The sequence below is a fragment of the Electrophorus electricus genome, chromosome 1, assembly GCF_013358815.1.
Source record: "Electrophorus electricus isolate fEleEle1 chromosome 1, fEleEle1.pri, whole genome shotgun sequence".
NCBI lineage: Eukaryota > Metazoa > Chordata > Actinopteri > Gymnotiformes > Gymnotidae > Electrophorus > Electrophorus electricus.
Window position 1 is genome coordinate 18,098,037 of NC_049535.1, and position 71,306 is coordinate 18,169,342.

A 71,306-nucleotide genomic window follows, 5' to 3' on the forward strand; every position below is an offset into this window, starting at 1 on the left:
ACAATTATAGTTATAAAGTGTCATTAATGATAGTTATATAGTGTGTCATTAATGATAGTTATTTACTGTGTCATTAATGAAAGTTATATAGTGTGTCTTCAATGATAGTTATATAGTGTCTTCAATGATAGTTATATAGTGTGTCATTAATGATAGTTATATAGTGTCATTAATGATAGTTATATAGTGTGTCATTAATGCAAGTTATATAGTGTCATTAATGATAGTTATATAGTGTGTTATAATGATAGTTATATACGTCATTAATGATAGTTATATAGTATGTCATAATGATAGTTATATAGTGTCATTAATGATAGTTGTATAGTGTGTCATAATGAGTTATATAGTGTGTCATTAATGATAGTTATATACTGTGTCAAATATATAGTGTCATTAATGATAGTTATATAGTGTGTCATAATGAGTTATATAGTGTGTCATTAATGATAGTTATATACTGTGTCATTAATGATAGTTATATAGTGTGCCTTCAATGATAGTTATAGATTGTCTTCAATGATAGTTATATATTGTGTCATTAATGACATTTATATATTGTGTCATTAATGATAGTTATATAGTGTGTCATTAATGATAGTTATATAGTGTCATTAATGATAATTATATAGTGTCTCATAATGATAGTTATATACTGTGTCATTAATGATAGTTATATAGTGTCATAATGATAGTTATATATTGTCATTAATGATAGTTATGTAGTGTGTCATAATGAGTTATATAGTGTGTCATTAATGATAGTTATATACTGTGTCATTAATGATAGTTATATATTGTCATAATGATAGTTATATAGTGTCATTAATGATAGTTATGTAGTGTGTCATTAATGATAGTTATATAGTGTGTCATTAATGCAAGTTATGTAGTGTCATTAATGATAGTTATATAGTATAATTTATGATAGTTAAATAGTGTGTTATAATGATAGTTATATACTGTGTCATTAATGATAGTTATATAGTGTGTCATAAAGATAGTTATATAGTGTCATTAATGATAGTTATATAGTGTGTCATAATGAGTTATATAGTGTGTCATTAATGATAGTTATATACTGTGTCATTAAAGATAGTTATACATTGTCATAATGATAGTTATATAGTGTCATTAATGATAGTTATGTAGTGTGTCATTAATGCAAGTTATATAGTGTCATTAATGATAGTTATATAGTGTAATTAATGCTAGTTATATAGTGTGTTATAATGATAGTTATATACTGTGTCATTAATGATCGTTATATAATGTGTCATAAAGATAGTTATATAGTGTGTCATTAATGATAGTTATATACTGTGTCAAAGATATAGTGTCATTAATGATATTTATATATTGTGTCATAATGAGTTATATAGTGTGTCATTAATGATAGTTATATACTGTCTCATTAATGATAGTAATATAGTGTCATAATGATAGATATATAGTGTGTTATAATGATAGTTATATACTGTGTCTAATGATAATTATATAGTGTCACAATTATAGTTATAAAGTGTCATTAATGATAGTTATATAGTGTGTCATTAATGATAGTTATTTACTGTGTCATTAATGAAAGTTATATAGTGTGTCTTCAATGATAGTTATATAGTGTCTTCAATGATAGTTATATAGTGTGTCATTAATGATAGTTATATAGTGTCATTAATGATAGTTATATAGTGTGTCATTAATGCAAGTTATATAGTGTCATTAATGATAGTTATATAGTGTGTTATAATGATAGTTATATACGTCATTAATGATAGTTATATAGTATGTCATAATGATAGTTATATAGTGTCATTAATGATAGTTATATAGTGTGCCTTCAATGATAGTTATAGAGTGTCTTCAATGATAGTTATATAGTGTGTCATAAATATAGTTATATAGTGTGTCATAATGATAGTTATATAGTGTGTCATTAATGATAGTTATATAGTGTGTCATAATGATAGTTATATAGTGTGTCATTAACAATAGTTATAGTGTGTCATTAATGATAGTTATATAGTGTGTCATAATGATAGTTATATAGTGTGTCATTAATGATAGTTATATAGTGTGTCATAATGATAGTTATATAGTGTGTCATTAATGATAGTTATATAGTGTGTCATAAATATAGTTATATAGTGTCATTAATGATAGTTATATACTGTGTCATTAATGATAGTTATATAGTGTCATAATGATAGTTATATAGTGTCATTAATGATTGTCATGTAGTGTGTCATTAATGATAGTTATATAGTGTGTCATTAATTATAGTTACATACTGTGTCATTAATGATAGTTATATAGTGTGTCATAATGATAGTTATATAGTGTGTCATTAATGATAGTAATATAGTGTGTCATAAATATAGTTATATATTGTCATTAATGATACTTATATAATGTGTCTTCAATGATAGTTATACAGTGTCTTCAATGATAGTTATATTGTGTCTTCAATGATAGTTATATATTGTGTCATTAATGATAGTTATATAGTGTGTCATTAATGATAGTTCTATAGTGTCATTAATGATAGTAATATAGTGTGTCATTAATGATATTTATAGTGTCATTAATGATCGTTATATAGTGTGTCATTAATGATAGTTATATAGTGTCATTAATGATAGTTATATAGTGTGTCATTAATGAAAGTTATATAGCTATCATTAATGATAGTTATATATTGTGTCATTAATGCAAGTTATATAGTGTCATTAATGATAGCTATATAGTGTAATTAATGATAGTTATATAGTGTGTTTTCAATGATACTTATATATAGTGTCATTAATTATAGTTATATAGTGTGTAATTAATGATAGTTTTATAGTGTCATTAATGATAGTTATATAGTGTCTCATTAATGATTGTTATGTAGTGTCATTAATTATAGTTATGTAGTTTGTTATTAATGATAGTTATATAGTGTGTCATTAATGATATTTATGTAGTGTGTCATTAATGATAGTTATATAGTGTGTCATTAATGCAAGTTATATAGTGTCATTAATGATAGTTATATAGTGTAATTTATGATAGTTATATAGTGTGTTATAATGATAGTTATATACTTTGTCATTAATGATAGTTATATAGTGTGTCATAAAGATAGTTATATAGTGTCATTAATGATAGTTATATAGTGTGTCATAATGAGTTATATAGTGTCATTAATGAAAGTTATATACTGTGTCATTAAAGATAGTTATACATTGTCATAATGATAGTTATATAGTGTCATTAATGATAGTTATGTAGTGTGTCATAATGAGTTATATAGTGTGTCATTAATGATAGTTATATACTGTGTCATTAATGATAGTTATATATTGTCATAATGATAGTTATATAGTGTCATTAATGATAGTTATATAGTGTCTTCAATGATAGTTATATAGTGTCATTAATGATAGTTATATATTGTGTCATAAATATAGTTATATAGTTTCATTAATGATAGTTATATAGTGTCATTAATGATAGTTATATACTGTGTCATTAATGATAGTTATATAGTGTCATAATGATAGTTATATAGTGTCATTAATGATAGTTATGTAGTGTGTCATTAATGATAGTTGTATAGTGTGTCATTATGAGTTATATAGTGTGTCATTAATGATAGTTATAGAGTGTCATTAATGATAGTTATATAGTGTGTCATAATGAGTTATATAGTGTGTCATTAATGATAGTTATATAGTGTCATTAATGATAGTTATAGTGTATCATAATGATCGTTATATAGTGTCATTAATGATAGTTATATAGTGTGTTATAATGATAGTTATATACTGTGTCATTAATGATATTTATATAGTGTGTCATTAATAATATTTATATTCTGTGTCATTAATGATATTTATATAGTGTGTCATTAATGATAGTTATATATTGTGTCATAAATATAGTTATATAGTTTCATTAATGATAGTTATATAGTGTGTCATAATGAGTTATATAGTGTGTCATTAATGATAGTTATATAGTGTCATAATGATAGATATATAGTGTGTTATAATGATAGTTATATACTGTGTCTAATGATAATTATATAGTGTCACAATTATAGTTATAAAGTGTCATTAATGATAGTTATATAGTGTGTCATTAATGATAGTTATTTACTGTGTCATTAATGAAAGTTATATAGTGTGTCTTCAATGATAGTTATATAGTTTCTTCAATGATAGTTATATAGTGTGTCATTAATGATAGTTATATAGTGTCATTAATGATAGTTATATAGTGTGTCATTAATGCAAGTTATATAGTGTCATTAATGATAGTTATATAGTGTGTTATAATGATAGTTATATACGTCATTAATGATAGTTATATAGTATGTCATAATGATAGTTATATAGTGTCATTAATGATAGTTGTATAGTGTGTCATAATGAGTTATATAGTGTGTCATTAATGATAGTTATATACTGTGTCAAATATATAGTGTCATTAATGATAGTTATATAGTGTGTCATAATGAGTTATATAGTGTGTCATTAATGATAGTTATATACTGTGTCATTAATGATAGTTATATAGTGTGCCTTCAATGATAGTTATAGATTGTCTTCAATGATAGTTATATATTGTGTCATTAATGACATTTATATATTGTGTCATTAATGATAGTTATATAGTGTGTCATTAATGATAGTTATATAGTGTCATTAATGATAATTATATAGTGTCTCATAATGATAGTTATATACTGTGTCATTAATGATAGTTATATAGTGTCATAATGATAGTTATATATTGTCATTAATGATAGTTATGTAGTGTGTCATAATGAGTTATATAGTGTGTCATTAATGATAGTTATATACTGTGTCATTAATGATAGTTATATATTGTCATAATGATAGTTATATAGTGTCATTAATGATAGTTATGTAGTGTGTCATTAATGATAGTTATATAGTGTGTCATTAATGCAAGTTATGTAGTGTCATTAATGATAGTTATATAGTATAATTTATGATAGTTAAATAGTGTGTTATAATGATAGTTATATACTGTGTCATTAATGATAGTTATATAGTGTGTCATAAAGATAGTTATATAGTGTCATTAATGATAGTTATATAGTGTGTCATAATGAGTTATATAGTGTGTCATTAATGATAGTTATATACTGTGTCATTAAAGATAGTTATACATTGTCATAATGATAGTTATATAGTGTCATTAATGATAGTTATGTAGTGTGTCATTAATGCAAGTTATATAGTGTCATTAATGATAGTTATATAGTGTAATTAATGCTAGTTATATAGTGTGTTATAATGATAGTTATATACTGTGTCATTAATGATCGTTATATAATGTGTCATAAAGATAGTTATATAGTGTGTCATTAATGATAGTTATATACTGTGTCAAAGATATAGTGTCATTAATGATATTTATATATTGTGTCATAATGAGTTATATAGTGTGTCATTAATGATAGTTATATACTGTCTCATTAATGATAGTAATATAGTGTCATAATGATAGTTATATAGTGTCATTAATGATAGTTATATAGTGTGCCTTCAATGATAGTTATAGAGTGTCTTCAATGATAGTTATATAGTGTGTCATAAATATAGTTATATAGTGTGTCATAATGATAGTTATATAGTGTGTCATTAATGATAGTTATATAGTGTGTCATAATGATAGTTATATAGTGTGTCATTAACAATAGTTATAGTGTGTCATTAATGATAGTTATATAGTGTGTCATAATGATAGTTATATAGTGTGTCATTAATGATAGTTATATAGTGTGTCATAATGATAGTTATATAGTGTGTCATTAATGATAGTTATATAGTGTGTCATAAATATAGTTATATAGTGTCATTAATGATAGTTATATACTGTGTCATTAATGATAGTTATATAGTGTCATAATGATAGTTATATAGTGTCATTAATGATTGTCATGTAGTGTGTCATTAATGATAGTTATATAGTGTGTCATTAATTATAGTTACATACTGTGTCATTAATGATAGTTATATAGTGTGTCATAATGATAGTTATATAGTGTGTCATTAATGATAGTAATATAGTGTGTCATAAATATAGTTATATATTGTCATTAATGATACTTATATAATGTGTCTTCAATGATAGTTATATAGTGTCTTCAATGATAGTTATATTGTGTCTTCAATGATAGTTATATATTGTGTCATTAATGATAGTTATATAGTGTGTCATTAATGATAGTTCTATAGTGTCATTAATGATAGTAATATAGTGTGTCATTAATGATATTTATAGTGTCATTAATGATCGTTATATAGTGTGTCATTAATGATAGTTATATAGTGTCATTAATGATAGTTATATAGTGTGTCATTAATGAAAGTTATATAGCTATCATTAATGATAGTTATATATTGTGTCATTAATGCAAGTTATATAGTGTCATTAATGATAGCTATATAGTGTAATTAATGATAGTTATATAGTGTGTTTTCAATGATACTTATATATAGTGTCATTAATTATAGTTATATAGTGTGTAATTAATGATAGTTTTATAGTGTCATTAATGATAGTTATATAGTGTCTCATTAATGATTGTTATGTAGTGTCATTAATTATAGTTATGTAGTTTGTTATTAATGATAGTTATATAGTGTGTCATTAATGATATTTATGTAGTGTGTCATTAATGATAGTTATATAGTGTCATTAGTGATGGTTATATAGTGTGTCATCAATGATAGTTATATACTGTGTCATTAATGATAGTTATATAGTGTGTCATCAATGATAGTTATATAGTGTGCTATTAATGATAGTCATATAGTGTGTCATTAACCATAGTTATATAGTGTTTCTTGAATGATAGTTATATACTGTGTCTTTTTGTTATTGGTGCTTTAATGTTTTTTTATATTTTTCGAGATGGTTATTGTTATTTTTTGCTGTTTTTGTTTTAATGCTTAATGTTGCTCTTTGCATGCAGGACAAATACCCTTTGGAGCAATAAAGTGTTCAAACTAAAGTAAACGAGGCAATAAAAAGAATGCACTGGATCTACTACCAGATGGTGATGACTTTTGAAATGGAAAGGAAATCATTTTAGCTCTTAATATATACAGGAAATGTGTATGAAATCGTAGACATACAGAAGCTGCTTTCCGAACTTTACGAAGCCTAAGATTCTGTTTGAATGTGATGATTTAGGACTTTTGTCGCCACCTTCTGACTGCAGCTCAAAACTGTAACTCAAATGGCAGCTCAAAGTCAACCATAAATGCCCTCTGTTAAAGGAGGAATGCCTGCACACATATATGCTGTACCTTTGTGCTTTCATTTTCAACTTACAAGATAAGCAGGTTCTTCGCTGTATCTCACCCTTCCAACCACCTTCACAACACACAACTACTCACACTGCATTTTGAAGTGGTGGAATTAGCCTGCAGGTTCAATCCAGAGTCCTAAGACTATGAACTGCGAAGTATGATTTTCATTCTTACAAAACTAATATTAAGACTAACAATAACTCATGGAGTCCTGTAGAAATGTTCTGGAGTTCTGTAGTATTTCTTTTTTTAAAGTTCTGCAGTAATGTTCTAGCCTACAACTCCTCTAAAGTGGCCATGTAGAATGTTCATTGGTTTGAACCACAAACTGAACTTTTAGCAACTGCTAACTAATCAGAAGACTAAAGGTTTCAAAGATCTTTTGTAGCTGAGAGACCAGATCTGTCTGTCTCTCTCTCTCTCTCTCTCTCTCTCTCTCTCTCTCTCTCTCTCTCTCTCTCTCTCTCTCTCTCTCTCTCTCTCTCTGCGTATGTTTATCTGTGAGAGAAGCATGCAGAGAAACCAAGGACCTCAGCTGTGTTATCTGTGGCGGGACAGTAGGCCATACACTAGCCGAACGGTGCTGATAATCTCACCCTTACAATCACCTTCACAGCACACAACTTCTCAGAATTTACCCTCAAAATACTGTGAAACACCATTGCTAACCACCACTGACCATAATGCTACAGCTCGTCCAACTACTACTGCCAAGACTACTGTCTGGCACCCAAACACACCCAGAACAGAACATTCCTATACAATAGAGAAAACCTATCCTGTACACAATTAAAAGCACCTGGCAGCTCAAACTGCAGCTGGGATCCAAACCCAGTCACAAGACTCCAGTCCTGTTCGTTATTCTCAGATACAATAATTATTCCTACCAACAGTTGTTACCTGCAGTAATCCTTCTGGAATATTATTTGACATAAATAACAGCAAAAGGGGAACCGTCTGCAGGGGGTTAAATAGGTTGGTTGATCAGTAGATCCAGGCTGAGTGGTGCTAATTTAAATGCAAACTTCCTGCTCCTGGTGGAATTTACTTTAATGTTAAAATGACTGAGCAAATTGAGTTTTGCTCCTAAAGTTTGAAATTTTTTTCTGACAGTCCTTTCCATATCATTATTTCTGTATTAGAGCAAAAAGGGGCATAAATAGTAAAAGGGAGTGTTAAACTGGCACCGCACTCAGCCTGGGTCTACTGATCAACCCCCCTACAAATCCCCCTGCAGGTGGGTCGCCTTCTGCTGTTATTTATGAGAAGAATTCATAGGACTGGAATCTTGTGACTGGGTTTGTATCCCAGCTGTGTTTGTACCCCTCTCTCTGAACGGTCATCACGCACAGACACGCCCACACGCACGCACACATGCGTGCACACACACTCATTGCAGCTCCTCCCTATAGTTCACAACCGCCTCACAACAGAGTGGGTCTTAAAGTCAAGTTTACAGCTGATAGTGAGAGGGTGAGTGGGGGGAAGAGGGCAGAGAAAGCCCGAGAGAGGGAGAGAGGGAGAGAGAGAGAGAGAGAGAGAGAGAGAGAGAGAGAGGGAGAGAGAGAGAGACAGACAGCAAGGGTGAGGGGGGAAAAAAGAGACTTAACTGCAACAAAACTGTGACCTGACCAGATTTTCATGTCCAGAATATACAAATTTTACAGTGACCTGCTGAAGAACCAACCAGGAATACGTTACTGAGGTGCATGTCAGTTCAGACAGCAGACTAGGATCTTGGCGCCTAAAGGGTAAGTGAGGGACAGAGAGGACACAGTGTGGAGGCCGTGGTTAGCGCATGGCTGTGACACAGGCTACTTTGCCTTCCTTCAGTTCCTTCTCAAACTTCTACAGCTCCGTGGACTCCATGGCGGTAGGTCTGCTTTCTAAACGACACCTCTGCACACATCTCAGGCCTCTGAGGATGTCTGCAGAACCCAAGAGCATCATGGTTATTTAAAATGAAAAATCATTATTATTAGATTACTAGATTATTAGGATAAATAAATGGATAATGAATAATGCTCATTAAAATGTTGCAATTTAAAATAACCTTCTTGTACAGTAGAGAGAGAGAGAATATGGAGGGGGAGGGGATGTGTGTTCTGATGAGATAATGAGATATGCTAATTACTAGGTTAATACATGAAAAGTTCTGCATGTTAGAGCACTATCAGAAGAACACAACAAATACACAATTACTTACAAATAATAAAAAAGGCTGCAGCAAAACAACGTTTGTGCAATCACACAAAATACACACAATCTGCCAAGGTTCATTTGTCACTGTGTGAAGATTTCTGATGACGTTAATGACAAAGGTTTTACTGAACATCTTTTCAGCTGATACAGTGCAGTGACCTCTATGTTATGATATAAAATCAAACCAAAACCAAGTCAACAAACAAATTCTTGCGTGTTGGATTCTAACTGCTTGGCTCTCTCATGCGTGCGACTACTGAGGTGCATAATATATTTCATGTCCATCACTTTCTTTCCCCTTCAAGATGTGGAAGGTGGAGGACTGCCCTATGAGCCTACCCTCACCACCAGAGAGAGCCATGTGTGTCAGCCAGAGTGCTAACCACACGGATGCCTCTCGACCACACCAGAGTGAGGGATGCTGGGATGTGGAGTTCTTGCTGTCTGAATGGGGCAATTTATCACCTGATCAAAGCGACAGTCAGCAGTATGCCTCCCAGCATTCCCTGCAGCAGGAGCAGGTTCACGATGGGGTCAGGCAGAGCGATCTCCTGCCTCACCATGAGTGCTTGATCTCGCCCGTCCCTGATCTCTATGGTGACGGCTACACCTCAGGGCAGCAGGGGAAATGCTTCCAGCACCTCAGTCCCCAAAATGCGCTCATGCCCTCTCAACAGGTCACAGTGAGCAGAGATGCGGCAGCTGTAGGGAAAGTGAGACCCTGGGAGTTTGGGCACTACTACCCCCATTCATCCCCCATGACTCATTTCCCTGAGGCGAAATATGGCCAGACATCAGCTGTGGGTGCAGAGACTCAGGTCCCGCCACTACATTACAGCTTCATTCAGAATTACGCCCACCCAAGAAACTACCCGCCGCCGGCCAGCTACACCCACTTCCCCCCTGCACACAGCATGCTTCCTGAAACCACGGCGCCCCCCGCTGGGCATGAAGGGAAACGCAGTCGCAGATCAACAGTGAAGAGAAGAGCTGCCGTGCACAGCTGTGATTACCCCGGCTGCCACAAGACCTACACCAAGAGTTCCCATCTTAAAGCACACCTACGCACACACACAGGTACTCCCAGCTCTCAACACACACACGGGCACTCCACAAACACCCAGGCCAAGAATGATTAGAAAATGTGTAATATTTATTTTTGTTTCTTGGTTTCATTGTGTCAGTAACAAACATTTCAGTGGTTTCTTTAAATGATAGACATTCTATTTACACATATGTATACCCACTTCAGGGATGGAGAAAGAAGTATATCACTCATTCTCTGTCCCTCTCTCTCTCTCTCTCTCTCTCTCTCTCTCTCTCTCTCTCTCTCTCTCTCTCTCTCTCTCTATCTCTCTTCACCCACCCCCTGTGCAGGAGAGAAGCCATACCACTGTAACTGGGAGGGTTGTGGTTGGAAATTTGCTCGTTCTGATGAGTTAACGCGTCACTACCGTAAACACACGGGACAAAAACCATACGAGTGTGGGCTGTGCCAGAGAGCCTTTAGCCGGTCTGACCACCTGGCCCTGCATATGAAGAGACACACCTGATCTCTTCCTCTCTGTTTCTCTGTCTCTCTCTCACACACACACACACACACACACACACACACACACACACACACACACACACACAGACCTGATTTCTCTTTCTCTTACAAACACATGCACACACTTAACCTCTCTCTCTCTCGCACACACACACACATACACACACACACACACAAACATGTGTACATTCTATATATATCTAATACAATACAACACTAACATATTTTTCTATACACAATACACAATAAAAGTATAACTGACATCTAAGGAAGAATAAGAATGGACATGTATATAACAGAAAGTTCAATGCACGTTTGGTAAAATAAAAAAATCTCCTGAAACACTCGAAGATGTAGATGAGGCTTTAATTAACACAAACCACAGAGAGTCCAGTAACTGGTCCGATTAAACAAGATGTAGATGAGGCTTTAATTAACACAAACCACAGATAGTCCAGTAACTGGTCCGATTAAACAAACTGCCATTTTTAATACTTCCTTTATCTTTCCATATTTTTGCAGCAGGGGAACTAAGAGCACAAGCAACGGTACAGGAGTGAAAGAATGAACACAACACACAAACACACACACTCACACACACTCACACACATAGATGCACGCACACACACACACACACACAAACACATATATGTACGCACACACACACACACACACAACACACACACACACACACACACTCACACACACACAAACACACACACACAAACACATATATGCGTGTGCGCACACACACAAACACATAGATGCACGCACACACACACACACACACACACACACTCATACACACACAAACACATATATGCGCGCACACACACACACACAAACACATAGATGCACGCACACACACACACACACACACACACACACATATATATATATGTACGCACACACACACACACACACACTCACATATATATATATACCGGCTGTAACCTATTCAAAACTAATGTGCTAAACTCAGCACCAGTGGGCTACAGGGTGGAATAGAGGTTAAAATAACATTTCCATTGCTGTAATATTCCACATAGTGACCCAAATGTTGGATTTATTACCATAATGTTCAATATGATGTATATAGCTTCTCAAGTTATCTTATATACAAGTATAGACAGTATACCCACATATCTCAGCTATTCCACTAACAGGTAAAGTCAATCCGGTAAGGAATATTCTGAACATAAACATGGAGAAATGTTCCAAGTGAAGGTGCTGTAGGGATTTTTTATTTATAGTTGTGGAACTGCAGCTCCTCTACCATCTGCTGTACTTCTGAATATAAGTACAAAGTAATAAAGTGGATCTGTATTTATGAACAGTGAACATTTATGAACAGTGAAAACATTTTAGTAATGGTCTTGCATCTATGTTAATGTATTTGTATTATTTTTACACAATTTTGTAAATTCTGCTATTTTTAAATATCTAATCTGCCTTAAACAATAAAGTTATCACTGCTACAACATTTCGATATGTAGTACTCAATCTGCACCGGCAGAGGGCGATGATTTTATTTTTATTTCATTTTAAATAACTCAAACAATTTACCAACTGAAATCTCACAGCTGAAATCAAACGAATAACTAAGTATAACATGCAGCTAAGCTCACAATAAGCCTGAAATTTAGAAACCATAATGCACGATGAGGCCTGTAAAAAATCTTGGTTGTGTAAATATTGTTTTCTATGGACATAGCACAATATGACTTTTGATTCCTTTACCTTATATTTAAATCGATAGCCATGCAATTCTACATTTACCCTAGTTCTGGTAAAATGTGACAGTCAAATGAAAAAGAAAAAAAAAGAACGAAAATTAAAACTAAAAAAAACCCAAACCCTCTATCTGCCACCAATCTTCACAGCTTTATTGCATGTTGCTGCTCGCACTAAACAAATAACCTTTCTCATGAATCCACTATCCACAGTGTTTTGGTCAAAATTCAATGTGTCCAATGCAATGAACATTGCTCAGTAACAGATTAACAATGTTTGGCAATAATTAATACAAACAAAAGTTACGTATCTTTATGAAAACTTTATTCCTAGTTTTTTTTTTTTTTCATTTAAAATAAAACAGAAATATCTCTGGCCATTTAAAAATACACCGATACCCATACACATAGCGTCATATTTCAAACATGATACAACTCTATATGCAAGTATGATTGTGGTATAATGCAGACCTTTCTGGGAACACAGAGGCCTGAGAATGGACTGACCTGACATCAGGTAGACATTCATTCGCCCAAAATACTTTTTCAGAGTAAAATGTGGTCACACCTGACTGGCACTGGCCAGCAGAGGGCAGTGCCACCCATGGTCCTGAAATGCAAAAAGCCTGCCTTGTTTTCAGATATGGCCACGAAAATAAAGAAATAAATACTATAGATGCAACTTATGATCCAAGGGAACAACCTCATACATAAAACCACACACCTCACACTCTCACGGTCGTTGTTGCATTGCAAATGTAAAGTGGTTGAACAGAGAGCTAAAACAAACAGACAAATAGACAGTTTAATTAGATCGCATTTAAATGAAAGAACAGAATAAAAAAAAAAACCCAGCAGCACCACCCCTGGGGTGTGGTTGTTGTTGGAGTGTGTGTGTGTGTGTGTGTGTGTGTGTGTGTGTGTGTGTGTAGGGGCAAGGAGGTGGAGAGCAGACAATAGCAGCTCTATAGCGCATACCACCACTGCTTCCTGATTCATAATCCCCACAGGCTGGGTATGGTGGCCCCCACCAAGAGACTTTTACCAATCCCATTCCACGTGAAAAAGGGGGGGAACAGTTGCTAGGCAAACAGCATAACAGTTGCCTAGGGAACCGTAAAAGACGCAGCCGGGAGCAAATGGGGTGAACGGTGAAGGGGGAGGGGCAGCCAAGTTCAAAACCAATGATCTACAGCCTGACGTGTCTAGACCAGGAGGGTGCGGGAGTCTGGCAGGGCCCGAGCACGGCCCCCACATCTGTGACCCGTCAAGCCGTGGGGTAACCAAATACAACAGGGCACCGGGTCACTCTGTGGAAGTGGCAGCGCTCCTAATACATATCGTGTCTGTCATACGGCTGTGAAAATATGCAGGTGAAGGAACGGGTTAAATTGTTGAAAAAAAATGTTTTTTAGACCAAAGCTGTAAAGTGTACAATAACAGTACATAATAGTACAATAACACAATAACAATAAACAACAACAATAACAATAAACAACAACAAAAACAAACAAACAACACAGAGCAAGTCATATCAGTGTGCCTAATTATTACTGTATTACATGCTGTCTCATATGAAGAAACTAAAATAAATCTAAAGGGGGGGGGGGGGATAGAGAGAGCATATGAGACGTGAGAGATGTGATGCATGCCTGTTCCTGTGCTTTCATTTGTGAGGTGTGGCCGTTGTAGTAGGATGGACAGCACCAGTGTTTTCCACAAATTTTCATTTGTTTTATTCTCATTTCGGTGAGCTGCTGTGAAAGTGTCTTTCATTCCCCCTGGGCTGAGTAAACAGACCGTATGATGTAATAGTCCATTCTGGATTCGAGCCAAAATAAACTTAGTTTAGAAATTATTTCCCAACAGGCAGCCTTTTCCCTAGAACTCCGCACAAAGTGGATCACCTGTCTGATTGGCGCTGCTGCTCAGACCTGTTCTTCTTTCAAAAACACTTTCACCCCTTTAACACCTAGATAGCATAATGGTCTGTATTTTGTGGAACAAAAGAAAGCTCATGGTGATGTAATTCTGCAACTATTGGGTAACCAACAGCAGACTTCCTGCGCTGTAGCCTTTGTATGCATGAATGCAGGCGGTGCAGTAACTTCACGGGCTACCGGACTGCTTGACATTGGATCTATGCTCATAAAAGTCCGGACAAACAGTGATTGTAGACGTTTGTGTTGAAGACCATCCCCTCGTTTTTAAAAGATGTGTTTGTTTGGGAGGAGGGGAAGGTAGAAAGCGCGCGCTAAGAGAACAAAAACGTGACTAGGCACCAAAGCTTTCTGTTATGCAACCGCTGACCTACTAACACACATTGGAAGACTGTGTGTGTGTGTGTGTGTGTGTGTGTGTTTGAAACTGGAGCAAAGCATCCGACATGAGGACACGAGTAGGGAGGGATTCACAGCAAATAGCGCCACATTCAAGGACACAGCCTACAGAGACAGCAGCTCGTGTTAAGTTACTCCACCACGCGGGACATTTTTAGCTAAAAAGTCTCACAGACTTCTGTCTGCAGGCAAAAGAGAAGATAAAGGAGGACAGAGGACGCCACTTTCTGAGACGAAAAGACACCCTCTTTAGCCTCGAAGCGGGTTTTCCTCGGTAGACGGAGCGAGTCTTCTCCACCCGGGTAAGAGCGCCGTGTGAATAGGTGTGTGCGGTCTAACGTGGTTGCGCACAGGCGGCGGATGGTAGCAGCCACACCTCAGAGAGGATATAACCGCTCAGCGCCATGCCTCTCCCGCTATGGTTCGGCGGACACGGGCTGCTTTGGCATCACACGTTTCGTTTCTAACGTTTCACAGTGATTCTGAGTGACTGGCGGTTTGAAAGCGGAGCTGATGGTTGCGGATGATACGGGAGCGCAGGTCTGACACATTGTTTCGCTGCGTGTTCAATGTCACGGCCAGACGGTTCCCCCGTGTTTCGGCACCCGGGGATGAGCGGGGAGACTGGGCAAAATAACACACAAATCCGGCTGACGTTCCAACGAAATCTGTTTAATTACAGTACAATGAATCAAATCCATAGACGGGGAACTATTATTTCTTCCTCCAGTTCACGTATTTATCGGTGTACTTGATCTAACAAAGACAATGACATGCACATTGAGGGCAGAATGGCTTGAATAAATAGCCAGTAGCTTTACGGTGGGAAGTTCGCAGCAGACGCTGATCCATAAACGCCAGGGTAGCATCCGCAACACCAGGCTTCACAGCTGGACTGTGATCAGTACCCTGCATGACTTTGTTCTGTAGTTCGTAGGGAACTACCGGACTGGTTGAGCTGACAAGCTAATGTTTGTTCCCACAGCACGTCTACGTTGCGAATATTGAACTCCTGAACACAAATATTAAATATTTGTGCAGGTCGGGCCATAACCTGCAGAAATATTTATTGTATGCTTATTTTTATACACAACGTATGCATTGCGTCATCAATAAGCCAATCATCACTCCCCACCAACTCAACACCTGCATGTGTCTACATGACGTCACCAGAATAGACCACGCTACAACTCCACTAGGACCTGATGCCTCGTACCCACGTGCTGTGTTGCAGAGTCTGTCCTATAGTCCACACCACAGCGTCTTGCCTTCCTCTCAGAAACTGCATGTGAGCACGAGCACACACACGTGCATACATTTATCTCTCTCTCTATGTGTATATATGAAAAAAATGAAACGTTTCTTTTGTGAAAATCTTTCTACCTGTTCAGAACTATTCTGACAATTTAGATTAGTCCAGTTTTTCTTTGCATTTTCTATGTAGTGAAGGAGGTGTATTGATGTATGAACACACACAGTAGAAGTCAGACTAATCCCAGAACAGGCTATGGAGAATATGAATGATGATGGACCAAAGGTAAGAGAGAACAGTAACTCCAGTGGCTATGAGGGACTCTGTTTCCATAAGATCATACTACTCATTCCATGTATATTACAATACTGTTTTGTTATATAATAACTAATAGGCCTAAAACTTAATCCTGGCTCTTTAATCCAAACCCAGACCATGGTATTGTAATCACTGAGAAATAAATTCAGTGGATTGGCCACTGTGAATTCCTAGGTGAAGGCAGGGCTCGCAATCTGCTGGCCCTGACCCACAAAGAATAAGGACTGAATATCAGAGCCTAACAGATGGTGAAATTAATTTGGAAGACAATACAAATGTCATTTTATGAGGTTGACCCCCCTGGTTTAACATTTAGGACACAATGTGTTTAGTACTGGTCCTGGTCTGAATAGGCACCTTCCTGGAAGAAACATGTAGGCCTCCCACCATAATGATGCCTGCCCTGTTGGTGCTTGGGTGTAGCACACACAGCATGCCATGTGTGCATGCAGGAGTGTGTGTGGGTCACCGTGGTCACCCTGACATTACAGCACTGGTTGACGTCAGTCCCTCTCTGATTATTCTTGGAGACCAGTCTTCCTTTTACAGACTTCCAAGAATCAGAACATTTAATCCATACAGTGAAGTCTGTGTTTTGGGGAATGTAAGTCTGGTGATCTCTGGTTTCAGCACATAGTGTAAATGCTGATATTGTTAATGCTCATATGCTGATGTGAGCTGGGTTTTTTTTTTTTGCCTGCGTGTCACTGCAGTTCTGGTAAATTCCACTCTTCTCTGCCAGTTGGAGTCTGGAGCTCCTCCCTCACACTGTGTCGCTATTTTTAGGATGCACTATAATTCCCCCCAGCTTGCTCACTGGCGCCCCCTCCCTGTCCCACTGACCTATTTTACAGCATAATGTCAGTACTGAGCTAAGTACTTAGAGTGGTGCTTACAGTGCTTACTGTTTCTAGGTCAGTGGGACATGCGTGCTGCCTAGACGTCCCTCATGCTAAGAGGGCAAGTCTGACTGAATTTGTCATACCCTGACAAAATCTTCAGCTTCACTTTGGCTTATTTGTGAAAAAGCTCTGACTCTGGACCAGTGAAACAAAGTCGTTGTGGGTGAGACAAATTAAGGACAAGTGTACTGGAGTAGCTTCAGAAACAGTGTGTCACTTTTCTAAAAGGTCCTTTTCATTTTCATTTCTAATAAAATCTTCCTATGAGGAGGAACGAGCTATATAACCGTAGCAGGCTGAACGATGTCAAAACCACGCTGAGGCCCAGAAACATGCCACAAGAGAAAGCAAAAATTAATAAAAAATGAATCTTTCATTATTTTGTATGTAGACAGCCCTAATGTGATTTTCAAACAAAGCTTTTTTATCATCACAGAGGGCACACAACGTTTGAAAAGGGTATTTAAGAGCAAACAGTCTGGTGAAATACTGAAAAAGCTTTCTGTTATCCTTGGCATTATAGCAGAAGACAAAGTGTTCCAGAGTTATACTGAAGCACATTTTTTGGGTTGGAGCTCTTGGTTTGAACTCCTTCACCAGCTCAGGATTCTTACAGAGTAGTTTTACCTGTATGTTCTAATGCATGTAGATTGAGAACATAACTAGTCTTTTTATATAGACCACATACCTTATATAGTCTGCATGAATTTTGAGAGGCAACAGAAGTGTAATTACAAGAAAACATTCCAGTGAGAAGTGTGTTACATCTAATGCAAACTTGGTGTTTGGCAACAACAAGAAAAAACAATTGTTCTGAGAGGACATATTGCAGAAATCTGTAGGAGATTGATATTTGAGAAATAGTGCTTGATAGGTCATGTGACTGCAGCAGCTCATTCACTCTCACCCTCTCTCTCATTCACACTCACCCCCTCTCTCATTCACTCACCCCCTCTCTCATTCACTCTCACCCCCTCTCTCATTCACTCTCAGCCCCTGTCTCATTCACTCTCAGCCCCTGTCTCATTCACTCTCAGCCCCTGTCTCATTCTCTCTCACCCTCTCTCTCATTCACTCTCAGCCCCTCTCTCATTCACTCTCACCCTCTCTCTCGTTCACTCTCACCCCCTCGCTCGTTCACTCTCACCCTCTCTCTCGTTCACTCTCATCCCCTGTCTCATTCTCTCTCACCCCCTCTCTCATTCACTCTCACCCCCTCTCTCATTCACTCTCAGCCCCTGTCTCATTCTCTCTCACCCTCTCTCTCATTCTCTCTCACCCCCTCTCTCATTCTCTCTCACCCTCTCTCTCGTTCACTCACCCCCTCTCTCATTCACTCTCACCCTCTCTCTTGTTCACTCTCATCCCCTGTCTCATTCTCTCTCACCCCCTCTCTCATTCTCTCTCACCCTCTCTCTCGTTCACTCACCCCCTCTCTCATTCACTCTCACCCTCTCTCTTGTTCACTCTCATCCCCTGTCTCATTCTCTCTCACCCTCTCTCTCATTCACTCTCAGCCCCTCTCTCATTCACTCTCACCCTCTCTCTCGTTCACTCTCACCCCCTCGCTCGTTCACTCTCACCCTCTCTCTCGTTCACTCTCATCCCCTGTCTCATTCTCTCTCACCCTCTCTCTCATTCTCTCTCACCCTCTCTCTCGTTCACTCTCATCCCCTGTCTCATTCTCTCCTTGTCTGCTGCTCTCTGCAGTCCTGGCAGAGTGGCAGGGTGCTGTGGTTATTAGAGTGCAGTGTCTTACACAATAAGCAGCTTACTGTAGAGCTTTAGAGAGCTATTACATGGCTCAATGTTCAGTTATTTCTCTGACCCATATTTCTCAAAAATTCTTCTGACTGAGACTAAGTAAGTCTGCACTTAGAAATGCTTAGAAAAAACCTAAGCACTGGAAAAAAAAAACATGAATTGTTCGTCACTAATGTGAAGATGATACTCTGAGATTGATGACATATCTGCTATAACAAAAATCCCCCACTTCTTTCTTTCTGGCTTTTAATCAAAGTGTGCAGCTATGGTCTTGATCTTCTAATTCCAGTTTGCTAACACAATAAAGAAATCCTTATCTTGTGTTACAGATTTAGTCAGTGGAGTTACAGTGGACTGTGGACAGACATCAATCAACCAGACTGAAGCAAGTTTTAACAACCAGACTTCGTCACTTAAACCTTCAGAAGATACTCATCAAAATACAAATGGTACCACTCAGAAACTTACTGGTAGACTAATTTTAAACACTTCCCTATCAAATGAGATAGGGTTTAATTGAAATCCAAGTCTTCTTTATGTATCTAGCCAATCTGGCCTCTTGAACGTTTAGACAGTGGGTATGAATAGAGAGGAAAAATAGGCAAGAATCAATAAGGTTCCTTCCTGGAGGTGTAAGGGAACATCACAGGTCTTTGCATTCTGCACATTTAGGTAGTTATTTCATCCTTAACCTCACACTTTCAGAAGTCTTATTTTCAATGTCAGCTGAGTCCCAGTCATACAGACTGGCCTCTGCAGGAGCACGATGGAGAGTCAGAACCTTTCTGCTCAAAACCCAAATGCCAACATGGAAACAGACACATTTTCAAATTTCACAGAAAGCTTACCAACACCTCAGATTAGCAGCTCTTCTCGACAAGGCAGACTTATTAAACCAAAGCCCAACGTGAACTGTAGACGCAAGCGCGAGTTCATTTCAGAAGAAAAGAAAGATGCTTCCTACTGGGAAAAACGTCGCAAGAACAACGAGGCAGCAAAGCGTTCAAGGGAGAAGCGACGACTGAATGACATGGTGTTGGAGAACAGGGTGATGGCGCTGAACGAAGAGAATGTTCGCCTAAAGACCGAGCTCCTGCAGCTGAAGCTGAGGTTCGGCCTCATCACCACAGCCTCATATATGGAGAAAAGCCAGCAGATCAGCAGTGGAACTGAGGCTGCTGGCAGTAACACCACTGCTGGGAGTGCAGCTGGAGGAAACACCTATTTCTCAAGTAGTGGATACTCCAGTGCCTCCCAGATTATGATGAACTCAGACTCCTCAGAGACAGAACAGTCGAGTCGGGGTGAGCGGCAAACACCATTACCCAAGTACTCCCCTCATGGCTCTTTGTCTGACATGTCTGACGGATCTTCTCGGGACAGCCCCGAACCGATTTCATACAAAATCAAGCAAGAGAGTTCAGCTATGGACATTAACAGACTTGAGACGAGCGTTCTGAATGGCATGTTTAGTGGTCAACCTGGATTTTCCCAACTGCAGACCCACCAACTACAAGGAACAGAACAGCAGGAGTCTGGTACCAGCCCAGCTAGTCAACCTGCCAGAGTTCAAAGGAGCGTAATCCTGTATCGTTCAGGCAGTAGCACATACCCACTCGAGACCCAGAGACTTAATAGCATGGATCAGCAGACTGGACTACCACCACAGCAGAAGGTACAAGTCACTCACGTGAGCCAAGCAGCATTTAGTCTGCCTGCAAGAGCAGATGGTTTAGAGACTCTGTCAGAGGTTGCTCAGCAACTAGCAAGGAGGTCATTGGATTCACCGTCTTACGAATACGCTAAAAGCAAGGTGGATGCCACAGAAGTCCAGCAGTTTGTCTCTCAGCACATTCAATCTCCCTGCAGTCCTCAGCATTCCTCTAAAGACAGTGTCCCAAATTCCTTCACTACAGACCTTCTTAGTGAGACTGACAAGTGTCACCTTTACCAGCATCAGAACTCCTACCTCAGCCCCATGGATGAGGAGCCACCCTTGTTAACGTATGAGGGTGAGTCTAGAGCTGACAGGTTCTACCAAGAGCCCTCCTCTTCCAGCAAAGACACATCCTCCAGTGATGGAGATCCTCGAAGCTCTGACAAAGAGGCCTCCACTGATGATGAGTCCCCATCATCCTGCTCTTCAGAGACCAGTGGCTATAATGCAGCCATTGCTATCAGCAGTGCTTGCCAAAATGGTGACAGGCAAACAGAAGTAAAAACCACAGCGCTGCCCCACAAGCTAAGGCTGAAATACAAGGCACTGTCCAATGGTGGCTCCCAGGATGGAACCAGCTCTATTACCACTGCCACTGCAGGCACTTTGCTCAGTTCAGCACTTCCCCAGCACCCCTATCTGGCCCTCACACAAGTCCACCAGCAGCCGGGCAGCAACTGTCAAAACAGAGAGGAGGAGGTGGAGGGGGCAGATGGAGAGAGCACCCAGCAGTCCCCATGCAGAGAAAACACAGAGAGCAGGAGGGACATTGGAAGGAAAGTGACAACAGCATGGAACTGCAGAAACAAGGAATATGACTGAGAGGACTGACCTGGAAGACTCAGCCAGCTGATGCCAGATACCTTTAACTGTTCAACAAAACTGAAGTACTAAAAAGACATCATAAGACTACTGCATGAAATAAACTCTTTGATATGTATTTAGAGTGAATTTTAGAAGATTTCATCCATTGTACATTTTTATTGTCCTCACTCAAGCACTTATTTACACAAAAATGAAGAATAAATTAATGGAATTAGTGGAGCTCCTTTTCTATTTTTAAGTCAAATTAAGGGCACAAAGAACAGACCCTCTTTAGTGACAGTGCGTGTCTGTGAGGAAAAGCCTCTGTCATTAATTTTTCGAGCCTCTTTTTCCCCTGTTTATTTCAAGAACCAAAGATACAAAACCCGAGAGTTCCACTCTTTTTATCAGTGTCACTGTTCTTCATAGTCCTTTGACCTTTGTGTTTCTCAAGAATTTAGACTGTAAAATACTGTGATATAATTACAAATTCATATTTAAATATATTTTATGGAAAAAAAAACCTTGGAAAAACTAAAACAAAGACAAGATGGCAGGGGAATGAAATTGGAATGAAATCACTATTTCTCTGTGCCATCTATAAATACTGAGGTCAGCATTGTTTATCTTGTTTTTTCATAGGGGTATTTTTTTGACACCTTAAAACCAACCTGAATTTGTTCATGTTTTGGTTTTAAGCCACTGGGAGACTAAATGAGAAAATAAATCTCTTCACCTCTCCACCTTTACTCTTAAAACCACACAGTCTGACAGAGACAGACTTGCTGTCAAGGTCACTCTGACCAATTTATCTGTAAAGCACCTTTACCTGCCTGATTAGACTGTATAATCACAGCTGTCTCTTCTGGGACTTAGCTTTAAATTAGCATAATGTAAAAACTGTACAATATTTCACTAGCATATTAGGGCAGTTTTCCCTCCTGTGGTTTCAGAAATGTTTCATGCACTACCTCATTAAAACAAAGTGGTCACAGTTATACAGTATTTGAGTGTTAATGTATTTCTATTCAGATGATGCATTGTAGCTTAATTCAGTCACCCAGCAATTGCCATGTAAATGAAACACTATGCTGCATTTCACTAGAAAGTGAACAGCGCTTTTGTTACCCTTCCAGAAACTGAATAGCAAGAAAACCAGCATCAATCTCCACCCACCGAGGTGGTTTAAACACGTTAACTAATCAGGTGGTGTTTTATCTTGTTATGTAATTGGGTGATATTTTATTATGTTGAGTAACCCACATGTTGCTCCTGCACTAAAACATCAGATTTTCTATCTGTGTTTGCAAAACAGGTGCCTGCCACTGGACATTGTGTATAAATGTAAAAGTGTTCTCTTTTAAGTAATGTAAAGTTTTTATCTAGTTTATTTTTGCATTATATAACTAATTATTGTATCTTATTTGATATTTGCATCCGATATTTTTTGTTTGTTTCCAGTGTCTGTTCATTTAATTGTGATTGTGTGGTTGTACGTGTTTGTTCCATATTCTGCTGATGAACGTAGACAGACCATGTGGTGTTTGTTCAAGTTTTAAGAATGAAAAGGAAAAATAAAACATGTAAGAGAAGAGGGAGGGAGAACCTGATATGATGCTCAGACTGTTCGTCATGTCAAGATGCGGGACAAAAAAAATAAATAAATAAATAAATACAACTTTGTTGAATTAAAAAATTTCTATTGTCATTGTTCTATTACTCATTTTTATTTACAGAGCACCTTTAAAACCGATGTAGCAAACAGAGAAATTGGAAACACTTGTGATAAGTGCAACATGTGGAACACACAGGGTCAAACACCAATAAAGCACAACTGTCTCAAATGGCTTTAAATATCCAGGAGGAGTCTAGGAGGAGGGGTCCGTGCAATGACAGACACCCCACCCCCCACATGGCATGACTCCTGGCGCGCCATCCTATGGGGCCTGGCCCCAAGACCAATGCGAAATGGCGAGGCTGGAGGACTGAGACCTCCCTGCCCCAAACACAGGTTAGTGCAGACAGGACAGAGGGGAGGACAACAGGGACCAAGACAATGACAGACACATGGGGGGGCATACTGGGAGACATGGGCATGGAGACAGTGACAGGAATAAGACTAACCGGCCCTATGGGAAGGCTAGGTGAAGGTCCAATGACTGGCTGGAAGGGGACACCGGTGAGTCCATCGATGAGTCCAGGACAAAGCACTTGTTCACATGGGCAGTGAGGGGACCTCTGCCTTCCTGGTGGATGTTCTAGAGAGCACATGGCGAGGGACTATTCCAGATGAATCGCCCACCACAGGCTTGAAAGTGACTAGTAAGTGGGATGCTGAGGCAAGTCTCCGTGATAAATGTATTTATTTAAAACCAAGCCAAAACACAAAGAACAAGGAAAAAAAATCACACTAGACAAACAGAAACTGGAAACACACCATGTGGAACATACAGGGTCAAACACAGACAATGCACCCCTGCCAAACGGCTTTAAATACCCCTACTCACAAGGACAGTAACTAGGGACAGGTGTGACGCGCGACCAATTAACAAGGTAGGGGCGTGGTGATAGAGAAACACACACACACACATTCACATGTCACTTGAACACAGGGAGGAGAAGGGGGCCATGCAGTGACTCCAAGGTGCTTTAGTCAAATCAATTGATAAAACACTATAAAATGAAAAATAATAAACAATTAGATGAAAGATTGTTTTCTTGGTACCAAGCACATTCATATCAACCACAACATGTCACAAAGCAGCTTTACAAATGTCCAAAAGAAAAGATGTTAAAATGTTAAAATTAATTAACTGTAGAAATTAAGATATTTTAATATATTACTAAAAATATGGAAATATATAGAATATAAAAAATAAATGCTAGTAAATGCAAGTTTACATTGAAATGTTACAGCTTCGTGTGGACTGTGCAAACTGTAAATGGGTTGTAAACTTAATTTAATTAAGTTAATTGTAAGCTGTGCATTACTGGTCCTGTATTTCATATTTATTGTTTACTTGTGTTCTTTAGATTTACACCATAGCCCTGGAGAAACATTATAGCATTTCAGTGTATACTTGTCATAGTTAGAATGACAATAAAAAGCATCTTGAGTTGATGCAGGTCTCAGTAGTGGCTTCAAGATAGATGGTGATGACAGGGTCCATTACTGTATTCATGGTGTTAAACAGGCCCATGCTACTATAACATATTTAGGAAATATTTTGCTCTGGCATCTGATAGTAGACTTGCATCATGTTTTTATTTTATTTTGTTCCTATATTGCTGCATTAGAATCCAAATACCACTGATGATCAAATGTCTAACTTTGGGCCTTCTGGACCACTTTATTGGAGCACTAGAGACTGGACAACATTGTGGGTGGAGTTAAATAAGACCACCAGTCCTTTTGTGCTAAGATCTTTTGGAGGATTGGTTAAGGGACTCTTATTGATGAAGGTTAAGGGAGCAGCTGTTAAAAGTCCCTAGAACTGGGAGTACAAGGCCTATTACAGCATGAGCAGTTGAGAACCAGGGTTTATGAGATGGATATGAGATAATTGCATCAAACAAGACAGGGTAATGATCAGGCAGGCAAATAGCTGCCATTTCTACATTTCAGACATGAAAACCAGTGATTATACAAAGTTAAGCTCATGTGTAGGACCAATGACAGACTGCAGATATAGTCAACACTGGCCAGTAATGCTATGTACATCAGAAGTAGAGAAGATGTTTAGCCTACAGTCTGTATTCTTGGGTAAACAACACAGGGTAGCAGACTATAAAAACATTGGGTGAGGGCATGGGTGGAGTCAGCACGGTCTGGACAGACATTGGGTGAGGTGGTGGGTGGAGTCAGCACGATCTGTACAGACATTGGGTGAGGGCGTGAGTGGTGTCGGCACGGTCTGTACAGACATTGGGTGAGGGCGTGGGTGGAGTCGGCACGGTCTGTACAGACATTGGGTGAGGGCGTGGGTGGAGTCGGCACGGTCTGTACAAACATTGGGTGAGGGCGTGGGTGGTGTCGGCACGGTCTGTACAGACATTGGGTGAGGGCGTGGGTGGAGTCGGCACGGTCTGTACAGACATTGGGTAAGGGCGTGGGTGGTGTCGGCACGGTCTGTACAGACATTGGGTAAGGGCGTGGGCGGTGTCGGCACGGTCTGTACAGACATTGGGTGAGGGCGTGGGTGGTGTCGGCACGGTCTGTACAGACCAGAACTCCATTCTGAACTCCATTATTCTCAATTGTAGAGTTCCATTGCATTTGTAAACATATGGCTGTTTTTCTTTATCTACTCCCTCTGTGTAATTTGTATGATCTGTTGTCTTTGGATATTGACAAAAATCCCCTCAATTCTCTCTCCAGCTGTCCACTCTGACTAACCCAAAATCTGCAGACTGCAGTCAACCAGAACAGACTTGGCCAGGCTGAGTAAATGTTGCGCAGTATAACCCCAGCTTCTTTACTGGCTGCATGTTGCAGCAGCTGTTTGACTAGCTGCTCTAGTAAGAACAGCTGAGCTCATCATGTGCAACCAGGATATGCAGGACATCTACCAGTCAATATGCCTTAGGACGACTAACAGAATCACAGTCTGCTTACCAGGCTGCTATTTGGCAGGCAGTACTGCAGCATTTAGGTCAGGACTTGCAGATTAAACAACAGTTTTTACCCTAAGGCTATCAAGCACCTGAACTGTATTCACATTCCCTAGTCACTGTACCTTTTAATATTCTTTAATGTTCCTTCCTTTGAAATCCCTGTAATGTTGCTATGTACTCAGTCTTATGCCCAATCCTAATACTTACACCAAGTAGTAGTCCTATTGCTTGCTCTACTACAGTAATGTTACGTAGTTCTACACTGTTGTACAACAGTCATATTGAAGTTGCACTTATCAGTGTAGTGCAATAGCTTATATCTTCTTTTTGAATTAAAATGTTTTTTTCTTAATGTCAAACTTTTCAACCCTACCCCTGGGACTGTCAGTCTCACAGAAACCAGGAGCCCTGTTGTGTCTTACAAGAACATCCATAAAACGGCACTTAAGCCTGAGCAAGCAAAAGCCTCATCACCCCAGCGTGGCCATCTGACCTTCTGCCCCTTTACCCTTTACATTTAAATTTATGGCATTTAGCTGACCAGACATCCCAAGGGTCAGAGTTCACAGGTTGGAACATTAGAGATTTTCTTCAAAGCACCATATTGCCATGACTCCATGATTGCCATGTTTTCAAACATCCATCATATTTTAAATTCATGTCCTAGTAATTTTTAAATTCCTAGTACATGAAATTCAGCTCTCTGTGACAATATTTTGCAGAGTTATGATGTATTAATTAGATCTGATTGATTTTTTCCCCATAACCATAGTACCACCAGGAAGTGAGGAGTGCTCTATTGGTATATTTCTCCTTCTATGGATATGTCTACAAGCAACAATTTAGAGTTATTTCTCATAGGCTCCTATTATTGTGCATGTTATAATGTTTCCTTTATTGTGAAATAGTGTAAGCAGTGTCTTATTTCATTACATTTTGTTTTAACCTTTGTTCTTGTTGAGCCTTCTTATAATGCCTTGACGAGGAATCCTCCCCTCCCCATCCTTAAGGGAGAGATGATAATGGATGAGACAAAAGCACGTGAAGGCAGAGACTCCAGCTCTTTTGGGAATGTATATTTTGAGAATGAAATTCCAAGAGCAGTTGTGGAAAAGTTAGGTTGGTAAAAATGGATATGAAGTGAGTGTGGAAGAACGAGTAAAGTTTACACATGAAGAAACTAATGATTACATTCTGACTACATTTTGATTATATTTAAAATGATTACATTTTGAGAAACAGTCATCTTTAGAATCAACATGATTTTAATTGTATTTTTCTTAGAACTAAGTCTTTGTTTATTTGCCTTGTTTATTTGTCTTCATTTGCTCATTGCACTCTCTTTCAGTAACATATGTTTTTTGATTAGGCAAACCCGATTTTTGTTTGTTGTTGATAGAGATGGATTTTTCTGTGTGTGTGGCCAGCGATTAATCAGTTCCAGTATCTTCAGACAAGAGAAGAACCTGCCTGGAAGGTGGTGGATCTAGGAGAATGGGGTTCTAGGAGACCACATAGCAGCGGGGAAGGGCACAGGCAGATCCAGGAAATGACAGAGCAGCAGATCACATGGAACTGGAGCATCTGCTAAAAGTATCATGGATGGATCCAACAATATGCATATAAGATGATTGAAAGTATCCATGTTCAATCCAGATCCAGACACCAAGATCTCCACCACACAGTGAGCTTCCTCAGCACTGAAAGCAGGAGCCACTGGAGTAGAAATAGCAGTAGGAGCAAAAGGAAGAGCAGCCAGAGCATCCTCTAGGTGTTTTATAAGCTCTCTCTCTCTCTCTCTCTCTCTCTCTCTCTCTCTCTCTCTCTCTCTCTCTCTCTCTCTCTCTCTGTCTCTCTCTCTCTCTCTCATTGGATTAGCTGAAATATGAGGAGTGCATCTGAAGTGATGCTCAGCTATGATGCCTCGGCTGGCACTTGGAAATCTTCTGCTCTGATGCAACTGTGGCCTAGTTACAGGATGCATGTCAAAACATTAGGAACACACCCTGGGGCAAGAGCCCAACCCCCCCGCTCCACACACACACTGGCCACAGAGGTGTAGGCAAAACATGGAACATATGACCATATTTACATTAATCTCTCCATGAGAGGCGGCATGTCACCTTTCATTTTTTATCTGTATGTATAAACCATATAAGAATCACAGCAATTTATACATAGTTCCACCATGTCATATGAACTGAACACATTAACATAATCTTTTATAAATGTTCATGTCAGTAATTGGTTGTAAAGTCTAAAATCCAATGAGAGTATACAGTATATCAAGACAACTCCTCGGTCAGAGGACGATGCCTCTCCCTTTGAGTCTTGGTTCCTCTCAAAGTTTCTTTCTCATGTTCTAGGGAGTTTTTCCTTGCCACTTTCGCCCCTGGCTTGCTCACTGGGGGCTTGGACTTGGACATTTGTAAAGACTTTGACTTTGACTTTGACAATTAAGCAAGTCTAGTTTTGCAAAACCACCATCGACAGCATGGTATTTGCATGGAAATGTCAACAGTAGGATATCTGCGCTATGTTTATACACATTTCAGGATGCCAATCATAAAGAGATCCTTGCAATATCCTACGTACACCAGATTCTTTCTCACCCAATGCTTAATGCAGTAACTGAGAAATCACTGACATTTAAAAATGATAATAAATATGCCTGCTTGGTTGCTAATAGCAGTTCATCTTGGTAAGTCTTGATCAGGGGATAAGAAGAACTGCCCTCATTAACATCCCACATTACAAGCCAGCAAGTTAGAATGTAAACTTAACAATACTCCAAAAGCCACTAGCTAAGTTGTTAAATCATTCTTGCAGGTAATCCACTCATATAACTACTTATGTGATTAATGTGAGAACAACAATTACACTTATTGTTGTCTTCACTGCTAACTGCTTTGTGTTTTCCAGCACCTTAGATGGATATCTGACTAGCTCATTGCTGCAGAGATGGACTGAGACACCTTGTGGATAAATGTTTCAACCATGAGGATCAATGAGTCAGTCACCTTGTGAGTGAAAATGCTTCTTCCTGTCCGGGTTGCCAGGTGGTCCAGCAAAACAGATGTGCTTGCTGTGCAGTTTACCTGATACTGACCTCCACACCCTCAAATTAAAGCTGACAGTCTGTACTTAACCTCCATGGTCCTTGTGTCTTTTAAATTCGAAAATGCTGGATCACCGAGACAAAAACAATTGTGTCACTGTCCAAATACTTACAGACTGTATTCTTTATTGGTATTTGGACAATGACTTGAATATGAGCTAAAATGTATATGTCTTATTTTACAGAATAAAGGTATTTGAACGCTTGAGTGAGCTAGTGTAAGGTACTACTAGTTACTTAGAATGTGGTCCTACAAAATCTACTGGTTTAAAAACAGTAGTCGGTGTAATATAAATGTATATTTATGCATCTAAAAGTCAAATTAAAAGCAAATGTCACACCACGTCTTTAATACCACCTCATGTTCCCTGGCAACAGAGATGGAATGGTTGCCACGGCAGCATGAGAACAAAAGCAAGGTGACATTTGCCCAGAGCTGCAGTCTTCAGCCCTTCCCAGTGCCCCGCCCACGTTGCCCCACCCCCACTGCTCTGCCCTTCCCACTGCCCCACCTTCTGTAGTGCTCCACCCTCCCACTCTTTTCCACTGCTTTACTTCCTGATGTATCCCTTTCTTTCACTTTTTTTTTTTTGCCCAAAGTATGTGAAACCATCAGTAAGCCGGTCAGGAGAAAAGTAGGTCAGTGTGAAGGGAATGGGAGGAGAGTGGGATGACGAAAGAAGACGGGGTGGGGGAGGGGGATTGTGTGCGTCAGTCGTTCAACTCTGCAGGGACCAGGAGGTAAGTCTCAGCACGCAGCAGCGACCTCAGTATTCAAGTGTCAAGAAGCAGTGGAGTCTCAGCCAGACCTGGCAAATTCACGCCAGAACCTAATTAACCAAACTACAGACCAGAGCCTAATTAACCACTCTACAGACCAGAACCTAATTAACCACACTACAGACCAGAGCCTAATTAACCATACTACAGACCAGAGCCTAATCAACCACACTACAGACCAGAACCTAATTAACCACACTACAGACCAGAACCTAATTAACCACACTACAGACCAGAGCCTAATTAACCATACTACAGACCAGAGCCTAATTAACCACACTACAGACCAGAGCCTAATTAACTAAACTACAGACCAGAGCCTAATTAACTACTCTACAGACCAGAGCCTAATTAACTATATCCTGTAGGAAGTTACAGTCCTTTTCGCTACAGGAAGCGCTGCTGTGAACGTTATCTGCTCGAAAAGTAGAGTATTTGGAAGCAAGTCACAGCTTTGCTGATCTTCACCACCTCTGATCAACTCAGCTAATAAGCAACCACCTGAGCTGCAGTGGAGTGGAAACAAACTGGCCTCTACACCATTACTGCTGCTTCTGTGCTGTGCACAGGTATGTGCTGTGTGCTGTGCACCTGATGTTTTCAGCTCTAAAGCAAAGGATGGGCTGGAAATCAACTGCAGGGTGTATGGATCTCCACGAGCAAGGCCGGAACTAAATTCTCTAGGATGGTGGATCTCTCAGAGCAGGTTTCAAGTCCACTGCTCCAGAAGGCAGATTTAATAAGGCTCATGTTCATTAGAAGTGTGTCTGATTGCTATAATTTAAACAGGTTTTCCAGCTGAGGACAAACTGGGTGCATTTGAAGAGGCCATCTCATGTGCACAGACACATGAGGAGGCGAAGCAGCTGTGGACCAACTGCACTCATTACTTAACTTACATAACTGGGCTGCTGAAATATGGGTCAGGCATGTGTGTGTGTGTGTGTGTGTGTAAATAAGAGATTTATATGCATCTTTCCCAGATGGGCATGTAGTATGTAAATGTGTGTCTGTATGTTCTAGGTTTTCTATGTATATGTTTGTAAGTGAATAGTTCATCTGCACAAACATTGGGCCTCTGTAAATGTAAAAGCACATGAACAGGTGTGTGTGTCGATTAAAGATCAGTCTTTAAAAACATGGGAATGAATCAGGAAGAAAATAACTAAGGCATCCAGTAGCAGAGGTAGGACTGTGTGTGTGTGTGTGTGTGTGTGTGTGTGTGTATGCGCCTCAGTGTTTGAACAGTCTCTCAGAGCAGGAGTATGACTCAGACGTATGGCGGAGGAGTTTTACGGACAGGTCAGCTGTGTTCTTTCAGATGATCTCCATCAGTCTCATCTTCACCCTCTCTTTCTCTCTCTCTCTCTGATTCATGCATTCACTTTCTTTAATGTGTGTGGCTGGACTGCTCTGTATTTCACCTGCCTGCAGACTGTGTGTTGTAATGACCTGATCGGAGGTGGAGACATGTGCAGGTGGCAAAGGTGGTAGAACCTCACAGTGTAGGGACAGTAGAGTTGGTAGAACACCACAGTGTATGGACAGTAGAGTTGGTAGAACACCACAGTGTAGGGAGAGTAGAGTTGGTAGAACACCACAGTGTATGGACAGTAGAGTTGGTAGAACACCACAGTGTAGGGAGAGTAGAGTTGGTAGAACACCACAGTGTAGGGACAGTAGAGTTGGTAGAACACCACAGTGTAGGGACAGTAGAGTTGGTAGAACACCACAGTGTAGGGACAGTAGAGTTGGTAGAACACCACAGTGTATGGACAGTAGAGTTGGTAGAACACCACAGTGTATGGACAGTAGAGTTGGTAGAACACCACAGTGTATGGACAGTAGAGTTGGTAGAACACCACAGTGTAGGGACAGTAGAGTTGGTAGAACACCACAGTGTAGGGACAGTAGTGTTGGTAGAACACCACAGTGTAGGGACAGTAGAGTTGGTAGAACACCACAGTGTAGGGAGAGTAGAGTTGGTAGAACACCACAGTGTAGGGACAGTAGAGTTGGTAGAACACCACAGTGTAGGGACAGTAGAGTTGGTAGAACACCACAGTGTAGGGACAGTAGAGTTGGTAGAACACCACAGTGTATGGACAGTAGAGTTGGTAGAACACCACAGTGTATGGACAGTAGAGTTGGTAGAACACCACAGTGTATGGACAGTAGAGTTGGTAGAACACCACAGTGTAGGGACAGTAGAGTTGGTAGAACACCACAGTGTAGGGACAGTAGTGTTGGTAGAACACCACAGTGTAGGGACAGTAGAGTTGGTAGAACACCACAGTGTAGGGACAGTAGAGTTGGTAGAACACCACAGTGTAGGGACAGTAGAGTTGGTAGAACACCACAGTGTAGGGACAGTAGAGTTGGTAGAACACCACAGTGTATGGACAGTAGAGTTGGTAGAACACCACAGTGTATGGACAGTAGAGTTGGTAGAACACCACAGTGTAGGGACAGTAGAGTTGGTAGAACACCACAGTGTAGGGACAGTAGTGTTGGTAGAACACCACAGTGTAGGGACAGTAGAGTTGGTAGAACACCACAGTGTATGGACAGTAGAGTTGGTAGAACACCACAGTGTATGGACAGTAGAGTTGGTAGAACACCACAGTGTAGGGACAGTAGTGTTGGTAGAACACCACAGTGTAGGGACAGTAGAGTTGGTAGAACACCACAGTGTAGGGACAGTAGTGTTGGTAGAACACCACAGTGTAGGGAGAGTAGAGTTGGTAGAACACCACAGTGTAGGGACAGTAGAGTTGGTAGAACACCACAGTGTAGGGAGAGTAGAGTTGGTAGAACACCACAGTGTAGGGACAGTAGAGTTGGTAGAGCACCACAGTGTAGGGACAGTAGAGTTGGTAGAGCACCACAGTGCAGGGACAGTAGAGTTGGTAGAACTCCATAGTGTAGGGACATTAGAGTTGTGTGTCTTCATACCTTTCTTAGGGCTTACTGCAATAACTTTCATAGTTTTCAAACTGAAACTGCCATGTTACAAAGTGCTGTAGAAAAGTATTCAAATTCAGATTTATGCTAGTTATAAGCCATAAAAGGAGGCTTCCAGTTTAAAGACGTATTACACTCCAAACAGGCTGACTATAATTTATATTTATAGCATTTAGCTGATGCTTTTTATCCAAAGCAACTTACAGTTATGACTAAGTATAATTAGAGCAATTGAGGGTTAAGGGCTTTACTCAGGGGCTACCATTGCCCTGAGGCCACTGCCCTATCGAGGGCAGACTAGCTGGCCAGGTATGGATGTAGCCAGGTAAAGAGTAGGGATGCTGTGGAATGAGGTGGGGAGTTGAAGTTGACCCGCTGGAACAGCCAAGCCACCCGGCTGAGCAAAAAACAGCCTATGGCTACTGAATCCACCAGTGTGTGTGTGTGTGTGTGTGTGTGTGTGTGTGTGTGTGTGTGTGTGTGTGTGTGTGTGTGTGTGTGTGTGTGTGTGTGTGTGTGTGTGTGTGTGTGTGTGTGTGTGTGTGTGTGTGTGTGATGTGGGACTGGCTCCCACAACCACTCCCTGAACAGCTGTTGCTCTCCACTATGCTGCCATAAATCCTGCACCAAGCCTGCTGGACTCGGGGAACTGCTCCAGTCACACACTTAACACAAACAGCTACTTCACTTGTATTTAGTTTAGATCAGCACTACTTAAATCCCATGAGCTATTCCACAGTAAAGCTACACTCCCATTCTGGAGCTGGCCTCTTTGAAACTGCAGTGAGATGGCTGGGTGGATGAGAGGTCAAAACAAAATGTATTTATTGATATAGTGCTTCTTACAACAGATGTTGTCACAAAGCAGCTTTTTACAAATGTCCGAGTCCAAGCCCCCAGTGAGCAAGCCAAGTGCAACAGTGGAAAGGAAAAACTCCCTAGATCATGAGGAAGAAACCTGGAGAGGAAACATGGGTGGGTCCATCCTCCTCTGGCCGAGGTGGGTTAGCTCTGACTGTCTACAAAATGCTGCATGGCTGTAGCAGCAAATATGTGGTGCTGATATCAGATCAAAATGAACTTCCTCCAAGCTGCCATTCAGAAAGCTCCACTGCCTGCTCTCAGCAATGCAGGACGTGCATCAGCACAGTCCCATCACGCAGGAGCCCTGCTCTCTTTTAATTTTCACCGACAAACACACACACACACACACACACACACACACACACACACACACACACACACACACACACACACACACAGACACACACAACTTGGAAAGGCTAAGCCTTGACCTACATTTGAAGCACACACACACAGCTGTGTATTAAAAGTATCTTAAATTACTGAGCAATATTTTTCTCTTTCTTCCAGTGGAAAGGATTATAGAATTTTACTCGAAGACAACAACACAGCTAGCAGATGTGTCTCACACACACACACACACACACACACACACACACACACACACACAGTCTGTGATTCTAATACAGAAGTTAAAGGCATTGGAAATCACAAAGGGAAACATGGATCTTACAGCTCACAGACAGTGAGTGATACTGCACACACCTGGCCAACCACAACACACACAGTGAATGATACTGCACACAGCGCTTGAGGGCAGAATGAGCAGTGGGTAGGACCTAGCACCAGATAAACACCCCCCGAACTCTGACACTCTCCCTGCACTGCAAACCAAACTGGTCTGTCTACGTCTTATCAAGAGCTGGGCTTCCTGTTGAGTGTTGCTCAAGTGTTACCACTGACTGCTCTGCAGAATAAACTAGTGCCTGGAACATAACTGGACAGTTGGCTGTAAATCTGAGTATGGGGTGCGGTGCAATGTTTTTGCTGTTCATAGGATTGCAGTCTTCTGGACTGAGATTGATGTAATTCCCGCAATCTGTGGGAGCCCATGTGTCACAGCCCAAAGTGCCCCTATCACCACCGGGGCAACATTAATGCTGACCTTCTACACTATTTGTTCTTTCAGTCCCTGGTATTTTTCGTATTCCTTTGCTTTGGGTGTTTCCATCACTGGGTACTGGCTCATCCATGATGCGTGGTTGGTTCACCACTGCTTGTTTACAAACCATAGCTGGTTAGATATGGTTAGATGTACGGCGGTCGTACACAGGCCGTGTGTGCGCTCATGTTCCACATGGCCAGTACACGGCCACATTAATAAAGAGCACTTTTGATAACAGATTTAATTAAGTAGTTTGAGTATAATTTCGAATTAAGTAAATTAAGTGAATTAAGTAGTTTAAGTATAATTTCGAAATGTTAGAATACGCGTATATAGCAAAGTTGTTCTATCTCACAAAGTATAGGAATCGGTTAAATTCTTGTATCGATGCCAGTAAATAGACTTTTTCCGTCGGCCTTGAGATGAGCATTACTTTGAACTGGGAGTAGAATATATGAATCGCTCGTGAAGGCTTTATTACTCGATAAATATCTCCCTCTAGTGGCACAATAGTGTTCTGTACATTTTGGCTAGGTTTGAAACGCTTACCGTAACAACCAACTCGCCCAGTAAAACCCGCAAGATCATAAACTTACCACTGCGGTCGAACACAGACATGCATTTCCTGGCCAGCATGACGAAGTAAACAACGATATATTACGAGAAAGTGAGATCCTGGCTAGCTGTAACTTGCACCCTATTGAGAAATTAATGCCTTATTCATTGACATCATGGTCGAACCACAATAGCTTAATATTTTGAATTGTGGTCTTATCCGTTATCTGTTTTGACCACGGCAAAGGTTTGTCACTGCCCCTATATGATTAAGCTGAAACTAATGCATTTCTGAGTGCAGTGTTGTATGGATGTGAACGCATGGTCTCCGACCCCATCATTCAAAGTGGCACACTCGTTTTGCTTCACAAGTATATAGTGAATTGTGAAGCTTTTGAGTTCACCCATCATTAAATTAAAGTTAACAAACGAACTGTTCAACAGCACAGCTACAGAGAGGTCAAACAGGCCCGCTTGTGTAAAACAGTTTACATCAAAACAAATATGGGAAGGCAAAGAAAAGCTTGACTGCATTCCACAATGTAACTTGTTAATGAACCAGACTCTTGATTCTGATGTCTGTAGTCCAGTAGTCAGACACCGACCATCAGACCAGCTGCATATGTGAAGATTTCTGACTTGGAACCAATATGTGAAATCTCGGTCAGTTGTAATGAAACCGTGGTCTTGAACCGGCTTTAAAATATCAGTTACACTTCTTCTCACTTCTGTGCTTCTATTCAGCAGGAGATATCATTGTTTCACAGAACCCAAAACATTACACATAGGCAAAATCACCTGTGTGATTACAACGCTAAACCACCTACATATGCCAGGGTCGAATACTACAGAGCTTATCAGTATCACTACATTTGGACAGAAACCACTACAGTCATGCTTTAAATGTACACTAAAGATGCACCTCCTGCGCCCAACCAACTTTTACATTAAATGTTTTCATGCATCTTTGATTATGAAGTCTGGTTCATTAGCCTTTTAAGGCAAAGGAAGCAACTGTTAAAGGCACACTAAGCAGATGTTTGAGCTTCCTTCCTGATGTAGGAGACTGCTAGATGTATCTATATTACTCTGTTGGAACAGGTCTTACCCTAGTCCAAACCTCAGCATAAGCAGAGGGCATTCACAGACATGACCCATTCGAAGAGGCTTCAATTCTCTGTGCAACATTCCATATAACTAGTGGTTATGGGCTTTGTTGTGCTTTCATGAAGTTTAAAGATGACTAATTATGGCATCTTTAATTAACATTGTGGTGGTCAGAGAAAGGGAGCTCCAAACAACTGGATGTGATACAGTACAACACAGGAAAAGTGTGTTTTCAATGATTAAAATAAATAAATGATTCAATGATTAAAATAAATAAAATTCAATGATTAAAATAAATAAAATTACTTCTCTGCTGTTAAAAATAATCTTAAAGCTAACACTGAACTATAGCAATTGTATATACACAGACAATTCTACAGTAAAAATATCCTCATTCATTTAAAAAAAATTATATATTACCTCTGTGTTATTAATACTATACATGTAGATATCCAAATAAATATTTCTCCTGTTTCTGTTTACGAGCAACACTGAAATTTACTGGACGCAATGGATTCCTCTGGAATCCAGAGGGAAAAAAACAAAAAACTGGTCTGTGCAGGTTTATACATCCTTCATACCGTTAAAGAGAAAACGTTTTAAAAGTGATTTTTTTTTTTTAGTGTCAGACTATGACTCTGCAAGCTTACATAGAAGGCAGTAATACTCTACAGGCATCTGTGAGAGGAGTGTTAGTGAGGGACGTTTCTTGTATAAAACCGATCTCCAGAACTTGGCGTGGTTCTAACAGCTTAGTGATGGTGGAGGCCTTCATCAGTCAGTATTCTAAAGTGGGCTTGCACCCATTAATATCCCCCATTGTGGTGAGTCTTCCAGGCCAGAGATGGTGTCATCACTTAACATGACGGCCTCTGGGCGTGGCTGCAGGACTGCAGCATGGGTTTTGTGCTTGGCTGTGGTTTCTCCAAAGCTGGCGAAGCACAAAGTCATAATTGTCCGAGGGGTACATGGCATAGAATACGTTGGCTTTGTCTGGCATCCAGAGCTCTGATGGAGACAATAACACCATATTAGTCCTATAAAAAAGTGGTGGAATATGTGGGCTCACAAAAAGAGTTCTTATCATCATCATCATCATCATCTTTGAAAGCACTACATTACACCAAAAGTAATTCCCATTAAGGGCACTAGGTAAAACTGCACTTTGTGTGTGCGCCACATCTACCTTTTCCTTGTGGCAGGATCTGTACGAGGCTGAAGTCATGGCAGCTCAGGTCCTCCAAGTTGTGTTTGTCCAGAGCTCTCTGCACTACCTGACTCGTCTTGTCCTGACTTGTTATCTGAGCCACACAAAAGATCAAACCACAAACTCAGCCAGGAAGAGTCAGTCACCCTAAGAGAACAACCACTGAGTGCTAGCAGGGGGAAGAGCTTAGTGGAGCTATGTGAGACAGCACCTCCTGGCTGTTGTAGTTTCAGCCAACATACCAGAATACTTTTGTAGACATTGCCACTGTCAATTTCCAGGCTGACCCTGATGACGTAGGAGTCTGGGCCCTGCTTATAGCAGGGAGGCTGCTGGGGGAGGCAGGAGGTGGAAGAGGATGTGCATGATGACAATGGGTTAGAAGATGCACCATCAGAGCTCATGACGCAGAGGTCCAGCTGAGAAGAGGTGCAGGAGGTGCAGGAACCAGGGGAGGAGCACCGTGAAGATGAGCAACCAGAGTCTGCAGAGATGTTCACACAGGATCCAGACTGTCCAAGAAAGATTAAAAACCTCCCTGTAAAACAATCTGTCATAACCATTCTACTGGAGATACCACTCAAACTTTAGGTGTACAGTTATAGTCTATAGCCAGTCTTTTGCTATGTAGCTCTCCTTCAAATGTTCATTAACGATCATAGTTTCCATGTCCCTGCCTTGGCAGAGTTACTGCTGCATGGAAGATGGTTCACAACCCAAACACTATCCAGTCAGCAGTGGTGATGTGATGAAATGGTTGCGGGATGCATGATAAATTGTGCATGTCAACAGCTGCACAGCAGTTTGGAATTGTACAGTGCAGGGTAGGTGTCTTTGATAAAGTGGCTTGTGAGTATATAAGGCATCAAAAAAGAGACAACAAAGCACAAACTGTCTCTGTGCCTTTTTACAGTGCTCCCAGTGGGAAGGTGTATTTGCTTTAGCAGAACAACATGGCCCCCCCCCCCCCCAAAAAAAAAAAAAAAAAAAAAAAAACAAATCCACAGATCTTTTCATCAGACACTGGCATGTCATCTCACTCTGGCAACTCAGGAGCCATGAGAGTCAACATCAGCCAGGCTTGGACATGAAGGTGATCTCCACATGATGGAGCTTAGAATGGCACCCACTCGTGTTTCCCATCCACGATAAAACACAAAAACGATGGAAAACATGAAGGGTTAACATGCATGAGTGTCTGACCTATGATTCCTAGGTCATTTCCACCCGGCCAGTTTGTTTATATGTGGCGGTCACTTGCAATGTAGACGCCAATAAGGAGAGGAAATGGCAAGAAAAAACAAAAAGAAAAAAAGACCAAAGTCGAGGAGCATGAAACGAAAACACCAACTGCAGTAAACAGTGTGACAACAGCCTCTGCCTTTTGGGAACTACTGAAGTCACATGACAACCTTGAATCAGCATTTTCTAAAAGCTTAGCCTCATTACAACACCAAAGCTGTGTGTTCAGAATTTCCCACTCGGAAGAGTGTATTTGATTTCAGTTGACTTTCAAATTTCAGTGTTGGGAAATGCTGTTTTAGTGTGAACAAATGGCCTTTACATATGACCTGTGTTAATGTGTAGGATTACAATACTAAACATAAAAACACTGATTACAATACTGCATGTCACTAAATCTAAAGGACATTTATCATCAAAATGGCCTTTAGATTTAAGCCAACCCAGTAGACAATATAAAGTTAGGATGGCTCTCTGGGCGCCGACAGCAGGCAAGGTGTTGTGGGCGGATAATGCACCTGTGATTTGGGTCGGAGGGAAGAGCTCAGAGATGAAAGCTCCTCGACCTCAACGCCACTGGACCCCGAGGACGACACACTGATCTGGTCTACATGAGTCTTCTTCGGAGTGCTGTCACTGCTGTTCAGAAACCTACACACATGATCCATTGCTGTTAATGTGCGTTCATACTCTGGCTTATAATTCAGTATGAAAGTGTTAAATGCACTGCTTTAAAATAGGTTATAGTTAGAAGCTGCTGAATACAGCTTGGCTGAGCGGAATGTGGGGTGTGGAGAGTAGTAGTGTTGGATTGGATTGTGTCTAAGGTGGGCAGGTCAAAGGGGAATCTCTGGGTGGGTGAATTCAGCAGAGGGCAGTAGTGTTGGAATGTACAACATGGGAGTGTTGCTATATTGTGAGGCAGGTGTATTATACAAACTTACAAGCAAAGTTTCCTGCTTATAAGCCGCTGGCTCCAGGTGGGGGGAGAGTTTGGACACACATCCACTGGAGGCTCCAGCTTTACGGACAGATCATAACTACAAAACATAATCCAAATGTAAAACTAGAACCAACGTGCGTGCAACACAAATGAGTGGAAGTGTTGGTGTGCAGCCTGACCTCTGCTGCTCAGTGAGGGTATTGCAGCTGTTGAGCCAGGAGGCGATAACAGGGTGAGATGGGAGACAGTAGAGAGCACATGATGTCTGCAGCTGCCGAATCTGAGACAGAACCTCAAATTCCTAATCTCTCACACACACACACACACACACACACACACACACACACACACACACACTTGTGAATTAAGCACTCTACAAATCTGTAAGTGATAAACTAATTTTTTCATGTATGTAAAGTGTGTGGCTTTACTCACTCTTCTTCGCTTCTCAAAGTTAATCAGACCATCCTGAGAGAGAGAGAGAGCGCTTATAGATCAGTTCTGTGAGGTTGTTGATTCAAGTGTAGTACGAATTGAAAACAGAGGGACAGTGAGTGGACAGGTGAGATGAGGTAAAGTGTCTGACCTGCACGGTGTCTGGGAGTGCTGTGTCCAACATGGTAAGTACGGTCAGGTACGTGCCCAGGTAAGGCACCTCCCCACTGCTGCCACTCTGCACAGTCAAAATACCCCCGTCACACCAAAACACACACACACACACACACACACACACACACACACACACACACACACACACACACACACACACACACACACACACACACACACACACACACACACTTCCTCCTTTAACCACAAGGGTAATTTCCTGATAGCACAAGAAAGGGGTTGTGATTTATAATTCCATTATGACTCCAACAGTAAAACTAAAAAGACGGAAGTCTGTTGATTCATACAGATGAATTACATGGCATCAAAGAAACAGAAACTTTGTGAGCAATTCTGTTGGCCATTTCCATCAGCCTTCTCCTGAACAAGTACTGTACACACAGGTCCATATTATTCCTTAAAACCAAAGTACTGTACACAAAGGCTCATATTGCTCATACTTATATAACTTTGAGTGCATGTTTAGGCTATCTTGTGTTTGCTCTTAATGACTTGCTTATAAAGAAAATCTTATCTTCCCACTCCAAAGAGGCAGCAAAAGTTCCAAGCTAAGTGTTTTTTAAATACCATTTCATAAACCTTCTGGGAGTAACTTTAACAAACAAATCTGAAATCTTCCAAGAGTAAATTCTCAAAATAAGGGTTTCTGTGACATGATGTTTCAGGACTGAATTTCAGTAGTGACTGGCTGATACTGTAATAGTCTGTGTGTAATAAATTCTTAAATAAAAATGTAAAAAATATTTAACACTTTATTTTTTTTATTAATCATTTCATACATAAAAGCAAGTCTGAATGGTTCAATTTAATAGTTATTCAATACAGTAATCTATAAGACAATGTTTGACACAATAAGTCACACATCACATTATAAACTAATTAGAGGATAGGACTGAATTTAGCTAATATTTAAGTAGATGGTGTATTTTAATTGGCATCTTATAGCCTAGGAAATGGAATTAATTATTGTTTATAGAAACCATTTCCTGTTTGAAGTAGGCTATAGATGACTCAGTGATCACTGAGATGTTCCTATTTTAATCTGGCATAAATGGCTTTTTAGTGCCCAAGTAGTGGAGAGTTGTCAAACTCTTCAACTCCATCTCCAAATCTTTTACAGCCCTTATCTAGACTGTCATGACAACCATTTCAGTACTGTGTGATTTGATTTTGGTCTTTGATACAAGATTCCCCTGGACTACTCCCAAACTGTAGAGTAGCTGTTTTTAGGACTAAAACGCTTTGTGAATTATTCTTAGGCTTAAAACAGGCTGTTTTAATATGAGGACTGATACACCCTTAAGAGTTTCTCCCAAACCAGACAGGTGGGAACTATTAGTCTTTTATTTTTAGTACATCTAGCCTTTTTTAAATACACCGTCATATGAAGAACTCTAACATAACCATGTCAATCACTGCATCACTGTACCTAAAATATGTAAGAACTGGACACTCCCTAGCAACAGTACAACTTAACTAGCACTGAGACCCAAACATGGAAACACAAAGATCAGGCCACGCCAGGCTTTTGGCATGCATCTCCCTGGAAGAGCCACAGTGCCACAGATTCGATAAAAAGTCACATGCTCTAATACATGCTTTGGCCAGCTTCTCTGAGCCTGCAGGCATGCTGTAGTTGAATAACGAGTGCTGGGCGGAGCTCAGATGAGCACCGGCTCCCCCGCGTCTCCCTGCTGGCTGAGCGGTCGTAGACCAGAGGAACACAGCGGCTGTGCTATCTCTGTTTAAACACTGTTATCTCGCTCGGCTAAACGGAAAACTATTGTAAGCAGCTGGTTTTTATATATATATATGAGAGAGAGAGAGAGATATGAATACACACCTCCACCAAGAACTCTCTGGTGGTCAGAACACAGTTTTCATCAGGAAAGGTTTCACACAGGTGATCAAAGATGACCAAGCTCTCTCTGCAATTACAAACCAATTACAACATTTAAGATTAGACACAGCTGAAATCTACAGTGCCATGGTGAAAGTCACATGTCATGTTGCTTTTGGGAGCGGCAGGTGGAGACCGGTCAGGATGGGGGTGGACCGCCTGAGGGTGCGTACCTGCTGACTGCTGCCCAGGTGTTCTTCAGGCGATATACAGCGTTGGACTGCAAAGCTGACAGGATAGCACGCAGAGAGGAGAAGTTCCTCAGCTGACGGCACTCCTGCAAAAGAACACCACCAACATCATCACCATCGGCAACTTACTAAAGTAACATTACTTACCATAGTTTATTAGTACTACAAACTAAAATTCCTGATGCTTTTATTTTAGCCTGTTCTAAGACAATTAACCCTTTCTGTTAACTTTACTCTCCTCCTCTACACTCTTTACACACCTTTTTATCTGAATATATCTAAATATATACTCTGGAAAATATTCCAGGGAGATTATACACACACAGAGACACACACACAGACACACACACACACCTGTGCCACAGAGATCCATTTCTCTATGATCCGTGCCCTATGCATGGGTCTGGTGGCAGCGTGCTGGGGTGACGGGGACAGTCGTGGAGAGATCGGCAATCTCTGCACGTGGGGGGAGTCAGGCGTGGAGCTGGTGGGGGGGGACAGCAGGGAGGTGATGACCGCGTTGGTGACGCTGTTGAACTGAGCAATGGTGGCGCGGACCGTCGGCGCCAGGCTGCGGTTCTCCTTCTTGTCCCTCTGTGACCAAACGCAGCCAAGGCAGTGGAACGGGACCACCCGCACAAACAGATCCTGAGGCAAAACACGCCATGGGCACGCGTGAGAAAAGGGACAGGCTCTGGCTTCTGAATACATTTCCCCTGGAGCTGCTGCATCTCGGCAAACTCCCAAGTGCTCACAAAAACACCCAGCCAAACACTAGTCTCCCACACAGACACTCTCAGACAGACCTCCAGTCAATCTTCTGTCGTGTGACTGAAACTTACGGCATCCAATCGCGTGAGCTGCTCAGCAATATCACGTGTGGAGAAACTGAGAAAGCCTCCCTCCTCCTTGAACTCCCTGGTGGGTGCGTCTCCACTGGGTCTGTCCCCCACAGGAGCGCTGCTGACGCTGGACGCCTCACTCCCAGCCTGCCTGTCTGCAGAGGCAGATGCATCAGACATTCACCAGCACAGGGGATATGAGGTTCATTAATGGTCTGCACTTCTGAAAAGGACCTGCAGCCGATGCATTGCCAACAACCCTCATACACCACATATAGACTATACTTCGTTGTATACGGGGGGGGGGGGGGGGGGGAGATTACCTTCCTCCTTAAAGGTTTGGAGAAGAGCTTCTGCCTGGCGAGCGAGGCGTCGGAAACAGAGGCGGTGACGCAGGTGAACACAGAGAAGGCGGAGGGGCTGGTGCTCTGGAGATTCTCTCAAATCTTCCCAAAACTCATCCAACCACAGCCGCACCAGGAGAGGCAGAGTGCTGCATGCACACGAGAGCGCGAGACAGAGAGAATGAGGGATTCATTAATAAATTAAAGTCACTGAAGGCACGAGTGTCACTGGGTTGTAGAAGAATACAGTGATACGGAATACTGGGAACACTGGCATTATTCACACCACTCACCTTTTCACACAGACACTGTTGTCCAAATCGGTGATAATATCTTCCCTGGAGAGACACAACAACACTTACTGACGTTACCATACCCATTACATACTGTTCCATTCTCACACATGGAGCTCATGAAGCCTGACACACACAACTGCGTCAGAGGCTCCTCTAAACAAACCCTTTCACAGTTTTTGCTCCATTTACTGAGAGGAACGTGATCTGATCTATAGATATACACACAAAAGACGAGGAAAGGGTATCGTTGACTCGTTCAAGCATAACCTGTAAAACAGATATGCCCTGGCTAGTCCCGCCCAAAATAAGCAACTGACAAAAGGTCCAAATCTCTGATTAGCCTCTCAGTTTACCATTTTTATTACATGCAATGCTGTTTCCCCATTTTATTTTTACTTGTCTGACCTACAAATAAGTCAGCTGTAATTATATTTCCCCCTTTTCAGTTAAAGGTAAATGTAACTTCTGGGTTGTTCTAAAATGAGTTAGGTTTTGCAATGCAAATGACTCATGTTGACGACTCATGCAGATGCTCTCACAGTGTCTTGCGGCTGCACAGTGAGGTGCGGAGCAACTGTGTGCCAGGCAAGCACTACGAGCTCCTCACCTGCGGAACAGCAGCTGGATGAGGGTGCTGGGACTGGTGAACGCCCGGTAGGAGGAGAGGAAGATCCGGGCATAGTCCGGGTCCTCACAGTCCGGCTTCACCAGCTCAGAGACCAGACGCTCCAGGCCGGCTGCCTTCACACGCCGGGCCTTCAGGGTTCTGTACTGCATGCAGCTCTGGGTGGAGGAGGCGTCAGGCACGTTGGCTGTAGGCAAGGATGCCGGCGTGGGCTCCCTGAGAAGGGTCACGCCATACACCACCCCTTCCTCCATTTCTTCTCCCCACTCCTGCACTGGGTCCTACGTGCACGCGTGCACACACAAAACACACACTTACTTCAAGTCTGCAGACATGCAACAGTTAAATCATCAATAATACAGAGTAGTACAATGTATTCAATTTATTTTTTAGAACACTAATAATTAGGTCTTATAATTAGTTAAGGTAGCATGCCACTTTAGTAATTTATTTTAGTATTACAGTCATTAAAATCAACATTTTGTTTTTTAACTTTTATTTTGATGTGGGGGAAAACAAAAACCCTGCATGACATTCTGATAAGGTTAGCCTCTGCTCAGAAGTGAAACCCACTCTGCTCTCTCACTCACTCTCTCTCTCTCTCACACACACACACACACAGAGCGCACAGAATCCTTACTCATGGAGCACTCCATTTAGGACACAGCCTCAAAAAGGTGAATATAATACAGGTATCTGCCCCAATTACGGCTGCTGTAAGGACAGATACCCTACAGGACAAGACTTAAATCAACTCCACAAGAATTGGGGCCCTAAAACCATAATCTGCCTGAAGAGGTTGAGTCAATCTTTAACTCTTTTCCAACTAAGAGAGCGTTCATGGTGGCCTGTTACTAGAGAACTGTAAGAATGCCCTTTGAAAGGTCAGACTTGAAGGAAACACCTGCACAGCACAGAAAAACACACACCAATACCAGATGAGGATGAAACACTTATGACTTCCTGAAACTATGTTCCAGGCTCATGCAGTCCACAATATGAAAGCCTAAACCTTCAGTGACCCAGTATACAGTTCCAACAGCCTGGAAGACTGCACCAGCTAATCAGTACTAAGGGTTATGAAGAGTTTTCATATCTAGATCAAAAAGCAGGAAAGAAATGTAGGGTTTGTGTCAAGACTGGGCTATTGTGTGGTCAGGGCTTGGGTCAGAGCTGGGCTAGTGCATATAATTCGGGTCAAGTCTAGGCTGGTGTATAGGGTTCATGTTAGAGTTGAGCTAGTGTGTGTAATTTGGGTCAGAGCTGATCTAATGTATAGGATGATCTAGGTTACAGTGCTGAAAAGAGCCAAAATACCCAAATCAAAATTAAGGACACAGTCACTACAACAACATTCTCATTACAGCAGACAAAAGAATATCTACATGATGAGACACCAATACAAATCACACAGAATTATTCAGAAACCAGAGTTGACACTTAAAAACATTCACAAGCCCTTCTCTGGAATCCAGGAAGAGAGATTCACCTCCTATGAATTACCAGTCTGACCAGACATTTGCTGCAAACTCATTTCAAACACTACAAATGACAGACACAGGGGTGGTAGTGAGGAAGATTCATCAGGGATAATGGGATGAGGCATCATCAGGCTCAGTGTTTACAATTGTTAATGTTCACTAAAATTCACGTGTGGTACAAACATTCATATACAAAAAATATTGTCTCAATTCATACCAACTGTAAAATCAATAGAAAGTGATGTCAAATGTCAACACAAAGCAACACATACTGTTGACAGAAAGGTTAATGTGAACACAGCATATACATTCAATACAGTATACAAATTCAAACTGCAAATCCGTGCACAGGTGCGTCATGAACCACGCGCACAGATATATGAAACCTTTCTGACTTTGACAAGAAATATAGCATAGAAATAGTCAAACTTTCCCTTGTGCAACGTGATTGGAGTGCTGTTACATTCCGTATATCGCCTGATAATACTGGGTGGGAATAAGAGCACAATGTAGCCTAGTCAGAACCGCGGGTTATGTTTTATAGACGGTACAAGAGGCATCTGGATTATAGAGAAGACATCTATTGGCATATTTTCCAAGCAGCACCGCGTAGCGCGTTTTTTACGTTTCAGTGCTAAACGCGAGGTGCACACCGAAATGGACAAGAACCAATATAAGGATGCTACAATAAAAGTATAACCATTTACCATTGTTAACTGCCATTTTCCCATACTTTCCAGTCAGCTTGAATATAAATGACTTCAGTCGCGTGCTGAGGCTATTAATGGGTGATCGTCTCCATGAGCGCTTCGAAGTTCTGGATGGACGAACTGTCTGTGAAACTTGCCAACTTCAGTTAAAAAATATATATATTAGTCATTCTCGAAAAAAAACAACCATCCAACAAGTTTTGAAGGTAATACAACTAAAGATGCGCTTTAATATTAAAATAACGTTATCGTTACTTTCATAAAAAGTCCGAGGCTTCCCTGAGCGCAGCTTGAACGCAGTGTGTTCGCGTCCAGCGCTCGCGCGAACCTGTGGGTGGAGCTGCGCGTGCAGTGACGTCTCCGTGACGTCTGCACGTTTCTTGCGTTCTACACACGTTATTGTAACTTCTATTTGCAGTTCACACATTCTTTTGGAAAAAACATACCTGAGATAAATACTTTTTGATCTGGTAATAATACATTAAATACTTTATAGTTTGGTAATCATAAATAAAACGAGAAAACACAAAATACTGAGTTTACCACCACCTTCCGGCTAATGTTCCCTGACCCTTAAAAAAGAGGAACATGGGAAGTTCACTGTTCCCAGCATATAATAACACAACAAAGCTGTTCACCCACTAAAGAAGAGTGGGCCATTAAACAGCCCAGGCTATCCGTCAGACAAAAGGTACACTGTTAGATTCTGAGGGACTTCATTCTTGAGATGGTGAAGTCACAGCACAACAAGAACAGTTTGATAAATCACTTCATTAACGCAGAATGGGGGCATTATTAACTCATACAACACACGTGCCGATGAGTGTGCATATAGGCCTACACACACACACACACACACACACACACACACACACACACACACACACACACACACACACACACTTTTCTGCATTTCCCATTAAAATGGATCATTTTATATAGCAGTGCTATACAACAAACATATACACAAGTCACCACAAGTAAAAATGTATTAGATTAACTTTTTAAATATTGGCTACAGTGTTGGAATAAATGCACGTGTAGGTGGGATCTCACCTCAGTGTGCTGCTCGGTAGTCATTGGATGGAAGTTCGTGAGCCAGACACAGGACTCCAGCCCCAGGTCCATGCTGGGTCCAGCCTTATACAGATGCTTCCTCACCTGGAGATGCTTTAATGCGCCCTGCCATACATACACAGCTGGGTGCCCTCCACACAGCTCCAGATCCACCCTCATCCTTTACTCTGTGTTTTGAAAAGTAATATCCTAACGACACCCTTGCTTAATGCCATCATTATACAACTTCATGCCCATTAACAAATTACGATGCACGATGCACAGTTCGAATCACATCATCAGGTTCACTGATGACACAACTGTGGTGGGTCTCATCAACAAAGACAACGAGTCAGCATACAGAGAGGAGGTACAAGAACTGGTGACCTGTATCTGAATGTTGACAAGACAAAAGAAATGGTTGTTGACTTCAGGAGAGCAAGGCGAGATCACTTCCCGCTTGCCATCAACAGCTCCTCAGTGGAGATCATCAAGAACATCAAGTTCCTTGGTGTTCACTTAGCAGAGAACCTCACCTGGACCCTGAACACCAGTTCCATCACCAAGAGAGCCCAGCAACGTCTTTACTTCCTTCGGAAGCCAATGGAAGCCCATCTCCCATCACCCATCCTCAGTACCTTCTATAGAGGTACTGTAGAGAGCATTCTGAGCAGCTGCATCATTACCTGGTTTGGGAACTGCACCACCTTTGACTGCAAGACCCTCCAGAGAATAGTGAGAACAGCTGAGAAGATCGTTGGGGTCTCTCTTCCCTGCATCACAAACATCTACATAACACGCTGCATCCGGAAAGCCACCAACATAGTGAAAGACCCCACACACCCCTAATATGAACTGTTCACCTTTTTGCCATCTGGAAGAAGGTACCGCAGCATCCGGTCCTGCACCTCCAGACTGTGCAACAGCTTCTTCCATTAGAAGCCATTAGACTCCTGAACTCTGACTAACTCCAATTCCAATTCAGATTCCAAAAATGGGCACTTTTATACACACACACATACACACATGCTTATACAAAGTCACACACACACACACACACACACACACACACACACACACACACACACACACACACATACATACATACATATATACATATATACATACATATCCATACACACACTCAGACATTGTTTTGCATCGGACTAGTGCTGAAGTCAAACTTCACACAAATAAACTATGCACTCCTGTTGCAGTCTTGCACATTATCCTACTTGCTGCTAGAGTACTGTACTAAACCAGCACTGTACTCTGAACTGTTCTGGCTACTACTGGTGACTGCTATGTTCAGTGTAGCATGTCACTGACTCCTATGCACAACTCACTTTACATATGCCCAGTACTGTGTACTGGACTAAATAATTGCACTGTCTACTCATTTTGTATTTGTCCTGTCCTGTATTTATTATTGTTTATTTAATGTTCCTTTAATTACATTTTTGCACTATATTGGACTGTTTGCACTTGTGTAACATGTTGTCAGTTGCACTGTTGTTTTGTGTTGCACCATGGTCCTGGAGGAACATTGTCTCATTTTTGCTGTGTACTTGTATATAGCTGAAATGACAATAAAACTATCTTTGAACTTGAACTTGAACTTGAACATTAAACAATATGACTGTTGCACTTAAGCACACAGACCATAGTGGTTGTTTAGAACACAGCTGTTTACTGGTAAAGTCAGCAAATCAAGGGGTTGCGTGTTGATGGCAGTGCTGTATTAGAAGTTCAGGAGACATAACCACTCTCGCTGGGCCTTACACTACAGTACTGTACAGTACACTACAGTACTGTACAGTTATCAAGAGGAGAAAAAACAAGAGGACAGAGATTTAAAAAACTTGATTAACTACATATCTGTTAACTGCAATAATGCTCCTCCACACAATTTCACATTTTTTCACACGTTACATAGCTGTCAAACTAGCTTATCCTTTAAAAAGCGCACATGCACTGCTGCCTCATATTCAAATATCCGCTACACCCTCATTTCTTCTTATTATGTCCAAATTGACAGCAGGCGTAACCTTAACCTACTGTAATATCTCCCTGTGAATTCATCACACACATCACTTTAAATGCTTCACATGCTTTGGAAAAAGTTGATTACACGGAAAATAACCAGACAGTAAAAAAAAAGGGGCGTTGGCGCGCAGCCCTCGGGCAGAGCCGAGCTGCTTCAGGGTAACCTTTGACATCACCTTTGGTTTAATGCCAAAAGCTCGATGCACAGTGCTCCTAAAATGTGTGTGTGAGTGCTGACAGTGGAGTTTTGGCTGCTGAGCAACGAAAGCCGCACTTACCATTCGTCCCGCGCAGAGCTGCGCGTCTCTCCAAACTAGGAGACCCCGTGTTATGAACTATGAGCGCTTGTTTTAAATTAGCCAGATCTGGCGAGAGAAACAAGCAACCTGGTCTAAAAAAAGAAAAGCGAGACAGAGAGAGAGAGAGAGAGAGAGAGAGAGAGAGAGAGAGAGAGAGAGAGAGAGAGAGAGAGAGAGAGAGAGTCCACTTTATCAATGTATAGGCTATATATATATATATGTGACTTTATCTTGCATTTCATAAGAAACCATTAAAAAATACTGTAAGTAGTATTTTACTTTTTTTGTTTTTTCTCTAAAGATGAACAAAAGCAACTGGCCAACAAAAATGTGTAATGAATAAATAAAAATGAATGAAAATTAAAGTGAAGTAACGAATTCTTCCTATCACTTCCCATCACTATTTTTCCGTATTTTACCCACTTACAAAGTAGTTAACGAAGTAGATTGCACGATTTTGCCTCACTGTCACCTGTTTGCAGGTGGGTGGTAATACGCTGCATTTACTCCGTTACAATTGATTCAATTACATTTAATTTTTGAACAAATTGTACTTCTGAGAGTTGTTTTTAAAAGACGGTACGTTATACTCTTACTCGTCTACATTTGCGAAGTCAGAAAGCTACTTTTACTCTGTAATATTCGTCAGCGTTTATTCAATACAATAAAAATAATTTTTATATTTTGTACGTTTCGCCACAAGATAAGTGTAGGAACCTTGGAGAAATCCCTCAAGATGATCACCGTAAGTCAGACAACTGGAAGACATAATGAACAGAGAACAGGCACATTTTCCAGCATGGACTCGAATGGCATTCACGAAAAGTAACTCACATATATCATTTTCTATATCATCGCTTCTCGGCCTTTTGGGTAAGATCAAGTGTAGTATCTGTTCTTATCAGTTCAGATACGAAATTGATCTTTTAAAAGGTGGCGGGTTTTAATTCGTGATTTTAATTGCATTTTATTCTGTCTTTTTAGGCCCAGCTCACCCGGACCGGAGGAGGAAGCCCCCAGAGCACCTGGAGGACAATGGAACCGGCGACTGGAGGACCTGCGGTGGATCTCTGCTCGGGAGTCGGCTACTGGAGGAGGGCGGTGGATGGCGGCCGGAGGACCTCGGGGTCTGGAGCTGGCCGGTGGGGCCTCGGCGGAGGCCCTGGAGCCCTTGGGGACTGCCTCGGCGGGACCTGGTTCGGGAAGTGGGTGCCTGCTCGATACAGCCAGGTTCCGCTGGAGGAACCCGGAGGAGGGAGCCCTCTTTACGTAGAGGGTTACCTTCATCCGGGAGGTCCTCTTTGGAGCTCTGTGGTTGACGCCGGGGCACCTCATCTGTGCTCAGCGCAACGGGCCCTTGGGGTTCTTCGACATCACGCTCTCCTCCACAAAGGTGTATCGGTGGGTGCTGGAGCGGAGGGTGGAATTACAGCGCCACCCTGTGGGCCAACATTTCGTGGTTGAACCGCTGTGGGATGGTGACAGGACACTGATCACCACCCACATGTGCCCACAGATCAGATCCGCAGGTTTCTCCAGCAGTATGGTATGGTGCATCCAGGGGATCGGATGGTCCGGGATGAGTTGGGAATTTGGAATGGGCGCCGCCAATTTTTGATGACTTTTCAGGAGGACGGTGAGGGGTGGTTGGTGCACCCCCCTGCCCTCTTCGTCCTTGGCACTAACTGGGGTACTTATTTTACAGAGACCAGCCGGCCTTTTGCCGGAGTTGCCAGGGCCACGGACATAGGATAGAGGACTGCCCGGAGCTGGATTGATTGAATTGTTTGGACCCAGGACATATGGCTCGGAACTGTAAGGGCCCACGGAGGTGTAGGGTTTGCAGGGGTGAAGGACACCGAGAGTGTTCCTGAGAGGGTTCCAGAGGGTCCAGAGAGGGGAGAGAGGGGAGAAGATGAGTGGAATGCGGTGGTGGAGGAGGTCCAGGAAAAGGGGCAAATAGGGGCGATAGCCTCCAACCATACGCCTCCCCCCCAGAGAAGTGGGTCTCTTAGTTCCGGGCAGTGCCAGGATAAGGAGGTGGCCCCGGCCGGAGCACCTACAAGCTCGAGGAAGCGGGCGAGAGCCGGCTTGTGTACTCCCGGAGAAGTTGGAAAAGCGGCCAAGGAGAGGAGGGCCAGTCTAACTGAGGAGGCGGCGCCCAGTGTCCCCCTGTCTTCTAGTACCCCCAGGAAAGAGGCATCACCTAGTATTTTGTGCATGGGCACAATAAGTGAGACCAGCAGCTCAGAGACAGATGATTCCACTGAGGGTGATGAGGATGACTAAGAGGATGATGGTGATGAGGATGTGGACATTGGACTGCGGGGTCATGTTAACTTGGGGGATGAATTGGCAGGGGGACTTCTTTCTTAGGATTTTTAGTTGCTTTTAGTTTTTAGTGTTTTTTAAATCATGTTTTAGGACCCGTTATTTTGCTGGAGGCCGAGAAGCGATTTTGATTGATGATTATGGATTTTGTATGGATATTTTAATGTTTTATTGTATTGTGGAATGTTTATTCAATGAATGTGTTTTATTGTGAATTGAGAATTTGTGAATAAACGGGAAAAAAAAATCATTTTCTTTCTTTAGTAGTATCTGTTCTTATCAGTGGATTTTATGAGCGGATTTTATACCTGGAGAGAACGCTGCTGCGCTTGGGCTTTTTTTTTTTATAGCTTTTAGCGAGGCCAAGGGGGATCCTAGGTGCAGTTTCTGGAGGCTTGTCTTCCGTTACCGCATGTAAACCCTTGGTCTCTTTTATTGTTTTATTTGATTTTTAGTATTTAAGGGTGTTTTTTAATTTTGTTTTAAGCCCCAGCTCATCCCGGCGACGAGGACAACGATGACAACAGATTGGCCATCAGGGGGAGGACTTCCCAGCACAAAGGAAGCTGCTGACATGGGGGACCAGCTCCAGCTCCGGGACCGATCAGTAATGGCGACGGACGACAATGGGGCGGCTCCTTGCAGCACGGCGCAGGCAGCAGAGGCCCCGGCAGAGACCCTGACAGCCGGCAGGACCTCCCTGGCGAGACCGGATCTGAGAGCAGGCGGTGGCCTGCTCAATACGGCCCGGTTCTGCTGGAGGGACCTGGAGGACGGGACCCGCTTCACTGAGCGGGTACCCTTCATACGGGAGGTCCTGTTTGGCTGCTTCGGGCTCCACCCCGGGCGCTCATATGCGCTCAGCGCAATGGTGCGCAGAAATATTATGCCGTGACCATGGCGAGTGAAGCCGCCTACAAAAAGGTCCTGGAGCTGGAGGGAAGAATGCGTGGCCATCCGCTGGGAAGGCAGTACACGCTTGAGCCCTTATGGGATGGTGACCGGCGGACGGTCACCATTCATTTCTTTAACCCCACGTTTAGGCAGCAGACGTGAGGATGTTCCTGGCAAGATATGGGGAGGTCCTCCCCGGTGAACGTAGGGTACGGGATGAGCTTGGGATTTGGAAAGGGCGCCCCCAGCTCCTTATGAAATTTAAAAAGGACAGTAACGGGGAAATGGTGTACCCCCCTGCCTACTTCTCAATAGGGGGTACCTGTTTTACTGTTTTAACGAGTCTTCTCCTTTATTTCTTTTATCATGACAGATTTTACTATCTTAACTTCAAACGTCAGGGGGCTGCAGAATGCGGTGAAAAGGGCAGCAGTGTTCCAGGACTTGGCATCGACCCCTTCAGCACGCTACTGTTTGCAAGAGGTTCACCTGAGGGACCAGAGGGATTAGGCTCTTTTCTCCCAGCAATGGAAGAAAGGTAAAGCCTACTGGAGCGTGGGTGGCGTCCACTCTTCAGGCGTGGGAATCCTGCTGGGGGACCATGCCTTTGAGAAGGTATGACCCTTCATCATCATGCCGGGGAGGGCGATGGGGGTGGATGTCACCTGGAGAGGCCAACACCTTAGGGCAATTTGTGCCTATGCTCCGGTAGTGGCCTCGTCCCGAATTGCCTTTTTTGAAGCACTGGTCCCGTCCTGTGTCACACCTTTTTATGGCATGTGATTTTAACGTTTTTTTGGAAGGGCGTGCGGATGTCAGCTGGAAATATTTTCGAAAGCTGCCCCAGAGATCCGGGCCACACCTGGCATAACAGTCGACGGGCATCAAGCTGCCTAGATTACATATTGGCGTCACCCTCCGTGGTTTTTAAGAAAGCCTCCTTGACCCCACGCTGGTACTCTGATCACATTGCTTCCGGCGGGCCTATGGCCCGAGACCCTCGCCAAGCACAGGTTACTTTATAAGACTGTGCTTGAGGCACGGGGGACTCGCGCAGTTGTGGGCCTGGATGATGACACTTGGTCCAGAATACAGCCGAAAGATTTAGACAACCGGCTGCAAGACCGGAACTGGCAGTGTGTACATGGTAAGCTGCCAGTCAGGGATGTCCTGTACAGGCACGGGCTCACCAGACACCCGTGCTGCCCAAGGCCCAACTGTGCCGGGGAAGAAACTCTACGGCATGTGTTTTGGGACTGTGGGTATACGCAGGATGTCTGGAGCAAGGTAGCCGACCTGTGCAGGATATTAGACCCGCAGTTCAATCTGACCTTTGAGAAAGTTATTTGGGGGTGGCCCCAGGATACCAGGCCATCCTTCACGCCCCAGATATGGGAGCTGGTAAGCATCTCCAATAAAGAGCTATGGAATGTGAGGACCAGCCTCATCCAAAAGGGGGGCGCGCCTGGATACCTGGGGGTTATACAAAAAGATTGTGCAGATTTGAAATTCAGGATGGAGCATGACGTCATCCAGTGGGGCTACCACGCGGCGAAGGAGAGGTGGAAGGACCTCTTCGAGCTGTAGGCCCCCCGGAGATTCTAGGGTTTTTGTTGAAAAAGGTTTTAAAATTTAGCTGAGACTCTGCTCCATCTGGTGGTCCCAACGGACCACCGTGTTTTATTGTTTTAACCACCATGATAGAGTCATATAATAGAAACATTGTTTTAGGTAAAATTGCATATCTGTTTTTTTAACTAATAAGTGTTTGTTTGATTTATTTATTTATATTTATTTAATTATTTAATTAACAACTATTAACATCTTAGTGTTAATAAGTGTTTATTAATACCCTTTTTTAACTAATATTGGATGTACTTTTTAACTTAATCATTGTTTTATCTCTATCATGGTGGTAGTATTTTAATATTTTAGAGGAACTCTTATTGTCTGTTTTTTATGGAGGGGCCGTTTTAACAGTTTTATTGTTGTTTTACTCGGTTGCCTAGGCGCAGCTGGGCCGAGGAGTGATCTTTCAAAGGGACATTTTATCACGGACCTTTTATATGAACTTTTAAAGATACCCCCCATGTAATTGTTACATCGGGGGGGAACGTGATATTTTATGTCCTGGACTTTTTAAGGAATTTTATGAACATGGTTAATTTTTATTATTTGTATTTTTATTATGTATTGATTTATTGAATTAAATCCATATAATTTTCTTTAAGGCTTACATATCTGTGTGTGAAATCGGTGTTCTCCTAATGTGCATTATAATCTGAAAGCAAGAATATGAATGATATAAAAGAAACTTAGCTATAAACTACAAGCAGCAGGAAAATAAATGCAGCAGCTCAACTGAACTGAACTCATGTATTACTGAACTGGCGTGCAGAAATGCACGCCCTATATTGAGACATATTTTCAAGATTATAAAGGTTTTAAGTTTATAAAAAAAAAAGTTTTATAACTGATTTTATATGCGGATATTTATTTCGGCCACATACAGGCGCAGTTGTAAGATAGGCAACGCAGGAAGCTAGCCGGTTGCCTAATTGCAATGTAAATATAACGAAAAATAAAAGTGACCTTGGGCAAGAACACGGAATATTTCCAGAAATGGTACTAATCATAAATATGCGCAATATTTAGCCGATATGAAAATCCTCCACATGTATCTTAAATATAATACACGAACTGAATAGGACAAAGACCCAGAGCAAAGAAAAACAGCTGTGAAGTGCCTTTGTAAACTGAATCCAGATGTTTTCAGAGTTTCTCTATCAACCATGGGCTTTTTGTTCCGTTATATTTACATCACATTTGATTTGAATTCATCGTAAAACTTTGTTGCCCGCTGTTATTAAATGATGAAGTAACTCACTACACAATATGTGATACAGGGAGACATCATCCAAGAAGCAGTGGCGCACTAGATCATTCACTTACGTTACAACTTATATTTACAATTATGTTGATTTTATAATCCCAAGGCTGCATTTCTACCGATAGAGGGAGCTGGCAAACCACTGATTAATAATCTTTAAATGGGCCTTAATATGTTTGTTAGTCTAGAAATACAGAACAATTTCATGTGTGTATAGACCCCCATGGAATTAATGTTATGATTTAAATATCTACCGTTTTGAACAGATTCCAGAGAGTAACTATTTAAATATCACCATTCATTATGAACCAACACAACCACTCTGTATGTGCTACATGTAAATGTGACGCAGTCACTAAAATAACTAGCACACAAGGATTAATTGAACCTTTGTTATATCAGGGAAATGTTACAGCTCGCTGACATCGTGCAGCGGTGCAGAAAATGAAGTGTGTCATGGCATGACTAGAATGTTCACTTTATACGGAGTTCATGAGGTCAGCACTGCGCACCTTCGGGCATGACACGATGTCACAGCAGTCATATGACAAAGGCTCATGTGGCAGTGATGCATTGTGTGATAAAGAAACATCAGCTGCTATAACACGGAATTCGTTTATTAAAGGAATCAGTTATTACTGCAAGAGTTCCGACCAAAACCATATTGTAACATTCGCAGGGGATACCGCTTTGTCGTCACTGGTATCTGGTGGTAAGTTCATGGTCCATTCTTGCAGGAATTTACGAAGTGGTGTGATCGTTAATGATTGGAAATTAATCTCTCAAACACTAAGGAGTCGACTGTAGACTTGTCCACGTTGCAATCTCTTATAATAGACACACGCTTCAGTGGAAGCGGAGTCGTCCTAATTTAATTTCGGTAAGTGCGGTGTCCGCCCCAGATTCATACCTAGCGCCAAGGCGAAACTACACCTGCAGCGAGTAATTACAGCTAAGAGCAACAAGCACCTAGGTTCAGACAAGAAGCCTTGAATTTAACAGACGCTAAAGCAAAAGTAGGTAAACTCAGAGCCTACCTTAACCAACAGAGGAAAATCCAAGAGAGAAAAACCAAAGCACACACGAGAATTTTTGCTGAATAAGTTAAAATTCAAGAATACTGAAGCAATAAAAAAGTCAGCAACGTATTTACTTTCTTAGGAAGTTGAACTCCTTTTCTGTAAATCCATCTGTATTGTCCATCCTTTACGGCTTTTATTGAGTGCAGTTTTATCTTCTGCCACTTTTACTCCTTAATTTTGAAAACTAAGTCGTCATCTGTAGGGTCATGGCCACCTTCTTTATAATGACTGGTTCTTCCACTCAGGATATTGACTATATTTCATAAACAACAAACACTAAAGGAAGGGCGTTCCATTATTAACCATCCCTTCCGTGTCCTTCTTGTATATTTGAGCTGTTGCCTCATGGCCATCATTACCACTGCTCTTGGTGTCAAATGGTCTGCCGGGGAGTGACTTTTGTACCTGGAGCCATTAGATTGATTAATGACCACTTGGACCTGAATTGTAGAACAGGTAAGATTTATTTTAGAATTTATCATGTACATGCATGTGTCTTTGGAATATTTTTAAACCCAATGCTTAACAGGGGACAAAAAGTTGATTTGATTAAATAAAACCTGGTCAAAATCTAACTACCTGTTACTATGCCTATATGACAGATAAGAGTCAAACTATAAAGGGATTTTGTACTATGTATACCATCATTGTGTCTGCAGGGGGATTATGGGAAAGCTACTTTGTTTTCTGAGGTATTATTTTCTGCTCCTTCCCTGCAGGTGGAGGTGAGGTGCGAGGTAGCAGTGGAAGGTGTCTGCAGCCCCCATCACAGCTTCCCCTTCCTTTTCTTCATGCGAGTCTTCCTCTTGGTCTTAGAGTCGATAATTAGCTGTGATTGACGTTTAAGGGAGGCTCGTGTGATAATGTCACCCTCATCATCTCCACTGTCTTCATCTTCTGTTAGCAGTGAGGGCACAGAGACCGAGAGCGAAGACAGAATAAGAAAAGCGAACGCACACGCACAGAAAAGAAGTATACATACCTACTGATGCTCTAATCAAATAATCAAGAGAAAGGTGGCAGAGACCTGTAAAGTCTTTAGATCAACACAAGCAACACAAAATTTCCATCTTAAAACTGCATAAAAATGCACTTCCACAGTACAGTGAAATTCCATTAAACAGCACAGCTAGAGAGAACAACCTCCCAAGTCTCCACCTGAATGGTCTGTGTATATGCATGAATGTGCTTATGTAAGTCAGTAGTCTCACCGTCATAGGGGTCGAGTCTCTGGGTTTCAGGCAGTGTGATGCGGGTGTTATACTGTGGAAGCTTCCCCTCAATGCTGGCCTGGAACTACACGCGCGCACACACACACAGTGATAGAATTCCAACCATCAGTTTTTCCTCTCACTCAAAAGACACACACAAAAGTGTGCAGAGTAATCAGACTGTGGCTAAATCCACATTTCATGTGTATGAATGTACAGCATTTGTTTGTGAAAGTTGTGGAATTGGAAAGAGTCACGCATTTAATATTAGCAAGCCACTCAAATGCAGCCCCACTAGTCCAGTGGGCCTGGCTGGGCAGACACTCACCTCCTCATCCTCCATGTCCTTGAGGAGAGTTGGCAGGTCTTGGTCCTGCAGCTCCTCCTGCACCTGCTGCAGTTTCCACTCAGCCTGCCGCAGCAGGTCTAGAATCCTCTCTGCCGGGTCCACCACCGCCTGCTCCACAGTGCCATCCTTCGGCTAAGGGAGAGCGGAACACCGGGGTTTACACACACGCGCACACACACACACGTGCGCACATATAAACAGAATGGTTTAGTTGCTTTAAGTAGCATTTGCATAAACTAAAGATTTTAGATGGAGATTTTATGTTTGCTGAGACTGTGTGTACCAGTGGGATGTGCTGTAACTTGTCTGTGAGATGCTCCACTCCAGCATTGACTGTGTTCAGTAGGTGTGTGAGTCTGTCCAGCGTCTCTTTAGCTCCATCTCGTCTCTGCTGCTCCCTTTGCAGATGTTGCTTACAATCCTCCAACATTTGCCGGCCACTGTAAAACACACACAGAGCAGAGTTCATAAGCCATTTTAGTCTATATACCCATAAACATGTACAGTTATGCTTACATTAGCACACAGATTCACACACACACACAGAGGCACACAGAGGACTATGCAGTCAAACACACACACACACCCATAACCCAATAGGATATCTTGGACTTCACTCATGTTAGATGCAGAAAACTTCTCACTAATCCAGTTAAATAAGTTGTGGAGTGTGTGTATATGTGAAGCAGGTTCTCACCTGGTTAGTTTGCTCTCTCCTGAGTATTTCAGCTCCTGGAACTGTGTGTGCAGGGAATCTCTCTCCTCCTTCAGCTGTTGCAGTATAGTCTCATTCTGAAGCTTCATCTCATGCAAATGCTTTTGAGTGTCCTGCTGAGATATGAACCTATCCACTACCTCCTGCACAAACACACACAATTACAGGCACACCATTAATCACAGATACAATTTAGCAAGTGGCGTTTGTGTGCATGTGTGTGTGCGCACATGTACGTGCCTGTGTCTCACCTGTGTACCGGTGACTCCGGTAGCCTCTCTGATGCGGTGGAAAGCCTCCTCAAAGCTGGACATGGCTCTGTCCTCCTCCCCTCCTCCCGTAACGCTGTGCTGGGCCTCACTGCTCAGCTCATCCAGGTGCACTGCAGCCCGCTGGGCCTGGAGTTCCACAGGAGCCAGAGCATCAGCACAGCTTCCAGTACTTAGAGAGCAGCCAACCAGGGTATTTTATAGACAGTTATATTTAGTTTATTTAATTGCCTTGATTTGTGTGGTGTAGGCAGTAAAGTGGTGTGTGTGGTCTGATATAGGGTGGTGTTATAAATCATGTGACTCACACGGCGCTCTCCTCTCTCAGCCTGTGCTCGCCGCTCCTCCACCTGCTTCTTATACTGACTTAGAATGACCTCCCTTTTCCTCCGTTCGCCATACACCAGCTCCTCCTGCCGCTGTAGCTCTGCCTAACGCACACACACACACACACACACACACACACACACACACACACACACACAATAAGTAAATTAGACACACCTCACTGCCAGTATGTGAGACTCGGCTTTTTGTGTGAGCTGCACCTTTGCTGCGTCCTTGGCCAGGTGGGCATCGTTGTTCATGACCTGCAGCTCTCGGAGATCCTGTTTCTGACGGAGGATCTCCCCCTCCAACTGGTCCAGTTGGGACTGGAAGGACAGGCTCTCCTCCTGAAACAGAGCACATCTCAGCCTGCTGACCATGCACACTGAGTTCATCCACTAAGATGCACTTCAGCGGTTCTCACACAAAAAGTTTTAGTGCACTCATACGGAGGACACGGTACTGCTGTACACACCGGGTAAACGCTCCCCTGCCCCAGCATGTCTGCCAACTTCAGAGCATTACACCATTGTGCTGCTGTGGGCTTGATTACCTGCAGGTGCATTGCATTACCTGGAGGTGTGCTGCTGTTACCTGCAGGTGCTGCTTTAGTTTCAGGTAGCTCCGCATGATGTGTTCAGCCTCTTTACATTTTAGTTGTGCTTTCTCCAATCGGTTCTCCAATACACGTAGGTTCTGCTAAACACACACACACATACATCACAAGCCTGTACACAAAATGATCCCATACCTTTTAAATTACAACACCATTTTCAATAAATTACTGAGGAGCTGATTTTCAGAATATGCGTTTTTATTTAGATACTGAAGCTAATAGGGAGGAGTAGGATTTATTGGGCAGTAGGAGAGATAGTGGGTGGGGCACTGGGCAGGACAGGAGGTGTAACCTTTTGGGGAAGCACATCAGCGGAGTCCCCTTCTTTCTGTGAATGAGTGCAACATATCAGTTGCCAGCACTAAACAAGGAACTGCTGATTTACTTGTGTTTTAATGTGTGTGTGAGAGGGTAGGTTTAAAAAGATCAAGTGTAAGATGCACTGAGATATAATAATTTAAGAATCAAATGTCAGATAGTAATGTACACAAAAACAGGCAGTAAGTTTTTGGTGAGCACATTCTCTGAACACTGTGTTTTGGATGTGTGTGTATATTATTTTTGTGTACAGTTTACAGAAATATGCACAGCCTGAGCTTTGTGGGCAATAGATGTAATTTCTTGATGTGTTACCGTTGTGTCTTCTGTAGATGGAGGCCCCCGCCTCTCTTTTCTTGCTCTCTCAAACTGGACATGCAGTTCATCTAGCTGCCGACGGTATGTTTGCGTGATGTATTTCTGTGCATTCAACTTCTTCATCTTATCACACACCTTTTGATCCAACACCTGCACTGCTGCCTATGCATGGGGCAGGTAAAACAGACAACACACAAATTGTGTGTGTGTAATGTGTTGGATAGTGAAACCATGTAAAAGGTGTGTGTGAGCCTGCCATGATCTGTGAGCTCATCCAGACCTTCGCAGACATGTTCCGGAGTGCTGCCTTCTCTGAGCCGTGGTTTTGAAACGCCTCCCTGATCACCTGCTCATCTCCCTGGTAATAGAGACAAAGAACAGTTAGGACAGGTGACTGGATACAGCTGCAAAACCTACCTGCAGGTTTTACATGCAGACTTGCTGTGTGTGTGTGTGTGTCATACAACTAGCACCTCTGCTAAATGTATTTATGTGTGGTCTGTGTAATTGTCATAGAGTTAGCATTTCTGCTGTGTGTGTGCGTGTGTATATGAAGGTGTCATACAGCCAGCGCCTCTGCCAGTTTCTTGTGCAGAAGCTTGTTTTCCAGCCTTAGTTGTAGGATTGTGCTTTTGTTCTTCTTGATTGTAGTTTGAGAGCTCTCATAGTACGCACTTCTGTCTCCCTCTGTTGGGAACAAAAGTTCGCTGGCCCATTTATTTGATTGTCCATCACTGAACAAACTAAGGTACCAGGGTAGTTTTGGAATTGACAGTGTTAAATGCTGCATAATTAGCTAGTTAGCTACAACCTTAGCTAACTAGCTAGCATTAATTAGCTGTCATGTTAATTTTACAGGCGAACACTTACCAAGTAGTTGAATTTTTCGCTGCAGCTCGACAATTTGATTATGAATTGGAGGTTTTATACTACCTGAGCTAAAAGTGCCAGGCATTGTGACATCCGCTTATTATAACATCCGATGACTTTTGCTCACGTCTCTGAGAGGCGATTGTTTGGCTGACTTTTTCCACGTTGCTTAGCTACGGCAACACGTTCTTCCTCAGAGGAGGGTGCATGTCCTAATGACAGCCCAGCACCGCCCCCTCTGACGCGCTCAGTAAACCACTTAAGGAATTACACACACAACGGTTAAATCGGGATTAATATTTATTGAAAAAAAAATCAATTATATTCTTTTGAGATAGACTCGATGGCTTGACTTGTTAGACGTTTGCCTGCATTTTAGAATTTTGTTCTTAGCTGCTTTCTTTCTGAAGAGCTTTGACAAGCAGCAGTCAGGTTATAAACGCATATATCCCAAGTCCATGTAACTTTTCAGCCGGTGGACTATTTGTACCTTGTGACAGACTATGGAGGACTAGTAATACGCACGTTTAAGCAATTTACGTGTTTAGGTAAACGTGTACTGTGGCCTGATAACTTGACTGTGGTCCATCTGAATGCTCATACAGGCGCCTCCCGTTCTCCCCGTATTTCAGTCTTTCGTCCTTTATTGGGCACTCCATGCTGTCCTGCTCTTCTCACTGGGTTTGCTGAGGGTGTTGAGGAGGGTCTGGGACATTAGGTGAGGTCTCGCTGCTGATCCGTCGTTGCGCTCCAGATCTTCCACTGGAAAAACGTTCAGTGACGTCATTAAAACGGCACGCTATAGAAGCGCGAGCATGAACGCGCTAAAGCACGGGGTTTTATTCCACAGTAAGCTATGCCCCTTTCTGTAAGGAAGCGTAGGCGCTGGTGAGGTGTTAGAGACAGAAAGGTACAGCCGAGGACGGCAGCTTTAGTCAAGCACTGGGAGACGTACAAAGGTAGAAGAAAAGAGAACGACAGGCAGAGGTAGAAACAGAACGACAAACATCCGGAAACAGTAACGGCAGCACAAATCACCACAACACAGGAACACCTTAACCGGGTCTGTCTGCCACCTGTCTTTTCTTTTCATTTATAGTAAATATGTATGATCGATTCCACACATTTATCTTTATTATTTTTTACCTTTTGAAATCAAACCATTTCACCAAATGGCCTTAGCTGGTACGCATGTAAACGAATAAGAGTTTTGCCTTTATCATTGTAAACATAGTAATACTAAACTTTAAAGAATTGCAGTGTTTAAAATTATTAATAATTCGTTAATTCACAATAATTAGGCACAAATCCATTACCTATAACACAGTGTACTGGAAACAATCACACTTTTGCACTTCCTACACCAAACACAAATCTGTCTCACTCTGCCGCACGCAACACGTACAGAGCCATACAATATATAATAAGATTCAGGTCCACTTAACAGCCTAGAGGGTTCACAAGCGTGTTATCTTTTTCCAAGTCTACAAGCTCCATCTCACAAGCTTACACTTGCATTCAGTAACTGTAGTGCTAAACATTTTTGACATGCACCTAACAACAGAAAGTTTCTGCTCTCAGCCAGTTAGAAACCTTCCTAAACATGACCAGAGTGGCAGAATAAGCACCACTGAAATACATGCTGTCGGGTGAAATCTGAAGTACATTTGGTTCTGCGAGTGACTCCAATGAGCAATTCTTCTACTTGGCTGGACAGACTATACCATGAATGGGGTTCAACGAGTTGTCTTATAACGCATACGCACTACTGCTGGGAGTGAGTGGGGCTTCATTCTCCCGAGGGCCGTTTTCCTGGGGCTCAGCTTGCTCTGGCTCTACTCCCACCTGCTGGAGCTCCACCTGTGGCTGCACCTCCTGCTGGTGAGCAGGTTCTTCTGTCTCTTTAATGTCACTGTCATGAGGGCCGTTTTGCACTGTGTCTCGGAGCGTCTCATATGGCGGTGCTGGTGCTTCTTCATCATGGGTTTTCTCCTCTTCTTCCTCCAACACCTCCAACTGCTTTCCCACCTCCTGGGAACTGGGGGCTTCTGGCTCCTCCTGCTGAGCCTCCTGGGTTAGCGGCATCTCTTCCTCGTTGTCCTGTTTAAGAAGGTCCTGCTGCTTCAGCTGAACCTCCCCATTCTCCTGCAGTGGGACTTCCTCCCTCGTTCCTGGCGCAGGTATGTGATCCGTGTCATCTGCTGGCTTGCTCATAGCCAGAATCTCATGCAGCTCCGGAGACATGAGATAGGGCCTGTCTGACGAACCATCATTCCTTTCTAAGTCCTCGCCTTCATACAAGGGTTGAGTCGGTGTTTTTGTGTTAATGGTGTATTATGAGAACAATTAGGCAGCAGACAGTCAACAGGGCAGATTGCAGTTATGTGGATGGAGAGGGAGAGAGAGAGAGAGAGGGAGAAAGAGAAAAGAATTAAAGTGAAAGCACAGTAAGTGTCCTTGAGCATATTAGAAATTTGGAAGTAAAGAGAGTAAGAAAATGGAAATACTGTAGTGAGCAAGAAAGCTCAGTACAGCTTGATTAAAATGTATCTTTTGAATGTATACTTGAATCACTTGAAGATAAGCACCATTTTAAGCATCTTTTCAGGAGGTTTTCATTGTAAACCTGGGCCTCTAGGCAGCTCACTGAGTGTGTCACGTCCTCCCTGTTATAGAGTTTGGCTACTATTTGGCCTGCTAAGATAAATAAAGCCTCACACTCACAGAAGCAGAGGAAGAGTGTGTCCACACACATGGCGTAGACACTGAAAAAGCCATGGGCGATGAGGTATGAGCCAAGCACCACCGTCTGTAGAGAGAAAACAACAAACTGGCTCTGCTAAGGTAAACATTCGTGTTGGGTAAAACCCAGCCTCGGAGAGAAGCTAATCTCTGCTAATGTTTACAGTCCTGGCTGATTCTAAGCAAGTTGGTCACTATTATTCATATAACACAAAATACAGGTTTGGATGCAGCTTTATTCAGATAAGATGTATTATCCTGTAATACAATCTGAGCTGTAGCTGCGCTCAGATCAGCTTTGTATTAAGCTACATTGAGGTAAGAGTAAGTGCAGAATGAATGTCTTAGAACAGCTCACTCACTAGAATGGGAACCCAGTAGTAGTTGAGCGAAGGTGCCGCTTCCTCCATGGGCTTTATCCTCTGTGTGAAGAAGAAGAAGGAGCAGATTCCTGATGGAAGGAAAGGCAGGTTAATTTCTGACTTTATTAACATATAAAAAAAAAAGAACATGGAGTAGAACAGCCGAGGCAAACCTGAGACTTGTCGAGATGCTTTACAAGATCCAGCCTGAGGCATTGTCAGTGTGGATGGCCTTTTTACTGTGGGATTTTGCTTAACCTGTGTGTGGATGCTGAACACTGAATGGAGGATGTGTGTCTGCACAGCCCCAGTCAAACCACCAGCCCTGACCAATGATATCACGCGGACCTTACCAACTATCCCAACAATGAGAAGCTTGCCCAAAAACAACAGGAAGTCAGTCACACTGTCCAAGACCACCACTCTGAGTGAACAAAAGAGAAATTTGTTTTAGACAACATATATTGTCAAGGCAACTGTTTATAGACTCCCACACCTTCTGTAACAATTCTTACCGAACAACATTTCTCATCAAGAGGAAGAAGGCGTCACGAGCAGACGTGCAGAAATTTTTACCATAAATAGCGATCTGGAAAAAAAGAAATTGTAAAATCAACTGGCATTTGGCAATGTTACAGACACTGAAATTGTTCCATTAACATTTAAAAGCTTTCTTTCAACAAATGTCAGCAGCAATGCTCGGTGGAGGGCTTTGTGTGCACCATGATGTAGGCATTTCTGTTAAGGAACTTGATACATTTCTCCAGACACCAGAAGCAGCACTTCATGCAACTCAGGAGAAACTTGGCAAATCCATTTTCAGCATCTGGGAAAGCAAACAGAGGAATGAGGAGCCCCAGAGCATGGAAGGTGTCATAAACTGGAGAGGCCAGAAGCCTGGAAAAACTCCATACCTTTCAGGTGATCTTCCAGATACTCCAGAATCACCCGGACAACCTGCACGATAGAAAGGATAAGGGAGCCAAAGGCCAAGGAGCCTGTGTGATACCTAAGAGAAAGACACAACCACAAAAAGCTTCATCAAATGTCATACTTACTTACTTACACACACACACACACACACACACACACACACACACACACACCTTAGAGCTCGGCTGAGCGAGTAACAGATGGGGCTTGCTGGGATGTCATCTGGTTTGGTGAAGGCCCAGTAGTAGGAGGCAAAAGCCCCTGCCAGGGTGACTTGGCCCAGTGCCATTACAAAGTTGGCACACCAGAAAAACAGGAATAGGTTGTAGAATTGGACAAGAATCAGGTACTTGTGGTAGTATGTCTCACCACCATAGAAAGCAAACAGGCACTCTGCGTCCGGACACCGGGCAGAGATATTACTGCCGTTGAATGTCTGTGGAAAAAGTCAAATACATTCAATACTGTGAAAATGTGCATGGAGAGAATAGCGCACTAGCTGGCATTGCTGCTCCCATGGTGTCCATGCCATGTGATTTTGTTCCTTTACATTCATGTCTCCACCCTTTTGTGTGTCTCTGCTCCCTGCCCCCGAGATTCCTCATTGGTGTCTTGTTTAGTCTTAATTAGTCTGCATGTTTATAGCATACATGCTTTGTTTAGTGTTTATGAAGTCTTAGCCGAAGTTAATATAGTTTTCTGTTTCCAGTCCTGCCTGGTCCTATCCTTGTGTTCTCCATAATCATGTTTGGACACCTCTCACCACCACGACTCTGCATTTGTTTTCTGCTTTGCCTCGTCCTGTGATAGTTACTTTAACCTCAGTGATACAGATATGAGCACTTTATACACTGTATGCACCATACACACACACACACACACACACATATACAGTACTCCCAGAATCTTGTAAAAGATTCAACTTATGAAATAATTATCAGTATGATGATTAAATGCTCCAAGTGACTGACCTTAGGATCACAGGTGTCTCTAGAGTATTCACACTCGCTGGTGTTGAAAACCTTGTAGACAGGCTCATTGGAGGTGGACAGAAAGCTGGAGGGATCAGTTAGGGAGCAACTCGGGTCAAAACCTCCTTTGTAGGATCACTTTGGAGTGTGTGACATGAGCAGGAGCAGTGTAACATGAGCAGGAGGTAAAAGACCTCTAAGGTGGATACACTGCAGTGATGGCCCAGTATGCAATCACTAGACACAGGAGGGCAAAGGTCAGCACCGGGTAGAACAGCGATGACATCATGTGACTGATCGCCCTGAAAAACAGACAAGGTGTTGGGTTTAGTTACGCATACGTCTAAGAGCATTTTTGTGAACACACAGCTGCTACCTCTCAGCTCCCCTAAAAGCAGAGGAACAGGGCAGGGAAACTCCAACCAGATAATATCTCTGTACACACACTTAAAACAGTTAGGTCACTCTAATTTCTCTTTGTTTGGGAACAAGCTTTAGTCTTTTGTTGCATTTAATATCAATGTTGTTTTTGTTGTATGTTTGTTGCCCTTCTGGCCCTGCTGTCACAAGGTAACTTCTAATTTTTAGACCTGTATGAAGGTGTGTGGGTGTGTGTATTCAGCACAAGCTGAAACTGCGTGTGTGTTCATGCAACCTGGTAAGACCTATGATAACCTCACCTGCTGGCTTCTTTAAGCAGAGCGATGCTGATGATGAGTCTTTTCCTGAGGAAGATGAGGGTAATGATGACAACTACCTCCACGATGCACAGGATGATCACTGTGAGTGCAGAGGCCAACCCACATACAGAGCTAAGTCCTCCAGCAGTGCAGACACTGTTATGACATGCTATATTCATTATTTCTATTGTTATTGTAATACTATTGGAAAACACCAATGCAGAAACTGTCTTTACTACTGCTGCATAAACAGTCATGCATCTTTTCTGACTCTAAAAGTCTCAACCACGCTGACCTCCTACAGCTTTCAATCTAATGGCTGGAGAAGCTGAAGAAACAGAGACGGTGTCTTACTGAAAGCCAGCCAGGTCTGCTGAAGGTGTAGATATACTGAGAAGTCCGTTTGCAGGCCCAGGTCCTTGATTGTGATGTTAGCACCAGGCTGTCCCTTGAGACTGTCATACTGCATGTAGCAGTGTAAAATCCCTGCAGAGAAATTGAGTGGCAGAGATGGCTCAGGAAACTAGTGGTAGCTCAGTGGTTACGGTACTTAACTTATAATCAGAAGGTTGCTGGCTCAAGCCCCACCACTGTCAAGTTTCCACTGTTGGTCCCCTGAGCAAGACCCTTATCCCTCGATTACTCAAGTTGTACTCAGTCATAACTGTAGGTCGCTTTGGATAAAAGCATCAGCTAAATGCTGTCAATGAAAAACAACAAAATAACCAAAGAGCACTGGGAGATCTATTCTTTGCTGTGATGAGGTCAGCTGCAGCAGTCATTCATGCTGTAAGGTCTTCAGTCGCTTTGATCTCTGAGTTCCATTGCTGTTTTTTCCCCACTAATAGCACAATTAACCCAACTGCTCACTGGGGCATGCAAAGACTCCGCTCCCTAGACGAGAGGACACACGCGGAACAGAGGCAAGGGAAGGATGTGCAAGGGTTCCACAGCAACAAGGGTCCTCACCATAGCCGATAACAGCGATGACCATGGTGATTATGACCCAAACCATGACCCCAGCCAACAGACGCAAGAGAATGATGAAGAACAGGCTCACAAGCATCGCGATCACCAACCCACTGAAAGGGAGAGACAGAAAAAATGTAGTGACCAGACAGAAAAAAGTGGGACAGAGACCAAGTCAGACTCACGTTTTGTGAAGCTAAAATTGATGAAGTAAACAAACTAAAACCTTACAGCATGTACTCTTAAACATTAATGGATTAATGTTTAATTGAACCAACAGCTGCTAGCACCTGACACTACCAACCATACCAGGTGAGCTAGAGGCTTTCCTCAATTAGGGTAAAGTTCAATCAGACGAGGGTGGCATACGTGCTAGAGAGAGGGCTGTATAGTGGCTTCTGCAGTGTGTTATGGCTGTGCTGTGGTGTTATAATGAGAGAAACAGTAGCAGTGTTTCTTTTGGAGAGCCTCACAGCAGAATCCAAGGCCAGGACTCTGTGTAATCCTCAAAGATTTTCATGGCCACCTGACGAGCCTCAACAACCAAGTTGGAATTTCTGAAAAAACACCAGCACTATGTTTAAGGACTTCTTTGTATTGAATATGTAGACATTCAATTATGCCTGTTTTGTTTTCATTAGGCTAAATGCAACTTCACATTAGATTTCTAAAAATTCATACTTTTTGTTTTCAATTACTGTGAATGCTATTGTATGATAAACTGACTTTGATGCCTCCAGGAGATCTGTGGCGTTTAAGTTGATGTCTCCATATACAAAGGTTGTTTTATTGCCGATTACGACAACACCCCCCTTTGTCTCCAGGGCTGGGAGGCACCGACGCGTAACTGCAGACACAGACACACACATATTAGATGCTGGCATAGAAACACTTCAGAAGACGGATGCTGCTAAAAAACTTACAAGGCTTGCTGGGAATGACCATAGCTGGACACATTCGATTCTTCAGGATTTCAGGGACTGACTGGAAATAGAATCATGAGATGAGTGAACTCTAGGCTTCATCGGATCCACAACCAGAACCCATATGCACACAAACTATACTGTACCAGAAACCAAACACATACAAAACCATACCATACCAGAAACAATACTCTACCAGGATCCATACTCTACCAGGAACCATACACATAAAAGTAATAAAGAACCAGGAACCATGCAATACAAAACCATACCATACTGTAGCAGAAACCATTCACATAGAAGAAATAATGAGAATCCATATTGTACCATAAATCACACTGTACAATAAACCATATTGTACCAGAAAGCATGTAAATGGAAACCATACTGTAACAGAAACCATACAAATGGCAATCAGAAATCAATTCTGTGCAATGAGCCGTGTTTAATATCACACATTCAATAACAGCACTCTGTCATATCGTAAAGTTCACGCACTATCATACTATAGGTAATCACACCCACTATCACACTATCTAGGCACATGCACTCTCCATCGCACTGTCTAAAGTTACAAATACTGTCTAAAGTCATACACACTATGCATCACACTATCTACAGTCTCACATACCATCACACTACTTTGTTCACAATCACACTGAATGCACTTTGATTAAATTCAGAAATCAGTGAAACCATA

General features: G+C 41.9%; 5 protein-coding genes and 1 pseudogene across 11 annotated transcripts in view; 3 read left to right on the forward strand and 3 right to left on the reverse strand.

The window, feature by feature from the left end:
- The first annotated feature begins 8,877 nt into the window (after positions 1-8,877).
- klf1 (Kruppel-like factor 1 (erythroid)) lies at positions 8,878-11,153 on the forward strand. Its single transcript, XM_027028159.2, has 3 exons — positions 8,878-9,207; positions 9,842-10,613; positions 10,914-11,153. Exons 1-3 carry the CDS (start codon positions 9,133-9,135, stop codon positions 11,087-11,089), a joined length of 1,023 nt encoding a protein of 340 aa, XP_026883960.2. The 5' UTR covers positions 8,878-9,132; the 3' UTR covers positions 11,090-11,153.
- Positions 11,154-14,930: 3,777 nt separating this feature from the next.
- Positions 14,931-23,577, forward strand: nfil3-5 (nuclear factor, interleukin 3 regulated, member 5). The gene is made up of 2 exons (XM_027028135.2): positions 14,931-15,462; positions 19,726-23,577. Exon 2 carries the CDS (start codon positions 20,163-20,165, stop codon positions 21,933-21,935), a length of 1,773 nt encoding a protein of 590 aa, XP_026883936.2. The 5' UTR covers positions 14,931-15,462; positions 19,726-20,162; the 3' UTR covers positions 21,936-23,577.
- A 13,332-nt stretch (positions 23,578-36,909) lies between these two features.
- rgl3a (ral guanine nucleotide dissociation stimulator-like 3a) lies at positions 36,910-47,724 on the reverse strand. Its single transcript, XM_027028141.2, has 17 exons — positions 47,691-47,724; positions 47,433-47,575; positions 45,227-45,525; positions 44,617-44,661; positions 44,303-44,472; positions 43,980-44,134; positions 43,492-43,785; positions 43,120-43,223; positions 42,890-42,974; positions 41,003-41,089; positions 40,852-40,884; positions 40,596-40,717; positions 40,418-40,513; positions 39,992-40,124; positions 38,474-38,743; positions 38,211-38,325; positions 36,910-38,032 (listed from the first exon to the last, which is right to left on the reverse strand). The coding sequence occupies exons 2-17, from the start codon at positions 47,454-47,456 to the stop codon at positions 37,878-37,880; spliced, it is 2,187 nt and encodes a 728-aa protein (XP_026883942.2). The 5' UTR covers positions 47,457-47,575; positions 47,691-47,724; the 3' UTR covers positions 36,910-37,877.
- A 3,965-nt stretch (positions 47,725-51,689) lies between these two features.
- Positions 51,690-51,853, forward strand: LOC113588802 (annotated as a pseudogene).
- A 6,632-nt stretch (positions 51,854-58,485) lies between these two features.
- ccdc151 (coiled-coil domain containing 151) lies at positions 58,486-63,264 on the reverse strand. Of its 4 annotated transcripts, none has more exons than XM_027028148.2 (14): positions 63,027-63,264; positions 62,722-62,843; positions 62,437-62,514; positions 62,154-62,318; positions 61,813-61,848; positions 61,499-61,603; positions 61,126-61,251; positions 60,886-61,008; positions 60,560-60,706; positions 60,291-60,451; positions 59,877-60,033; positions 59,573-59,725; positions 59,245-59,329; positions 58,486-58,930 (listed from the first exon to the last, which is right to left on the reverse strand). In XM_027028148.2, exons 1-14 carry the CDS (start codon positions 63,109-63,111, stop codon positions 58,800-58,802), a joined length of 1,674 nt encoding a protein of 557 aa, XP_026883949.2. In that variant the 5' UTR covers positions 63,112-63,264; the 3' UTR covers positions 58,486-58,799. The 4 variants fall into 4 exon arrangements, with proteins under 4 accessions (XP_026883949.2, XP_026883950.2, XP_026883952.2 ...); XM_027028149.2 differs by having other exon boundaries at positions 61,499-61,600; positions 63,027-63,262; XM_027028151.2 differs by lacking the exon at positions 61,813-61,848 and having other exon boundaries at positions 61,499-61,600; positions 63,027-63,262.
- A 44-nt stretch (positions 63,265-63,308) lies between these two features.
- Positions 63,309-71,306, reverse strand: part of slc44a2 (solute carrier family 44 member 2) — an 11,751-nt gene continuing 3,753 nt past the window's right edge. The window contains exons 7-23 of one of the 4 annotated variants that reach the window (XM_027028145.2): positions 70,607-70,667; positions 70,410-70,530; positions 70,157-70,240; positions 69,684-69,796; positions 69,069-69,200; positions 68,715-68,814; positions 68,244-68,336; positions 68,035-68,119; positions 67,237-67,499; positions 67,045-67,139; positions 66,853-66,956; positions 66,646-66,719; positions 66,484-66,554; positions 66,131-66,219; positions 65,751-65,835; positions 64,793-65,317; positions 63,309-63,788 (exon numbers count right to left, since the gene is read on the reverse strand). In XM_027028145.2, coding sequence (XP_026883946.2) covers positions 63,670-63,788; positions 64,793-65,317; positions 65,751-65,835; positions 66,131-66,219; positions 66,484-66,554; positions 66,646-66,719; positions 66,853-66,956; positions 67,045-67,139; positions 67,237-67,499; positions 68,035-68,119; positions 68,244-68,336; positions 68,715-68,814; positions 69,069-69,200; positions 69,684-69,796; positions 70,157-70,240; positions 70,410-70,530; positions 70,607-70,667 — 2,214 coding nt within the window. In that variant the 3' untranslated portion in view covers positions 63,309-63,669. Of the gene's footprint in view, positions 63,789-64,792; positions 65,318-65,750; positions 65,836-66,130; positions 66,220-66,303; positions 66,555-66,645; positions 66,720-66,852; positions 66,957-67,044; positions 67,140-67,236; positions 67,500-68,034; positions 68,120-68,243; positions 68,337-68,714; positions 68,815-69,068; positions 69,201-69,683; positions 69,797-70,156; positions 70,241-70,409; positions 70,531-70,606; positions 70,668-71,306 lie in introns of all 4 variants that reach the window. The other 3 variants (XM_035530483.1, XM_027028147.2, XM_035530486.1) reach the window with 3 other exon arrangements.

What these genes read in the sequence shown, in the direction of transcription:
- klf1 (XM_027028159.2), top strand. Translation starts at nt 9,133, where the DNA reads ATGGCTGTGACACAGGCTACTTTGCCTTCCTTCAGTTCCTTCTCAAAC. An exon ending in GCTCCGTGGACTCCATGGCG is followed by an intron (nt 9,208 to 9,841) that starts GTAGGTCTGCTT and finishes TTCCCCTTCAAG; the next exon opens with ATGTGGAAGGTGGAGGACTG. An exon ending in ACACCTACGCACACACACAG is followed by an intron (nt 10,614 to 10,913) that starts GTACTCCCAGCT and finishes CCCCCTGTGCAG; the next exon opens with GAGAGAAGCCATACCACTGT.
- nfil3-5 (XM_027028135.2), top strand. Translation starts at nt 20,163, where the DNA reads ATGGAGAGTCAGAACCTTTCTGCTCAAAACCCAAATGCCAACATGGAA.
- rgl3a (XM_027028141.2), bottom strand. Translation starts at nt 47,456, where the DNA reads ATGGGAAAATGGCAGTTAACAATG. An exon ending in CCAAACCTTTAAGGAGGAAG is followed by an intron (nt 44,135 to 44,302) that starts GTAATCTCCCCC and finishes CTGCCTCTGCAG; the next exon opens with ACAGGCAGGCTGGGAGTGAG. An exon ending in CCCTCCGACCCAAATCACAG is followed by an intron (nt 38,744 to 39,991) that starts GTGCATTATCCG and finishes TTTCTTGGACAG; the next exon opens with TCTGGATCCTGTGTGAACAT.
- ccdc151 (XM_027028148.2), bottom strand. Translation starts at nt 63,111, where the DNA reads ATGCCTGGCACTTTTAGCTCAGGTAGTATAAAACCTCCAATTCATAAT. An exon ending in GCGAAAAATTCAACTACTTG is followed by an intron (nt 62,844 to 63,026) that starts GTAAGTGTTCGC and finishes TGTTCCCAACAG; the next exon opens with AGGGAGACAGAAGTGCGTAC. An exon ending in CTGAGAGAGGAGAGCGCCGT is followed by an intron (nt 60,707 to 60,885) that starts GTGAGTCACATG and finishes GTGGAACTCCAG; the next exon opens with GCCCAGCGGGCTGCAGTGCA.